The sequence below is a fragment of the Phoenix dactylifera genome, chromosome 16, assembly GCF_051530095.1.
Source record: "Phoenix dactylifera cultivar Ajwa chromosome 16, Ajwa_hap1_PhDact_Kaust_v1.1, whole genome shotgun sequence".
In the NCBI taxonomy this organism is placed as follows: Eukaryota; Viridiplantae; Streptophyta; class Magnoliopsida; order Arecales; family Arecaceae; genus Phoenix; species Phoenix dactylifera.
In genome coordinates, this window is record NC_143205.1 from 12992043 (window position 1) to 13062181 (window position 70139).

Genomic DNA, 70139 nt, shown 5'->3' on the forward strand with positions numbered 1-70139 from the left:
GTGTGGATCAGTTATGTTGGGAGTCCTCTCAGTGGATATTTCAGGTTATGATTAATTGGATTTTGACCAAAATTTAGTGAAAGAGAATTGATCATGGAATATTATCATGCAATGTAATTATTTGTTTATTAGTCAATTTGGAACTTCATTTTGATATGGGGGTATGTTGTAATATTACTCCTAGCTTGAAGTTAATCATTTTTGTGGCAAGTTAGGATCTCTTTATAAGAATTGTTTAAGATTTAAGCTATGAAAGATTTTTATGCTACCTAATTAAAATACTCTTCGAGGTTTGAACATGTTTGGGGAGTATGAATGCAACTCTTATGTTGAAGAAAAATATATTGTGAGTTATTGCAAATAGGTCTATTTTGTTATTTAAGAATTGATTTTATTGTATTCATCTTGGTGGAATTACTAATAATTTTAATTATCGCCTTTGGATCCAAATAATAGATCTTATTCATGTTTATCGGGGACTGTATGATGTATATGGAATTTCAATTCAAAGTTTAGAATTATAAGTTAATCTAGGGTCTTTTGACAATATTGTTGAGGTTATTGTGGAAACCTAAATTGGCATTAAGAATTTAAATTTTAGAGACTTAGATGGTTAAGATGGAAGATCTTTGAGGTTTGACTCATTTGTGTTGAATTAAAGTCTTGAAATTTAGTGGAGCATCAAAAAAAAAAAAAAAAAAATTAAAAAAAAAAATTATGGTTATAAGAGTTTGATTTGGAATCGTCCAGTTGAATTGATAAGAGAATTAAGATTCAATACATTTTGGGAATTACAGTAACAAGTCCATATGATGATTTTGAATGGAACAATTGACTTGAGAGTTAATCTGGATTAGATGTATTCAAGAATCAAATATTCTTTCTTTTAGGCTTTACTTGGAAAATTGAAAAAAAAAAAAAAGAGGATCTCTTTAGTTCATAATACAAGTCGTATTTTGATCAAAAGTTATTGAAGAATCCAAGAATTTTAGTGTAGCTGAAACATGGTAGAATGTTGGATAAAAGACTAAGTAACTTTATTTGTTTAAGAATTAAGTTATGTAAAATTTCGAGGACGAAATTTCTTTTAAGAAGGGAAGAATGTAAATACCGGGCCAAATGGACCGACCTGGATTATGGTCTGCGGTCCATTTAAAAACCCAAACCTGCAACCATGATCGCCCGCTGTTGAGGCGGTTACAACCGCCTAACAGCCACGTTCGCCACCCCTCTTCTCTTACGGCCGAAGGCTATTAAAGCCCATGGATCCCTCGCAAAGGAGCTCTATCAGTCTCTCATTTCTTCTCACTCTCCTCTTTTCTGCTACAAGGAACGGAAGAGGGATCTGAGCTGCCGGAGGGAACATCACAGAGTTGTCCCGGAGCTAGGTAAGTCCCTGACTTCTTCTTCCCTTGTATTATGCAAGTAGATCTAGTTTAATCATGGAACAACAAAACAGAGAGACAACGAAATAAAAGAGATCAAAAGAAGAAAAGGAAGGAATAAGATGCAGTGGAGGAAGGGGGGAGATCTCACTTGTGATCTGACATTGGCCAAATATCTTTCTCCTTCATCTGATCATGGCTTTTACCACTGCAATCAAAACCCTAGGTCTAAAATCCTAAAATGCAAACATACCATGGAAGGGTCCTCGGCTCATGCAAATCCGGTTCCCATGGGTGGAACCGGTTTGATCTCAGCCGGAGGAGATCGGAGAGGAAGGAGAAGAAGAGGATCTCTATCCTCCGGCCGTGGACGTCGCCGTTCGGGGCACTGCGAGCGTCGTCGGGTCGACCACAGGCATCGGCCGCGAGGCCAGCCGTGCGCCATGCGGACGCCGCTAGCTTGGCCGCAGACCGGCGTGCACCACCGGCTTCTCCTTGTCCATGGGGAAGGGAAACCCCCCTTCACTAGAGAGGGATAAGAAATGGAAGACGAAGAGGAAGGGAGGTCGGCCGCTACAGGCTGAGTCGCGAGCAGCGGTGGCCGGCCGCCGGCACCGTCGACCTCGGACCCGGCTCCTCTCGAGCGCCCCTCCCGAGCTCGCCTCCTAGTTTCATGGGAGAAGAGGAGAAGAGGAAGAGGAGCTCGGGAAGGGAAGAAGAAAGAAGGAGAAGAGAAGAAGAAAAGAAGAAGAAAGGGGGAAAAGAAGGTTCGGGAAGGGAGGAGAGGAAAGAAAAGAAAAGAAAAGAAAAGAAAAAGAAGGAAAAGAAAAGAAGAAAATAAAATAAAATAAAATAAAAATGCTGTGGGCCGCAATGGGCTTAATTCCGGGATGGGCTTCAAATAGATTTGGATTTAGAAGCCTGAAGCCGGGCTGGGTTCTGGTCCGAGCCCAATAATTTTTAACCCAGAATTAACTGAACCAATATACAATTGACCCAAGTCTGAACCATTAATTGGGTCAGATCTGAACCAGTATGCAATTGACTTAGACTTGAACCAGTAATTGGGTCAGATCTGAGCCAGAATACAAATGGGCCCAGACCTGAACCAGAGGGCAATTTGGTCTAAACCAGAAGTGGAATTGGCTCAGACCTGAACCAAAAGCTGAATCAGACCTGAGCCAGAAATTAAATCAAACCCGAACTAGGAAGTAAATTAGACCGGAACCAGAAATTGAATTGGGCCATGGGCCTGAACCATAAATTAAATTGGGCTATGGACCCGAAAATGAAATTGAGTCCTATGGATGGGTTGTAAATGACTTTAAGATTATAAATAAATAGAAATTAAATATGTAAGTGACATGTAATTTAATGATCTTGCTAGGTATTGGAGAATTGGCATTTGATGGGCAAATTAAGGTAAGTAACTTGTCTTAATCTTATTATGGATCATGTATCACGTTTTATAAGATGAAAAAGTATTATTTATGCAATTGGAATTATGTATAAGAATTGTGGAAAAAGTACCTAATATAATCTTATATTTTATCAAATACTTGTGATTACTTGATTATGAAATTGTATATGATTATTTATGTCTTCACAAAATTAAGATCAAGCATGTGTTAGCAAATGATTACATGATTTTGGATACATAGCATCCATCATTATTATTATTATTATATTATGTACACATGATTATGATGTTATAGAAAGATGCATAGAAAAAAATAAAGTTTTTAGCATGATCATGAATTTTATTCAGCATGATGCCATTATTCACTTTCCAATGTATCGATGAGAAAAGATTTATGAAAAGCATGATATGTTTTAAAGAACTCTCAGATTGCTATGTACGACCCCCGCCAGTGGGTAACAGTAACTAGGCATACGACCCCAGCCAGTGGGTAAAAATAACTCGGCTTTACGACCCCCGCCAGTGGGTAATAGTAACTGGAAGATAGACCCTGCAGTGGTAAAGGCCTTGCCGTGGGAATAAGAGCGGCCATAGCTACACTACCATCTGAGAGTATGAATTTCAAAGTATAGAATAATGGCAAAAGTTTTATGATGCATAATCATATTTATGAAGTTGCATGAATGGACATGCATAGTTTTATGACTGGTTGGATTATTTGAAATGTTTACTTTATTACAAGCACAGATTTCAAAGCATGAATAATAACAGCACATATTTTAAAGCATGATTAATGATGAGTACGGATTTCAAAGCAAGAATAATGATAAGTACGGATTTCAAAGCAGTGATTAAAGACAAAAGGTTTACATCTGGTTTGATTATAGAAAATGCTTTCTTTATTACAATCGTTAGTTTCTTAAAATAATGCATTAGTATGAAAAATATTATGCTTGATCTGATAAGATTATGCATTGTTACTTACTGAGCTTTATAGCTCATATCCATTTATTTATGTTCTTACAGATGAATAGGAGATGCTAGGAACAAGGAGCGTGACATGCTTCAGGGTTATGGGGAAAAGAAAATGAAACATTAAATGTTGCTATTTTTAGATGCTTTGTAATCAATCTTTTATTGATGAAATAGTTGATAACATTTAAGAATATAATTGTTCATAATTGATTTGAAGTTTTGAAGTGGCTGTGTGTTATTGCGGGTAAAGGTTTGCAATAGCACGGCCGTGTCATGATCCGAATTCGGGGCGTGACAGAAAGGACAAGGAGTCACTTTGATGCTTCAAACGGACCACCTTACACGTATTTGCCGAAAAATAATCGGTAGCTAGACAGCCTGGACTTCAGTTAGAATTGGCAAAAAGAATGGAAGATTTGGAATTTGAGATTTTTTTTTCAATTATCTTGTGGGATCTATTTGTGAAAAGGCCGAATAGTTTCGGAAGAATCCCGAAGGTGCTATAATTCATAGGACATAAAAGTGCCATTCAAATAAGTTGGATCTCAGCATAAAATTTCTGCATTAACATGTGCAAGAAGAAGTCCAACGAGCATTTGTTAAAGGAGTAGCATTGGCATAGAAATGTAGAAGGTTCCATACAGAAAAAAAAAAAAAAAATAGAATTTTATGTAGGTTGAAGCCTATTTACCCAACCCATGTCAACCCAACCAATCAACAATATATACGCCAAGACCTCATCTAAAAAAAAAAAAAATAGTTGGAAAATATTATTTAAGTTCCATAATTTCATATAAATATTCAAGATTTTTTCTATGAATAACCCATAGGACTAAACACATGCCTGTGCTGGTACTTACAACTACAGTGACTCTGCATCAAGTCCCTACTAATTAACTTCTGCAAGTTGATGAGGTGACTAAGTTTGAAAAATGAGAGACGTCTTCCCATGGCTTTCAGGACTACACACAGAAACGTATTTGCGAAGCCTGACTACCTAGTAACGCTCGGTCCTCTGACCAAATGACAACGTCTACTTAAGTTCTACTTCTGCTGCTGCCTATAAAATTTTATATCACATTCATTCAGTAATTGCTCTCCCCTTCACGAACCCAAAGCACTTCTTGGAGTTGGCAAAGTCTGGAACACGATTAGAAGCATCAATGGGCCTGCAGCTCCGTCATAGTTTTATGAACTCCATGCCATGCATGACTGTGCTGATATCTTGGAGGAAGCTGCTGCTTGGATTCTGTTCTCTGCCTCAAGAGCTGGCTTCTCCAGCAGATGACCGAGACTGCTTTGTTCATGGCTTGAATGGATGGAATGATGCTCCATCTCTTAGATGCTTCTTATGCTGAATCCATCGCAGCGGTTACTGGGTTGCATCTGTTTTGTCTTCTTGCAGGTATTTCAGCTTCTTCTTCGTCCCCCCCTTTTTTTAATTGCTGGGACCTTAATTTGATTGCTGTCCCTGCTCTTTTGCTAGCTTCTCTCTTTACTGGTGGATGATGGTCCATCCTTTTCAGCACTGTTTTCTTCACCAGCGCTATTCGATCTCCTTATTGTCTCTGTGATCAGATCTTTCTCTCTGTAAATTCCTCTTTCTCCTTGTATTGAAACTCTGTTCATACTATTCTATCAATAAGCTTGGTGGCTTTGGAGGAATTACCTCATAATTAAGCCTCCATTTTCATCAAAAAAAAAAAAGTTTAGAAATAAAAAATGAGCTACGATTGTTTCTGAGTTCAGATTATTTTACTTTCTTAAGAAGAAGAGGAAAAGATAAATATATCAATCAGAATTAAGAGACGCTAACTGATAGATAGAAGTAGAGCTGTCTGGTAAACTTCTGTCGAGAGTGTGATGGTCATGCCTGCTGACTGTGAGAGCAGCCAAATTTAGTCTGTACCCTTGCTTGTTCTGCAGCGCTTCAGGGACTATGAATTCACATCCATTATAAGATTCAGCAGTTATACAGACACATCCAAGCAAAACTCCACAGACATGTTTGGTTACTTTTAGAGTGGCTTATATTTGGTTGAGCATATATTTTTTTGAAAAAGTACTGTAAAATATCTGTTATGCCCTTAACGAAGGAAAAAATCTTATCCTATTCTATCTAAAAGCTTAAGAGTATTTTTGAGGAAAAAAATTATCTTAATTCCTAGTTGATGGAAATTGAATTTTTCCATATCCCACGTGGATTTTTTTTAATAAAATATGGGCATCTTAATTTTTATGAAAAATGTCTTTGAAAATTTCAACCAAATATGGGGCATCTCTCCATTTTTCCATTGACCCAGCTTCTCTTCGCCTTTTTCTGCGAACCAACCAAACGGATCTAAAATGTGCATGAGATTTATTTGGTGCTTGTCTGCAAAATGCCAAGCACCACAAAACCCAGCCCCACCATGTGGATTCAGCTACCATCGTGATTCATACGCGCCATGATTCACGTGTGAATCTGAATCATGAGGCATGGCATGATTTACAAGGAGATGTCTGATCTTATAGATGTCCTCTTTCTGGAGCTCCGATGCTCGTTTATTTGGAAAACCTGAAAACCATATTATGTCACTGAAAAATAAGCCCCGTATAGGATTGTAGGCAGTAAAAAAAGAACTTCTCAAATCGTACGAAAAAATGGATCTTGGCAGGAAAAGGTCATTGCTGCACTTTTCCATGATGTTCGAGAAAATATGCAACAGATAATTTGGGACGGTGGTAGTATGGTCACAAAACACCAAAAATTTCATAGGAAGGAAATATCGAGTTTTTTTACAACTGTAACAACTCTATCCTATATAAATTTCCAAGATCTATCCAATCTATAGTTAATATGAGACTAAATACACACTTATAATAATGTCCAGTAGTTGCGAACGTGAACATCGGAAAGTTTTTACAAATATCAAAAAAATATGAAAGATTTCATAATTAAGCACTGGTGCAGGCTTAACTTGGGCTCTGGTATATTCAGTTGAAGCCTAAAAGTCTTGAATAAAAATATAAGTATGAAGCTCGTAGAACTAGAGAAATTATATCCAGCACGTGTGTGCACCACATATGCGGTGCACCATAGGAACAAATCGCAACGAGATGAGTATGACAGCAATCCGAGATGAGCGCACGATGAAATAGTGCCATCGAAATTGAGATGCATGCATGATTGGTGTGGTGCACCACCCATATGGCATAGGGTACAATTTTTGGTAGGACTAGGCCACAGCTATGGCTCGGGCCCATCAGAGGCTGCCTGTGCTTTATGAAGATGAACGCCGTAGTCCATTATACGTGCCCAATCGGAGTAGCTGGGACCATTTCCCATTTTTCTCCACTTCAGAACAAGATTAAAATTATAGCAAACGCCAAGTTCCATCTAGCTTCTAAAATGAAGTTGACAGGAAAGAAAAAGTTTTGGCAATATCTTCGATCCCATGGCCCACATGGTAAAGCTCGATTGCATAAATAAGTAGAAAACAAGGGAATCGAGCTTAGAAGGGGTCAAGCTTGGCTGCTCCTCCTTATCCTACAAAGCATACAGCACTAGAAAGGAGACCATAGCACCCAACACCAAACACTCGCCTCCACCTTCCCCATCTTGTCTCAGGCTAAGCCATGGCAGTCGCAGCTCCGGCGAAGAGCGAAGCAGCCCACTACAATGGAAGGATGACATCTTTTGTCATCTTCTCTTGTATCATGGCTGCCATGGGAGGACTAATCTTTGGCTATGATATTGGAAGTGCTGGTCATCTCTCTTGCTTGAAAACAAAGAAGAAAAAACCATTTTGCTTGGTTACACTACAGCAGCACTCTCATACTTGTATCTAATTCCTTTCGCAGGCGGGGTGACTTCCATGGATTCATTCTTAAAGAAGTTCTTCCCAGAAGTGTATAGAAGGATGAAAGAGGACACCCACATCAGCAACTACTGCAAGTTTGACAGCCAGCTGCTGACATCTTTCACTTCATCGCTCTATGTTGCTGGGCTCATCGCAACCTTCTTCGCCTCGTCGGTCACACGCGCATTCGGCCGAAGGCCGTCCATGTTGCTCGGCGGGGCTGCCTTCTTGGCCGGCGCAGCGCTCGGCGGGGCCGCCGTGAACGTGTCCATGGTCATCTTGGGCAGGGTCTTGTTAGGTGTAGGCGTGGGGTTTGCCAACCAGGTACGACTATATAATTTTTTCAAAAAAAATTAAATTATTCCTTTTCAAAATTAAAAATTTAGACGTGAAAAGCGATGTATGGATGTTTGTGAGGCTAGATTCTTCTCTTTTGATTAAAAATATTAGTATAACATACTGTTACCAATCATAGATGCTAATGGATCCATCACATACTCCGTTGGAAAGGTCTACAAGAGTGTGATGGCTGCCACGATAGGTTCATGAGTCCACGTCGTTGCTTGTTTTAGTCTGCAATGATGTGTATGTGGACTTCGGAGTCACATGCACTGTAGGATTGATAATTGTCCACCGCCACCCGATGAGTTGACCAGAGAACGTAGCAGATATTTTTCTTTAGATGAGCGCTTTGTTATGATCCCATACTCATTAATAAAAGAGATGCTACATGAGTTTATTATCATGAGCTAGTCCTCCTCTCAATAGCTCAAACTTTTATACTACAAGCCGGCAACAAGTGGTTTCGTAGCCAAACCTAGTTATGTAGTTCTCCACCGAGGGATACCAGGGTTAAGTAGGACCCGGGCCATAGGTAAATCCTTCTGTCTTGCTCTATATGGCAGCTTGTTAGGTCAAGCAAGTCGGCCACTTACTCTTTGCGAATTTCTAATGTAGCAGTACTGTGATGAATTGGAAAATTGTTTGGAGGAAGTGGAGAAATCACTAGGGCAGGAGAAGCCCATGGAAATCACCTTCTGAATCTACAGTGTTTCCGCAAACCCGGTTGTTAGTGTGATGATGCCTACGGGGTTCGGTCGTTAATTTGGGGCCAAAATGCCAGCTTTGTGTTTGGAAATTCATGGAATTTAGGATATACCTCACTGGTCCTCTTAACATTTCTTAATTAAATTTATAATTGCTTGTGTAAGAGCATGGATAGTCTTGCTTGTGCCCATTTCAGATTTAAAAGCAAAAGCATTCAGAGGAGAAAAAAGAAATCTCATTCTCTAATTCCCTTATTTTTACTAATTAACATTGGCCATCATCCGCAGGCCATAGAACTAGATGATAACAATACTGATACAGGGGATCAAACTGATTCTCCAAATTATAGAGAATTTGGACGACTTCTTACTTACCAAGTTGACGAAGATTTGAAGGATCAAACTGATTTGGACCCTGTATCAGTGTTATTATGACGACAGACAGGAAAAATGCATTTCATTCTTTGACAATTCCATTTCCATATTCCACACATAATTAGCTTCTTTGTATCCAGTCAGTTCCCCTGTACCTCTCAGAAATGGCACCACCCCAATACCGAGGAGCATTCAGCAATGGCTTCCAATTCAGCCTCGGCGTTGGGGCTCTCTCTGCGAACCTCATCAACTATGGCACTGAGAAGATCAAGGCCGGGTGGGGTTGGAGAGTCTCATTAGCCTTAGCAGCAGTTCCAGCTTCATTGCTGACTCTTGGTGCACTCTTTCTTCCAGAGACTCCTAACAGCCTCATCCAACGAGGAAATGATCTCAAAAAAACTAGAGAATTGCTTGAAAAGATTCGCGGAACCGTCGACGTTGACAAAGAGCTGCATGATCTGATCGCAGCCAGCAGCGCTGCCAAGGCTGTCAACCACCCGTTTCGAAGAATTATTCGACCAAAGTATCGCCCTCAGCTCGTAATGGCGATCACAATTCCATTCTTCCAACAAGTCACAGGAATCAATGTAATAGCCTTCTACGCTCCAGTCTTGCTTCGGACTATTGGGCTTGGAGAAAGTGCTGCTCTAATGTCAGCAGTTGTGACAGGAGTGGTCGGCACTGGTTCTACCTTTATATCGATGATCATGGTCGATAAATTAGGCAGGAGGGCTCTGTTCATAATTGGAGGTGTCCAAATGTTTGTCTCACAAATAATTATTGGAGTAATAATTGCGACGCAGCTCGGTGATCATGGAGGGGTGAGCAAAGGGTACGCATACATCGTATTGGTCTTGATAGGTGTTTATGTTGCAGGTTTTGGATGGTCTTGGGGGCCATTGGGGTGGCTGGTTCCAAGTGAGATCTTTCCATTAGAGATACGGTCGGCCGGGCAGAGCATTACAGTGGCAGTGAGCTTTGTATTCACCTTCATTGTTGCCCAGGCATTTCTAGCCATGCTTTGCCATCTCAAGTCTGGAATCTTTTTCTTCTTTGGAGGGTGGCTTGTGCTCATGACTCTCTTCATTTATCTGTTATTACCAGAGACCAAGAATGTACCTATCGAACAAATGGTTGGAGTGTGGAGGGAGCACTGGTTCTGGAAGAGGATTGTTGGTAATGAAGAGGAAAACAAGATGGATGATTCAAGACATCCATGATTGGTTCTAATATGAGAGGATTTAAAATGATTCTTCTAGTCCTATTTGTAATAATTCTGTATGCTAGTTTCAACACAATGGAGGATCAGGAATTATGGTTAATATTACAAAAAAAGCATTGCATGCACGGTATGGGAATACTGTCAGTTGAAAGTATCATATAGGTGAAAACTATTTGATTCAAGGCTATATAGCTATTTGCTAATACGTACCATGGGAATCGGCCCGTATGGGCCACCCTGGACGAAAGTCGGCAATACCCACCGAATTCAATTCGAAAATTCAAAAATAAAAAAGAAAAAAATGGAATCGAAACAGAGGAACTGCATTCTCCTGCCCGATCCGCCGACTGTTGAGAGAATAAACCGTGGAGTCTGGCCGGTGACGACTCCGTGAGTTGTTCAAATGGCCGCCGGCTATTGGGTCATGCACAACAGCCGCCAAGATTGCAAGCGGGTGCAATGACCGCAAGCTAACCCCATCCAAAACTCTCTATAAATCCCTCCTTCCTCTCCGTTCAATTCACCACCAAGCTCTCTCCTCCCTCTCTTTTCTTCTTCTTTGGTGGCCGCCACAGCACTTCAGCCGAGCGCCGCTGCCAAACTCCCTTCCTTCTCTCTTTAGTGCCCCGAGCGCCCTGTTTTCTTTTTTTCTCTACCATGGGCATCGCTCCACAGATCTCGCTGAAAATCCACCACCATCAGTCGAGAGTCGTCGCCTGTGCCACTGCCGGTGAGCTTCCTTTCTCCTCCTCTATTTTCTTCCCAAACCAAGCCTATTCCTCTATTTTTGGGCCAAGCCGAGAGCATTTCCTCAGCTTCTCCTCCCTTTTTGCCAGCCGCCACAGCCCTCATTGAGATGGAGGAATTGAATCTTTTTAGTGAAGTTGACTACCTAATATTACCATCAATCTTGTGCTAGTGCTGTAGGTTTTGAGTTCATGATCGTAACTAAAATTGTCAATCAATGAATACATTGTCTAGTGGGATCCTTCTCGTTGATATCGCTTTGGTGCTGCAACTAAGTACAGGGGAAAATGTTATGAGCTTTTATTGGTGTATTTAAAATATGGGCAGGATAAAATTGTAATAGGAAGGGTTAAGTTCTCCCTATCCTATGGAATAATTCTATTCTATCACTTCGGCAGAATAAAATTATCCAAATGATCCGAATTTTCCGTGGTCTTGTTTTGGCAGGATAATCCCTCATTTGGCGGCTTCTCCACTTCAAACATAAAACCTCATTCTATCTGGCTTGACCTGCCTCCAGGTCTAGGTTCAACTACTATTCCTAGCTCATCCCAAGTTGGTGGCGTGGGTTGGGATCAGACCTGAGGCCACGCATCTGAGAAAGCGAACCGGAGGGGACCGCGTTAGGCTGGTCCCTTTCTAAATGCCCAAAGTCTTATAAGTCTGCTACCTTCTTGGATTATGCCAATAAAGCCATCCCCACATCATTCATGGCCAAGTCTGCCTAAAACTTTCTTCTGCATCACAATCTTTACCAACTGAAACCATGGCGTTAAGGTTGAGTTCTAAGAGCAAAACATGCCACTACAGTGGCAGAGTCACACCCCTTGTGATCCTCTCTTGCATGGTTGCAGCGACAGGAGGAATTCTCTTCGGCTACGACCTCGGGATCTCAGGTGTTTGTTTTCCTCTGAAGTTCTGTTCTTCTTCGTTAGAGTTTTTTTTTTTCTTTTTTCCCCTTCTTAATTATAATCTCCTACTAAAACTTTCAATCCCAATATCCCACAGCTTAATTACCTATCATTTGTCACTCTCGTAGGGTTCTTTCTAATTCTTCTAAGATGGTCCTACAGCTTGTAGATATTCGATTTCTGTTCTATAACTGAAGCAAAGCAGCTCGCGCAGCTGAACTCCAATATCTCTCCTTCCTTCTTCTTTCTTTTTTTTTTTTTGTTTTTTTATTCGTTTTCCTATATTCATGCGTTCATGTATTTGTTCTTTTCATTGGATGGAATTGCCTTATCTTCTTTTTTTTTTAAAAATAATAATAATAGTATTATTTGTGTGAAAATTTGCCCTTTGGCTCAAAACTTGTGTGAAAATTTTATGAAATAGCAAAAAAATTTCTAGGTGGGGTGACTTCGATGGAGCCTTTTTTAGAGAAGTTCTTTCCAAAGGTGCATGCCAAGATGAGAGGGGACTCACGTAATAGCAATTACTGCATGTTCGACAGCCAGCTCCTAACGGCATTCACATCATCGCTATATATTGCGGGCCTCTTTGCATCATTGTGTGCTTCATGGGTCACACATGGATTTGGCCGCAGGAGATCCATGCTTCTCGGCGGGGCCTCTTTCTTGGCTGGAGCTGCCGTCGGCGGCCTCGCACTTAACATTTACATGCTCATCATAGGCCGGATCCTGCTCGGAATCGGCATCGGTTTCACTAATCAGGTTAGATTTATAGGTTGCTAGGAACATTGATATCTGACCATGAAATCCGCTCTCTTCTAATTCTACTTCAATCTCACAACCATCTATAAAGTGCCTAATATATAAAAAGTTATATCCTACACTATGTGCACCACGTCACTCTTGCACCCTAAAATTAGCCTGAGTCCCGTGATAAGGCGAGAGGGCAACAATCCAAGACGAGCCGCATGGAGCCCACAAGAATGAAAATTCTGATTGGTGTGGTGTACAGATGATATGGTGCACATAGTGTAGGATATAATTTTTTCTGGGTGTCAGTATATTTTAGCCCGGCCGGAATCCATTTGTGTGACTGCTAAGGACTGGTGATCCCAAGAGATACTCTTCAAACCAGCCACATCTCATGGACCTTGGAGTACGCAATCCTTTCATCAATCATTGCAGGAGTGTTGATTTATCACCATAAGGTCACACTCAAAATTGACTAAAGATATTTTTGCAACAATGAGACTTGGCCACCAAACGCACACATGATGCATAAATGCTACCTATCACCGCCACCTTTCGTTTTTTTGGAGGCCAGCCATTGGATGTTTGTGTCTGTCATGTGGCGATCGACGTGGCTAGCTGACAAACCAGCCAAATACAACACAAGTTGTGTCTTTTTTTTCTTCCAAATGCTGCATAGATATTCCAGTGTGAGCATTGTATTTGATGTCTGTTTTGCCTCTTGTGAAGTCATCCTGCTTTCTTCTGCATGGCACCACGCCTAAATATATAAATACCAGGCCGGATTCTATGCATGGGTGGCTGTAATCTGACTTGAGTAGACAGAATGATCATTTATGTTCGTCGCAATTATATGCACATGTCCATGAATAACTTTTCCTGAAAAAATACCTTAGCTTTTTTTTTTTAATTTTTTTACAAGGTAATCCATGGATATGTGCGAGTGTACAGATGATCTTATGTTTAGCTGCTGAAAGATTCTTTTTCATTTGATAATTTCTTGATGCATGGGAATTATATTTCTGAAAATATTTAAATTTTGTATGCAAATAATTGGACATTATAATTCCTCAAAAAATTTTATGATTTCCTCAAAAACATTTGGAAACTGTAGATCATTATGAACACTGTAGATAGGGACACTAAATAGGCTAACCGTCCATGAGCACCTTATATATGTTCGGTCTGAATTTTTGTTTTCTAACTTAGCCATCAACTCAAGCTCGGTTAAGCTTTGCCAATCTCAGTTGATATGCAATTACAACATGATTGAGTTTGAATTATGGTCAAAGAAGTATAAAAATATAATGGTTACTGAATATCAATATATTTTATGTAAAGAAGAATGTATAAATGTCACCAAAATATTGAGATCTAACAGTAAAAACTGCTTCAAGTTTGTATATGGCCCTTAGAGGACCTCCGCCCTTGCCAGAATCTCCACCTGCTGTTCATGAACTACTGGATTTTGGCTTCAGATCAGCCTGATTATTATAATGAGCTTGGTTCCTTTACACCCCTTAATGTATATTCCGATCATCCATGAGATGTGCTGTAGGATTAAGCTAATGTTTTTTCTCTTTTGTCTTTTTTAATTACAATATGGATTAACTAGGTTGGTTAGGTCCTCTTAACATTCTCCTATATACTCTCTCAACTTAGTAGGTCTTCTCTATATATTCTGCAGTCTGTTCCATTATACCTCTCAGAATTGGCTCCACCACGCTACCGCGGATTACTCAACAATGCATTTGAGGTCTTTGTTGGGTTGGGAGTCCTCTTTGCAAATCTCATCAACTATGGAACTCAAAAGATACACTCAGACTGGAGTTGGCGAACCTCCCTCCTCCTAGCTTTGGTTCCAGCAGCCTCTTTAACTCTTGGCACTCTCTTCCTCCCGGAAACCCCTAATAGCCTCCTCCAACGCAATGAGAACCTCCAAGAGGCAGCAGAGATACTCAAGAAAATGCGAGGCACCGCCGACGTGCAAGACGAGCTCAACGACATGATTGCAGCGGCCAACATTTCAAAGACCGTTCGCCATCCATTTCATACTATCATGCAACGTAAGTATCGACCGCAGCTCGTAATGGCGATCGCGATCCCGTTCTTCCAGCAAGCGACGGGAATTAACGTGATAACCTTCTATGCCCCGGTCATCTTTCGGATTATCGGTCTTGGAGAGAGCTCTTCCCTCATGTCGACGGCGATCACCGGAGTGGCTGGTACCGGTACGGTCATCGTGGCGATGATGATGGTTGATAAATTCGGCCGGCGTGCGTTGTTTCTTATTGGAGGAGTTCAAATGATTGTCGCCCATGTAATGGTGGGTGCAATAATGTTGACACAGCTTGGAGACTCAGGTGGAATGAGCAGAGCCTATGCATACATGGTCTTGGCTCTGTCATGCGCATTCGTTGCTGGTTTTGGGCTGTCTTGGGGACCATTAGGATGGCTAGTACCGAGTGAGATATTTCCATTGGAGATTAGATCGGTAGGGCAGAGCATTGTGGTAGCAGTGGGCTTACTATTTGCCTTCATTCTAGCTCAAGCCTTACTTACAATGCTCTGCCATCTCAAGTCTGGGGTTTTCTTTTTCTTTGGAGGGTGGGTTTTAGTGATGACCATATTTGTTTATCTGCTGCTGCCGGAGACAAAGAATCAACCTATCGAGCAAATGGATAGAGTGTGGAGGGAGCATTGGTTTTGGAAGAAGGTTATTACTGATGCTGAAGAGAGAAGAAACATGGATGCGACTGATATTGTAACAAACTCACATCTGTGAGATAATTCTCGATGTATCCCAACAAATCTTTAGCAAGATCTGTTCATTTACCATCATCGCCGATTGAAAAAGAAAAAAAAATTGCATTATTTTTCGCGTTCAGCCTCAGTTGACTTTCTTATGAATAATCTAGAATTTATATAAACCGGGCAAATGTAAGTCCTTCAACTTAGCAGTTGAGAGTTGAAACAGAGCTGAATAATTTGTAAGCAGGCAATAAATTGTCCACGTTCAAGAAATGTAAATATGTCCTATGATTGCTATTTTAGGTGCATTAATCTAATCTGAGTTTTACTAAATGGTCATTCAATTGAACCAATCATGATCTCTTTTGCAGGTGAACTGTTATTTGAATCTTAACCTGTCCATGCAACATGGATATACATAATCGACATGAGACTAGATATATGCTGGGTGTCGTCCAAATCTATTCAGATCCACCATAAAAACCATGATCAACTCATAGTCGCCCTCAAAAGACCCATGCTACACCTCCCTTAGTCCAATTAGACCATAGGCTGGGTAATTTGATAGAATTTGTAGTGACCCAAGATCTCACTCAAAAATTTAGCCAAGGAGATGTTATCTGAATTCCTTGGCCCTATATAAATACTCAAGATTTTTCCATCTTATAACTCACAAGAAATTAAATATATGACTGCATGGTTCCTCACAAACTAGATGTCCTAAAATCACAGTTGCTTGCATGCATGGTTCGTTGACACATATACGTCTATGCATGCACATTTGTTAATAGTCCAGTGCCTTCTTCATGAAGACCGACTAGCTAGAAGAGCAGGGCTTTCTTGAAGATTGGGGTTAAGATGTGCAACTAAGCTCCAGTCTTTCGGAAAGGCTTGCCTGCCAGATTGTGACAATGGAAACCTATAACGGCAAGGAAGGAGAAATTGGCAAGCCGAATAGAGAAAAGCCAGCAGAAAGCTATTATCAATGCCCAATGTTGATGCAACATCGTGAAGGTAATTTTGATGCAACATCGTGATGCTCAAAAAGAAAGGTTCAAATGAGTGACGAGAAAAATTTAGCAGCAGCAATTCAGAAAGAGAGGAACAGAGATATTTTTAACATGGCAAGAGGCATTAAAGCCTGCAGAACATCCACATGTTCTGTATTACGTCAGCCTGACCAAAACCTCAATGAACCAAAGAAAATTTGAAACAAGAAAGAAAATAGGTTGACAACCACGGTAGAGTTCAGAACTGCCTACTGACAAAGTTAGCATATCATAGAAAATGTTAAGCTCAGTTAACTAAGGAGATAATTAAAGCTAATATCAGTTTATGAGATGACAAATATAGCAGAGATGCATGCTTTTTCTTTCTTTTCATTTTATTGTAGTTGCAGAATTTGAAAGTGAAGTATGCCAAATAATATGAAGTCTAGCCCCAACTACCGAGAAGGGGGAAAAGAGAGCAAATTTGCAGAGAGCTAAAATCATTTCGGATAATAGGATCAGGGTCGTGACCTTACAGAAATCAAGAAATCATTCCTTAAAAACCAAAATTGCAGTCATTATTAAGAAAAAATCAACAATACGTTAGCCACTTAGATAATCAAGTGCCACGTCATAACTCCACTATACAACACTATATAGTACACTAAAAAAGCTAGTCAGGATTGAAGTTTATTGATCCTGTATAAACAAAAAGACCTTGTATCACTGGGGTCACCTCCAGTTTTGGGGTGCTTTCTTAATGCGGGGTCACTAGACTGCATGGATCAGGCTCGTACTTGAATCCACCATTTTAGGGAGCTTGAGCATGGAAAGCAGATTGTCTATCCGACCCGCCGGGCAGCTTTAATGACAATGATGACGGCCCTGCTTCGCCATTAGATTCTCCTAAGCTCAGTGCTGACATGCCCACAAGTTCATTGACATTGATGGGAGTCTTCGAATGCATTGCTGTCGGTTTAACAATTTCATGTGTCTTTTCTGAGGTAATTACTTCTCTGTAACCTGATGGACATGAAAAAGGAAATGGAAAGAATGGCGAGGAATAAGGAGAGAACCATGGATAACTGCATGGCAAACTTTCTGGCTTCAGAACAGCTCCCTCTCCATCATTTGAATTCGAATCCATTGACTTGCATTCCTCATCCCGAGCTGGAGTTGCTGGCGGTGGGTTGTTGCTTTGTGCTTCTGGTTCTTGGGAGTCCATGGGGTAAAATTGACCATCAGCAGGCTGAGAAAAAACATTGCATAACACTCTTTTATTGACGAACAAAATGAAACAATACACAGGATGGTGTATGCGTGCTCATGTATGTGCATACATCCACAATATATATACAGAAATATATGTGGAGCAGCATGCATATAAAGTACCTGGGCAGTACTTTCTTTACAAAAAAGGCGAAAAGGAGCATAATATCGTATCATTTCCACAGTAACAGAGAGAGAGAGACTAACTTCATTGGGTACGATATCAAAAAGGCTGGATCTTCTCTTCCTTTTACTGGCATTGGTTTGACGGATAAAATATTTTTGAGCATGGCTGGCAACTTGAGTAGCTGTCCTCGTTACTACAAAGTTACGAGATATCCCTCGCCAATCACCTTTGCCAAGCTTCTGCAGTCCAAATAAAAACATTCTGTGCTCTTCTTCAGTCCATGGAACTCCTGCAAATTCAGCATCATGCAAAAGATATAAAGCTGAGCTATTAAAAAGATCAGCAGTGTCACAATTTCAGTAATTAAAGACATATGCCACTTGATAAAATTGCAGAAGATAAAATAAAATGGTTGTTATATTTCATTTTTGCATTTTAAAAATAAAAAAGAGTGAAATAGTAAGCATTCAAAGAGTTATAATCCATTTGTAATTAATAAGTTTCTTGTGGAGAGGAAGTGTAGTTTTAGTATAGATTGAGACACATTATGCATTATTAACATGTTATTTATTTTCAAAAATAACTCAACGGACAAGGCCTTGCTAGTTTCAAACTCATAAACTTTTTATCCTTAACTTTAAGTTAGTTAGGCTCTTTAGCTCATTAAGAAGAGAGAATTGTCTACCAGAAATACTAAACATAATCATGCTAATGCAATCTAGTTATTATTTTCTGCATCCTAAAGAACCAGAAGATATAATAATACAATTGAATTAATAAAATAATATACAATCAATTTGACACAGCTAGGTCTCACTTTGACCTTATGAACACTTAAAAAAAGCAATTGACTGATAATGAGTGCACATTGTGCAGATGATTTAAACTATTAACAAACAGAATAAGAAGAAAAGGAGAAGAAACAGGTGCTGGTGGCAGGTTATCAAAAAGATCATTTCTGTTGGATCACCTCCTTCTAACACAATAGCTGAAAGTTGTAGGTCTAGCTAAGATATAGTAAATAACGATATGGCCTAATCTTACACATTGTTTGGATTGGAGAACTGAAGAGAAGAGAAGAGAAAGTGAGTAGAGAAATTGAATTTCTCATTTGGTTATTAAAAGAAGGGAATAAATGGAGAGAAAAGAAGAGAGATAGCGGGAAATCATTTCTCTCCAAACACAATTCTTCTCTCCAAACATGGAGAAATTTGAAGAGAAAAAAATAACAGACAGTTCATCTTTTGAACAAGTTTGTTTACTCATCTTTCGAACCACAACTGGACAGTTCAAATAAATTTCTCTTGTTTTCTCACTGGTGCACCCAAAAGAGATTTTTTTCCTTCTTCTCCTCTTCTCTCCTCCTTTTGCTCTTCTTTCCTCTTCTCTCCATTCTATCCTTATTTGCAGAATCCAATCGTCCACCAGATACCCTAATGATCGTTTATTGACAAGCTCCTCTCTGTTCACCCTGTTGCTTCACAACACAAAACATAAAAAATCAAGTAATATAAGAAATTTTCATCCTTCAACTCTAGACTTCCCATCAGTGCCTAAGCAAACTTGTTTTAGAAACAACTTCCAATGACCATCCAAACTGTGTGTATCTTAATGTTCTGTGTTTCAATAATCATGTTGTTTCAAATGCATTTCAGAGAGTTATTGTAATATTAATTATAGCTTCAGTAGGCAAAGACTGACTCAGAGTACTTCAAATAAATGCAAATCAATTCCCTATTTTCTATGTAACTAAAAATCCTATATCAATACTGATTTTAAGCACTAGATTTGATATACCACATTTACTAATATATATATATATATATATATATTAGAGAAACAAGATCTCAAGAACAAACTAGAATCATTACTAATCATATTCTACTAGCTCTATCAATATCCTCCTTATTTGTCAATGGAAGAGATAGATGGTTGATTAGCTTGTGGACCAAGGGGGCATGCATTTAGATTCTCTGCCAAAAACTTCACGTTTTTTTCTCTCAGTAGATAAACTTTGTAAAAGACTAATAAAAGAGAAAAATAAATCCCACTTATACAAATGTAAGTAAATCGATATTAGGATTGGTAGCTCATGCACCAACATATCTCTTTGTAAATATTAAAAATGAACACAGATATTGAAAAAGCGTAACAACCCTTCATATTATAAGATGGTATGAAATGCAGCCAAGAATTAACAGATAAGTCCAAACTCAACAGCCCACAGATATTCCAGAATCATGGTGATAAAATGCACATAATAATAAGTCACCTCAAAAGAATATCAAAATCAACATCACAACCAAAATACATTATCTTTAAGTGCCTCTAGTAATCTTCTCCACAAATTACGCTCCCATCAAACAATTAGTAATTACTTTCAATAAAGATATCACAAAGATATACTAGCAAAACATATCTACAATCTCCACCACCTTTCCAATTGAATTTGTTTATCTTCAAGAAATGTAGAAATTGCTAGGTCTCTTTCCTTAACAATGTAATGTCCAATATCTCCCTAATTATATTCCAATCACCATAACAAACTGTCCAAGAAAAAGAAAAACACTGTAACGATCTCCAGTTAAACAAGTAGACAGAGAATAATTTCAAATTGATCTCTGCACATATGTATTCAACTTAAAAGTTCAGTAATGGTTGCATGCCATCATCTTTCACATATGACAAACAAAAGAAAACTTGGGCTTTCCAAGCAAATCTCAAAGTTATACTAATCACTGCACCAACAATTAAAGTCAAATTCACGTCTTAAAACCTTCTTCCTACACTATACCAACATCATGCCCAGCACTAGCTAAACATCTTAAAAGTAGATCAACCCTCTAATTCGATCATACTAAAAACCTGTCTCAACACTCTAATGCAACCAAGGTGAAGACACACCAACACAAATGGAAAGAAGTTATTAAAGAACAGGAGTAGGGGGGGAGGGAAAGAAGTTATTAAAGAATAGGAGTAGAAGGGATAGAATTTAATATTTAATTTGTAAGTCTTACTTGGAGAGTTGCTCATACCAAAAATGAGAGAGAAAATTAAAAGCCCTTAATGTGAAAAAAAGTTTATGTTCCCAACAAAGGCTTCAGTGGCAAAACTTCATAAGAGTATAAAGATGGTTCAGTTATATCAAAATATTTCAAATAACTTTTCCCCCCATATTAATTACTTCCTAGTAGATTTTATTAGAAGTTTCTTTGTCATTACAGAATATAGAAAAACATTAAGAATGACATTGGAGAACAGGACACAACTGAGTTTTCAATACCTATTATTTTGCAAACTAAACCCAACTAAAAGTAACACTTTAATGATACGCTGCCTCTCACTCCAAGTCAAAAGCAAATCATCATAGTCCTCCACCCTGACTAGTCCGTTATTCTCATCACAACCTACGTTTCCTTCGCCATCATACTGCTCTGGTCATGCATACCGAGAATTTGATTTGATGAAAAGGAGATACTTTGGTCTTAAAGAAAAATCACGTTCTTCAGATAGATGCTTCCCAAGAAAAGCAACTCCTAGTCACATCACCCTGTGCTACAATCGAACAGTAGACCAATACTAAACCATTTGATTTGCCAGTAAGTGTGGGAACAGAACTACATATAAGTATCATACCCAAAACTATCGATACAGATCCTATTTGCACAAGCTGCATGCAGTACAAGAACCTGCAAGTATAGCGCATCCCCGGATCGCCACATAGGAACGGTACTCAAGTTCAAATAAACCACAAACGACATATTGTTTAACTAAAAGATCACTATTTGCTAACATAGCATCTCTTTTCAGCTCAAGAAAGTTCAAAGTCCACAATCTTCCACAGCAACCCAAAAGCGAGAAACAAGAAGATCAAACCTTTCCGAAACACCCAACACAATGATTCAATCCCCGCACATCCTCTCCCAGAAAAGTCCAACCTTTATAACAGATTGGAAGAACTGAAACAATACTAGCATAGAACTTAAAACAAAAGGAGAGACAAAGGCGTAACCTTTCTTGCGCTCGCGGCTGCCCTGGGGGAAACCCTCGGAGGCGTAGCCGTCGGCGGCCCCGTGGTCGGCGGGGAGGCCGTCGGCCGGGGATCCGGAGCCGGATCCGGCGTAGTGGGCGATGTTCCCCATGCTCGCGCTCTTGCGGATGGAGCCATCGGCGATGCGGACCCCGAAGAGCCTGACCCCGCGGTTGGGGCACGTCCGCGAGTTGTGCCCGCCGTTGCCGCAGAGCGAGCACCTCCTCATCATCTCCCGTCCCCCTCTCAATCCCCGGAGACCGATCCGACCATCGTCCCGGATGGGGGGGGGGGCGTGGGATTTATAGGGCTGGGCCTAGATGGAAAAAGATCTTACCCTAAATTTGGGTTGGATCGGGATTCGAATCCCTCTGGGACAAGGAGAGGGAGAAAGGTAGAAACGAAAGAGCCGCGAAAGTTTAGCTCCTTCTTTCTTGCCATCATATAAACATAAAAAAATAAAAGGATAGGGAGGCAAAGTCGGCGGAGTATACTGTCCACGTGGCAGGGTATTCACAAGGCATATACACGGATTAGGTGCATCGTGTGAACGGTTGAAATTGTCTTTTCCAGATTAGCCGGGCGATTGCCTTTTGTTTAAAATATTACGGATACGGAAAGAATTGGATTGAGCATTTGTGCTCTACGAATCAAAGTATAAGCCTTGGTGTGGATTGGCTTTTCTTTTTCTTAAGAGTTTATATTCGTTTATATTTATTTTTTTATTTAAATTTATCTAAATATAGATAAAATTTTGAATATTCGATTAATATCCATATTCAAATCAGCATGGTAAACTGATTTGTATCCGAATATCCGATTCTATTTATAACCCTATTTAATTTTATATAGTATTTATGAACTATTAAGGAAAAAAAAGTATAATCACGTTGACATCACATTACCTTGATTCACAATCAATTTGATAATACCTTAATTTTGTGATTGTAAAGTTTAATTATTCGATTTATATCCATATTTATATCTATTTCCGATTTGTGTCCATATATATCCGTTTAAAATAAATATAGATATAAATTTTTGCATCTGAGTTATATTATATTCGTCAAACAAAATAAATATGGATAAGGATAAATTATTATCCAATCCATATTTGATTCGATTTCAACCCTAAATCCAAAATTTTATAACTTTATATTATTCAATATTATATTGTATTATATTATAGTGTATTGTACTCCACTGTATGTCTATGTTATGTTCTCCTATCTCCACCGTGGTGGTCTCCACAACCTCGCCGGCAGCTATGCCCATAACCCACTCCTCTTCTACCCTATCGTTGCAACCCTCTCCCTCCTCCACCCCAACGGTCCTATACTCAATCACCTCTCCGTTGCCGAGCCAGCTGAGAGGCCCATGCCATGCCCTTTTACCATGACTACTACCCCCTCCAGTGCCATCCTCATCTTCCTTGGGCGTCTACGTGAACTACAGTCTTGATGAGGACTACCGAGCATTTGACCAGGGGGTGTTTGCATGAGGCTTGAGCAATGGAGCAGGGTTGCAGTGGTTCTAATCTTTGGGGACTTTGTCTGAGGTATGGTTGAGCAGACAATTGTGAGGCTGGGCAGTGGAGGAGAGAGAGAGCTTGGGGGTAGAGAACGAGGAGATCAATAAAAAATCGAAGATAATAAAAATACTAGTTACCGACCAATAATCTCTTATTTCCCATAACCCCCATCAACTGATGATTCAGATTAAGTCTCATATTCTACTAGAAAAATAAGAAATAAAGTAGCAATACGTGTGGCTTAAAACTGAAATCGCGGAGAGATTGGGATAGGGTTAAGCTAATTCTGATAATTAGGGGTGTTAGCATGATTTTAGAGATCATGTAATAACTTTTCGTAAATTTTTTTTAACATGATTCTGTATCAGCTTGTATTATTTTACTTTGTTAGTATGATCTTTTTAGAGTGGCAACCTATATCAACCCGTAATATTTTTTTTATTAACATGATCTAATATTAGTTTGTATTATATTTCTTTATTAGAGTTTGTATATTAGTATATATAACTTCTGAGATGTACCAAATGTAAGAAAACAAAAATATAAAAAGTCATCTCTCTCTCTCTCTCTATTGTTTTTATCTTCTGCTATAAATATTTGAACATTGTATTAAAGTCACCGATCACCTAATATGTCGTCGTTGTCTCTTCCGCCTCTATTATGGCCGTGTTGCCGTGTCTAGAAGCCTTGATGATCCCTATTGTTGATTTATCGATGCTTGTTTTCTGGTGAATCAACATATGAATATTCTCTATTTGTGATGGATCTGCAGATCTTTTATTTTCTGGTAAATCAACATCCTCAAATCTCATATTCACTAGTAGATATGTAGAAACTTTGTTTCCTAATAGATTAACACTCGAAGATTCTTTATTTTTTGATGGATCTGTTACAATATATAATATCACCATGAAGGTTTTGATAGACTATAATATAATTTATTATATTATTATATTACATTTCAATAATAATTTTTTTAAAAAAATTGTTTCCTACCTATAATGCGGGTTATATGCTAGTATATATGCTAAAATGGAAGCTCTGCTTATGCAGAGCTCTTCATTTATCACATGGATACCTATATTATTAACGTTATTAACAGAGCTCTTTCTTTTAGATAATAAGTAGGAATCTTACTCAATATGGAGCTTTATCAAAATGTAATAATGTAATATCATTAATAAGAAAGGAAACTTTTTATTAGTACTACTAAATTAATAAAAAATTAATAATATTATTAATAAATATATTTGCTTAATATATGCTGGTGTTAATGAAAAACACTTTCCATTAGTCACACATGCTCTGCATGGGCCATTAGATTATATTAATACTTTATTAATTTCTATTATATTTTTATGATCATGTTTTTCCTTAAAAGTGAAGGTACAACAATTAATAACCCTACTATATTTTATTAAAATATCCCATGGATGTAATATTTTTATTTCTTGTTATGGTTGGAGAAGAAGAAGAACCCTGGCTAGGCTCCGTTGCATCCTGTTAAATGGTCCAGTTTCTGAACCATTTAATTTCTATGCAATACGTTGGTTGTATTAGATAGAATGATACTCTATAAAATAAAAATAAATGTGACCTGCCACACTTGCTTTCAAATTAAATATGAAATCCGGTGCAGTACCTTTCCACATGAAGAAGATAATTTCATGTCCCTTTTAATCTCCCGTATATCCAATTTTTCTTAGTTATGCTCCCGTTTCTTCATCCCTTTTTCATATTTATTCTCTTAGTCATAAGCACTAGTCTTTGTAATAAATATGTAAACACTATTCATTACTATTGTCGTTATTGTTTCACGGAAAAATTAAGCAAAAATCTTATTGCTTTTGTTAAGTAAATAAAAAAAAAATTACGAAAGAAAAGAAAAATAGAGAAAGGTAAAAGAACATGTAAAAAAAAAAAAGGATCAAGAAGAGTAGGGAGACAACTAACAAGATACCAGATGTGAGGGAAAGGGAAATACTAGAGGATTGATTCATCATGAATCCGAACTTAGAATAAAAGAGGAACTATCTTGGAGATCCAAGAATTAGAGCTTATTCTTGGCCAGTTTTTCATGAGATACAGTAGGGCCTCGCCTAAAATGGCCAACAAATGTATTATTTAGGTTCTTTATTTCTTTATAAATATTCAAGATCTTTTTAGCCTATAACTAATGTGGGACTAAACATACGCCCATACGTGCTCTCACATTCTTCATTGTTTAAATCTTAGTATTTTTATCAGACCAAGGGTCCAAATCTAATCAAATTCAATTAGAAATATCATGACTGGCTCGTGATCAGCTCTAAAAAGACTCGTGCTACAGCTCCTGATCTATATGGGCCATGAGTTAAGTCTACTCTGATAATATCTATAATGATTCAGGTGCACGGATAAAAAAGCTACCTTGAAGGTATTATTCAGCTTCTTTAGTCCTATATACATATCCAAGATCTCTCATGACATATGAATGATATAGGACTAAATATATGCCTGCATGAGTCCTCACAAATAGGTGAGGTTCTAGGTCATTAGAACATCAAAAGGAGTTGTAATATCATTTTTAAAAAGCCACTTCTTCCTATCCATCCAAAAAACCAACAGACTAGCCACCATAGCAAAACATTCCAATCTCCATTCTTTCTTATTGGATTTTCACACCCATATTTTTTTGCCCAGTTTTTCATGAGAAACAGTACACTGTCCAGCACTCAGCAGGAGTTGTAGTTTCATTTTCAAGAAGCCACTTTCCTGTTTATCCAGAAACACAAACTGCAATAGCTGCAATAGCAAACCATCCCGATCCCCATTCACACCAGAATTTATTGCTAGAAGGGAGTAATTGTACACCAAACTTAGATAAGAAGTAATTTCCATATTTTCTTGGCAAAAAGAGCACGTATAAAAGTGGCTGTCAACCGATTCATCTGCCCTGTGACACATAGCATAGGAAACTGGGCTGGCCAGCTGCAGTTTCTAAGGTTTTTAAGTGGTAAAACTTTTCCTTAGCAGAACTAAAAATATCTGTCCAGTGGGGGGCATTTCCAGATTAATTTAGCCAATGGAGAAGAGACTCCACTATGAGAAATCATTCCACAACTATTTTTACTGAGAATGTCTGATTGCTGTTATCCCAGTGCTGCATAACCATCTATCCATAAGTGCAGCCTCCAATTAAGCAAATTCAAAGGATTCAGAATTCTAGTCATTGTCCTTATTATACATAATTTATCTAAGACACCATCAAGTTTGATGAAAGCAGGTTTAAACAGACTTTGCTGCTGGTGATGATAATAACAATTCAGTCAGTCTTCTTTTTTTTTTCTTTTTTCAGAAGAAGAATTCATTCAGTCATTAATTTGACAAACTGAAATTTTCATCCACAAAAATCATTGTTTTCTCATTCTCATTGTTGCCACTCACTTCTTCTTTCTTTTCTGTCAATCATCGAGAGGTTGGGATTGGAATAATTTCTGGGCCAATATGACAATTTTGCTCTGAAATTTTTCACCAAAGAACTTGGTATTTACAACTTCCTCTAGTACAGTTTTTGGCACAAAAAGCTTTTTATATCTCTAGTTTATTTACATTCTTTCTAAACTTTGTGCAGATTCTGTAAGAAAATATAAAATATATAAATAAATCTACCTCTTTCTATCAGCTTAAGCTTTTAGGAAAAGTGGTGATTTCAACTTGGTATCAGAGCAGAGGTCCTGAGTTCGAACCCTGTCTCCGCACTCTTTAACCCCATTATTAAAAATTTCACATGTTGGGCTCGCCCATTAAAGGAAAGTCTGGCTCACATGTGAGGGGGAGTGTAAGAAAATATAAAATATATAAATAAATCTACCTCATGCTATCAGCTTAAGCTTTTAGGAAAAGTGGTGATTTCAACTGATTCCATATCTTTTAGATTTTTTTTTCTTCTGAATATTGCCCCTAACCTTGTATTTTGCCGACGCCGTGCTCATGACCGATCAAGAATAAATCACTTAGCATTAGACCAGGCTCACTGGTTGCTTTGTGTACTCAATAATGTCATGTTGCTGTTGACAATTGTTGTATGTCAGTTATCATGACAAGGTGTAGCTAAGCAAACTTGCAAAACCATATAGACACAAAGAACACAAAGCCATGCAGGTTTTGCAACAACCAAAAATTCAACCACCGAATTCAGAAGACCATGCAGATGCATGATCAACTATATCCAAGATGTTGACTGCCTCATAACCCTGATCAACAAGCTCCTGAAAACCATTAGGAAGAATTAATGAGAAGTATATATGGCTGGCACAACATATGACTCTCAAACATAATTAATTTCAAATGTCCCCCATAGAGCAGCAACAACAGAAATCCTGATCTGAATCAATTCTCATATCTATCTGTGAACCCAAATTATTGAGGGGAAAAGGATCATACAATTCTGACAAGTGATATGATAAAAAAAAACACCACATTCTGTGAGAGATTCCTTCTTGAAAGAAACCAAATGATTTTATTTGACTGCATTTTATGAAACCGTGCTGCCAAGAATACTATTTTTTAATTACATATTCTAGGCCCCTGTGTTTGGTGATAAGAGATGATAGAGACAAGAAATAACATAAAATAAGACTGGATAACAATTAAGACAGCTCGACATCAATTAGGTGATCTTTCAAAGGAGGAAAAGAGTATGAGGCCTTGCTTCTTCTGCAAGCCAATATCTTGTGAAAATGTGAAATAAATTTACCACATATATAAGCTAGGACCTGTTAATAAAGTCACATCTATGCTTATGACAAGTCAAATTTGATAGTTTCTTTTATCCAAAAATTTTTGTTTAAGGTTCAATGGAGATCATCCCAATGACACAGAAACCAATGAGAAAGCTCCAAATCTATTCCTCTCATTAATAATGTACATAAAATAGTATAAAGTACAGAGGACCAACCTGCCAAAAAGTTGAAATGTTTGAGGAAATGATTAGATATGGTAAAACAGATAGCATGAAAGATTAAGTTAAATTTGTAAAAGCATCTATCAGTTTTTGGAAAGAATGGAGACTATCAATATAACACTGTCATCCAAGAATTGAATCCTTCAGCCATTGAATCTTGAGCAGGAAGAGTTTGTGAGATGTGATATTGGAATTGTGCATCTGGGTTGTACCTTTGACCCTCATAATTGCACCATGCCGGCGATTAGTTGTTCTGATTGCCAAGCTTCGGCAGCTTCACTCAACAATAACCAGCAGGCTATCAACATATCCAGCCATTTGCAGCAATTTGGCAAGGCTAGAATCTACAATTTTGATGTTGTTAAGTGTGTCTTGAATTTCTTGATCCACCCTGCTCTACGATGCCATTCAAGAAATTTAGAGAAGCTCGGCTACGAGCATGGGGTGCACATGCTAGCTGCACAGGTCGCGGGTCCTATGCGCACAGGTTATGGGACCGTGCGGGGAGCCTGTGCTGGCTGCACGAGTCATGGCTCCAATGCGCAGAGATTTTAGGACCCAAGCCAATATTTTTTTATATCTATCTCTTTTTGTCTCGTTAGAAAAGTTTGATACTGGGTATACTGGGATTAGGGTTCTATTGAGAGGCAGTTTTATTCTTGTCCTCTATTCTTTTGATTGTAATAGAATCTCTTCTCCATCCTTGCTTGTGGATGTTGGCTTGTGATTGGTCCACATAAATTTGTGTGCTGCGTTTTATTTTTTTCTCTATCTTCTTGAATCTCTTTATTCTTTTTCGGTTTCAGTGAGATCCGTCACAACAGATGTTATGACATTAATGTAGTCATTGTAATTATTGCAGGCACAAATCTCAGCTACAAGCATGCATAGCATGAGGACCCGTGTGGGCTTGTATTTAGTCCCACATCGGTTATTCGTTGAGAATATCTTGAGTACTTATACAGGATCAAGGAACCCAAATAATATCTTCCGGCTAGCCATTTTGAGTGAGGTCTTGGGTTGTTACAGAATGCAACTTAGAAAATACATATAAAATTTGAAGAGATTTTAAATCTGAATCTGTGAAGCACTTGGAACTCACTAAATGTTGTATCTATTAATAATAACATAAAGTACCCATCTACAATGCTTTTGGTGTTCTTTGTTTTCTGCTTCCAAATTCTTATTTTCCATTTTGTTCGGAGCAATCCGCCGCCACCACATTACAATCACTGCAACTACTGCTTCCACCGACACTATTGTTCCGCTGCGACTGCCTGCAATACAAACTGTTGCTGGTGGTCCAAACCGAGAACGATTGGCACAGCGGTGTGAACGGGATTCCGTCTGAGCTGCCCTGGTTGATGTTGATTGTGCTCCACCTTCCACCGGGAAACCTGCAAGCAAGCCTCGCACCACCACTGGGGTAGTGGGGGCCCTCCGACGATCAAGTTAGAGGAGATTGGAGGAGAAGGAGAGATAATTGCAGGTAGTAGGGGAATGCTCTGGAAGTTCTTGCTTACCCCCCCTTCTCCCCCCAGCCGCATATATACCTGGCTGGGGGGTCTCTCAGGGGGGTTTGTCATCGTGGGGCGCGATGGAGTGGCCACTGACATGGCCGTTACAGGGCGTCGTGGAGCAGCGCTGGGTACGGCCATGACAGGGCGTAGTGGAGTTCCGCTTTGTACGGCTGATACAGGAGATCGTGGAACAGCATCGGATACAGCCGTTGCAGGGAGTAGTGGAGCAGGAGGCCTCGGCGTGCCTCTGGGAAGCAGCCTGTCGTTATCAAGAGATCTCCGACTCGGGGTCGGAGTGCTGGATCAGGGGGCAGCCGACTCGGGGTCGGGCTGCGGTGCTGAGGATATCCGACTTGGGGTCGGATTGCTAGATTAAGGGGCAGCCGACTCGGGGTCGGGCTGCGAAGCCGAAGATGTCCGACTCGGGGCCGGACTGCTGGATCGAAGGGCAGCCGACTCGAGGTCGGGCTGTGGAGCCGAAGATGTCCGACTCGGGGTCGGATTGCTGGATCAAAGGACAGCCGTAGTCTTCATGGGCGCGCGTGCCGGTCACGTGGAGCATGGCGGCTTAGTTCCCCCGTAACAGTAGCCCCCCACTTCCGAGCCTGGAACCAGAAGGGGAACGGGTGAAGGGAGTGATGCTTCGAGATTGCCGCCATCCCTCGGAGAGGCGCGCGCGCTTCGAGCTCCCCGCCTTCTTTATGGCGTATGGCGGTTGTTGCTGACCTGGCAGTCTGAGGATTTCGGCGGACATCCTTCCTTAATGGTGTCGATTCGCCTTTGGGGCGCGAGCGACCCTTCGGCGGCCAGGCGTCCTCTGGCGTCATCGAGGCATCACCCGCCTTTCCGCCTATTTAACCGGGGGCCCTCCCCCGTCCGTCTTCCTCTTTACAGACATTTTCGAGTTTCCCCTTTGCGCTGCCGTTGTTGCCGTTGGACTGTTCGCTTGCTTCTCCTTTGACGCTCTCGGAGCCGTTCTTCCTTCTCTTCCGGTGAGTTACCCCATTCTTCTACTTAGGGCTCTCCATACTTTCTCCTTTTGTACTAGTGTACCCCAGTCGTCCCGGTCTTTCCCCCCTTCTTGTCCCCGTCCTGACCGTAGGTTTATTGGCCATTAGGAATGGGCGAAGTGAGAGCAGACCACATTAAGTCGGAGCTGGTCGCCGAAGACTTAGACAAACTCGTGGCTCGGTACCACCTTCCCGAGGCCTGCAACGTTACGCTCCCGGGGCCTGAGGAGAGGATGTCCCATCCTCCTCCAGGGAAGATCGCCATCAATGAGGGCATTCTCCAGGCCGGGTTCCGCTTTCCCCCTTCGGACTTAGTCGTGCAGGTACTCCGGGGTTTAAGAGTTGCGCCGACGCAACTGGTGCCGAACTCGTGGCGTGCCCTGACGGTCTTCCAGGTTCTCTGCCGCATGCACGAGATTCCCGCCACTCTGAATGTTTTTTTTGGGAGTTCTACAGCCTGAGTGGCCACCCCCAGGACAAAGGGTGGTGGTGCTTTGCGGCGCGGCGAGGGTGCGGCCTCGTCAAAGAGGCTCCTTCCTCCATTCACGGCTGGAAGGAGCGTTTCTTCTTCATCGATGTAGATCCCTCTTGGGAAATTAGGGCGACCTGGGAGACGCCGATGAAGTCCCCGATCGGCCTATCGAGACTGTCGAGGGAGGAATCCGATGGCTTGGCCGCCTTGAAGGGGTTGGTTGCCGAGGGCCAGCTCCCCCCGGTGGCCCGCCTTATTTCCGAGGATACCTTGGTGAATGTCGGTCTGAGCTCGGTCCCCACCGACCGTGAGCCTGCCACCATTTCTTTTTTGACTCTTTTCTCCTCTTTCGTCTCGTTCTTTCCTTCGGTTTCTCAGCCCGACCATCTCGTTCTTGTTGCAGAGATTGACGACGTCATGCGGTCGGACAAGGGACCGGCTGTTGGTAGGTCGTCCCTACTGGAAGCGGTCCGGAGGAGGAAACGAGCTCCTCCGAGCGGGGCCCCGCCGGCGAAGAAGTCCCGCAAGGAGGTGCCTCCGACGCCGACCGACGAGTCCGGGCCCACCGATCAGGGAGACGCCGTGGGCACGGACCGGCAGCTGACGCTGTATCAGCCCTCCGGTGGTGAGACTGCCGCTATTCCGGAGGTATCATCCGAGCCCGCTCGAGACGGACGGGTCGGACGTGATCGGTCCCCGGCCCGGCCTTCGACTCAGCCGGCTCCTGATGATTCGAGGAGGGACGCGCCGAGGCCCCGGCCGAGCGGGGCCCTATCAATTCCTGGAGTGACCCCCGCCCCGAGCACAATCAGCAGGACTCTTCCCCAGGCGATGGATAAGGGTAAGGCTGCAGAACCACCATCCGGCTCCGAGGAGAAATCGGGGTCGGCCTTCACTACCGATGGCGCCCGAAACCTCATCGAAACAGTGCTGCTGGAGAAGGACCGTCGGCGGGTCCGGGAGTTGGGGGTCTCTGACGTCGGGGCTGCCAGCTGCGTCTGTCTCATGTCGGTGAGTGTTCTTCTGGCCGCTTTTCACCATTTATTAGCTCTGTTGTTCTCCGCCTGACGCCCTCACTTTTCCTATCTCTTAGCTCGCCCAGTACATGATTCGTCTAGAGGAGTGCTACAAGGAACAGGCGGGGCTTCTGGCGAAGGCCGAGGACCGACTGAAAGCAGTGGAAGAGGGAGGCCAGGCTGTGGCGGGCAGGACGACCGGGGACCTCGAGGCGAGGCTCCGGGAGGCCGAAGAGCGGGCACTCGGCTTCGCCGCCCTCGAGAAGCAACTGTTGGAAGCTCGGGAGCAACTCAAAGTCGCCTCGGGCCTCGAAAGCAGGGTTAAGAAGGCGGAGGAACGAGCTGAAAAGCAGTCCCGGAAGGTCGCGGACTATCGAGAGAGGTGGGAGAAGGCTCAGTGGTCTGCCGACAGCGCCCGCAACCGAACCCGGTCTCTTGAAGCCAAACTGGGCGAATTGGAGTCAGCCTTGGAGAGGTCCCGCGCGAACGACCAAGAGCTCCGTTCGCGCCTGGAGGAAGCTGAGGCCGCTCGCACTGCTGCCGAGGCGAAGCATAAGGAGGCTCAGGCTAATCTGCTGAGGGTCTCCTCCGAGGCTGAAGACCGGATTGTGGCGAAGGTCTTGGAGGCTAAGGCTCAGATTACGGAGCGAGCAGAGGCGGCGCTGGCCGAGAAGAGTGCGGAGATCGGGCGCCAGGCGGTACAGGCTTATCGTCAGTCCGCCGAGTTCACCCGTGATATGTCGGAGGCGGGGTCCGAATCCTTCATCTTAGGCTTCGAGGAGGGCCTGGCAAGGGTGTCGGCTAAGTACCCCGAAGTTGACCTGAGTGGGATTTCCCTTCTCGACTCCTCTCCGGCGCCATCGCCTGCTGATTCTCCTACCGCCTCCCTACCCCCTGCGGACGAGCCCGACGCTCCCGACCCGGGGGTTCCTCCAAGCTAACCTCTTGTACCTTTCGTTGTCCTCTTTTTTTTTGTATGTTGGCGTTTTGCCAAATTGTATGGGCCTTGGCCCTGAAACAATGAAAATTAATACAAGTCGAATGTTTCTTCATCTCGCTTTCGTCCTCCTCTTTTTTTTTCTTTTTAACTCTTGGCAGCGTCTTGCCGACTCCTAACTCTCGAAGTTCTTCCGGCCCTAAGCCAGGCATCCGAGGGTTAGGCCTCAGGAAATTCTTCCGGCGCTAAGCCAGGCATCCGAGGGTTAGGCCTCAGGAAATTCTTCCGGCGCTAAGCCAGGCATCCGAGGGTTAGGCTTCAGGAAATTCTTCCGGCGCTAAGCCAGGCATCCGAGGGTTAGGCCTCAGGAAATTCTTCCGGCGCTAAGCCAGGCATCCGAGGGTTAGGCCTCAGGAAATTCTTCCGGCGTTAAGCCAGGCATCCGAGGGTTAGGCCTCAGGAAATTCTTCCGGCGCTAAGCCAGGCATCCGAGGGTTAGGCCTTCAGGAAATTCCGCTCGTTGGTCGGCCGAGGCTGGCGCAAGCCGAGGCGACCGGTCGTGGCTTCAGGCTAGTCTGCTCCCGGGATGATCATCGGGTTAGCCTGGCATCCAAGGGCCGAGCCTCGGAAAATTCCGCTCGTTGGTCGGCCAAGGCTGGCGCAAGCCGAGGCGACCGGTCGGGGCTTCAGGCTAGTCTGCTCCCGGGATGATCATCGGGTTAGCCTGGCATCCAAGGGCCGAGCCTCGGGAAATTCCGCTCGTTGGTCGGCCAAGGCTGGCGCAAGCCGAGGCGACCGGTCGGGGCTTCAGGCTAGTCTGCTCCCGAGATGATCATCGGGTTAGCCTGGCATCCAAGGGCCGAGCCTCGGAAAATTCCGCTCGTTGGTCGGCCAAGGCTGGCGCAAACCGAGGCGACCGGTCGGAGCTTCAGGCTAGTCTGCTCCCGGGATGATCATCGGGTCAGCTTGGCATCCGAGGGCCGAGCCTCGGGAGATTCCGCTCGTTGGTCGGCCAAGGCTGGCGCAAGCCAAGGCGACCGGTCGGGGCTTCAGGCTAGTCTGCTCTCGGGATGATCATCGGGTTAGCCTGGCATCCGAGGGCCGAGCCTCGGGAAATTCCGCTCGTTGGTCGGCCAAGGCTGGCGCAAGCCAAGGCGACCGGTCGGGGCTTCAGGCTAGTCTGCTCCCGGGATGATCATCGGGTTAGCCTGGCATCCAAGGGCCGAGCCTCGGAAAATTCCGCTCGTTGGTCGGCCAAGGCTGGCGCAAGCCAAGGCGACCGGTCGGGGCTTCAGGCTAGTCTGCTCCCGAGATGATCATCGGGTTAGCCTGGCATCCGAGGGCCGTGCCTCGGGAAATTCCGCTCGTTGGCCATGCGCCTGTCGCTTGCAGCCCGACGGGGTTTCTCCGTGGCCAGCTGCGATCGTGTTTCTCCTCTTCTCCAAGCGTTGCCTGGGGAACACCAGAAGGGCATTAAACGCTAATTGATGCGTTACCTGAGAAATCGGATCGCCAGTTGCTGATTGCGAGGAGTGTCAGTTAAGCGGCCGCGATGCGCACGTTCTTCGAGGCGGATGCGGCCTGGGCGCGAGCGGAGATATGTGGACCTAGGGGTACGTGCCACCCGGAGTGTCCTGCACAAAGAATGCGATTAAGGAGAATGACGCTTAGGAAATCGCGGGAAGATACGCCTCGAGAGTCAGAACGGCTCCGGATTCAATGCGTCCGCATTTATGGGAGCCACCCGCATCGGAACGACCGGGGGGCTGCAGTTTGGCTATAAATATAGGTGCAGGTGCGATGGAGTTTGCCAAGCCGGAGCTGTTCAAGTTGCCATGGATCGTGGACCTTCTCTCTGGCGCATGGCTGAGAGACTCCTGCCGAAGGAACGGGAGGCGCGCCCCTCGCGACTTCAGCTAACTAGCCGTTTCATCTGGGATCAGCAAGGAGGGTCTCCCCGGCGGAACTCCGCTCTAGGCGTTTCATCCGGGATCACATCTCCCCTCCTTGAAGTTCAGCCTCCCGATTGAGCTCTGCACCAGACGCTCGATCCGGGACCGCGCCTCCATATGCTCTTCTCCCTTGTATTCCTTCTCTCCCCTAACACTGGGGAGGACCGGAATATCCCTTGGAGGTGGCGTTCCCCTGGAGGCAGCGGGAGCTTCGTCGGCGGCGGCTCCTCATCCTCTTCGTGGGGCGTGGATGGCGCCTCCGGTTGGAGGCAGTGTGGACTTCTCCTTCGTCCACTTCTTCTTCATCCGCGCCGGCTCTTCGTCTCTTTCGTGAGACGCCGATGGCGCCTCCGGTTGGAAGCACCCACTTCCGACGGGATTGCAACCGCTTCAGATGGAGGTTTCGGGATCCCAGATCTTCAGCTCCTCGGAGTCTCCACCTCTTCTTTACTTTCTTTACACCCTAATTTCCCTCTGGAAATTCCTTGTAATCACACGAGCACGCCGTTGTAACCAGAAATTATTGAAATGCAAAACGTTATACATTTTTGAACTGTCTTTTTGGCATCGTCGTTCTACTGGTAATACATCCGCAGGTTAGCGGAATTCCAGCTCCTTAGAATTTCTCGACCATCTAGGGCCTCCAACTGGTAGGAGCCAGGTCGGTTTACCCAGCGAACCTTATATGGGCCTTCCCAATTTGGCGCTAGCTTCCCACCTTCCGCAGGTCGAGATGCTTTAGCTCGCCTTAGCACCAGATCTCCGATTCTGAAAAGCTTCGGTCGGACCTTGGAGTTGTAATATCGGGCCACCCTCCGCTGATGCATCGCCATCCGAACCTGCGCCATTTCCCTCGCTTCTTCCAAGAGATCCAGGTTCCCTCGGAGTTGTTCCGAATTGGCCTCGGGTCGGTGCGCGGCCACCCGAGGTGAGGGGAGTCCGAGCTCCACGGGGACAACGGCTTCCGTGCCATAGGTTAGGCTGAAAGGCGTCTCCCCGGTAGGGGTCCGATGCGTGGTCCGATACGCCCAAAGGACATTCTCGAGTTCTTCGACCCAAGCTTGCCCCGTCCGACCGATTCGCGCTTTGATTCCTTGGAGGATTGTCCGATTTGTGACCTCGGCCTCGCCGTTGGTTTGGGGATGCGACACAGATGTGAACCGATGCTCGATCCCGAACTCCTCGCAGAAGTCACGGAAATGCTTGTTGTCGAACTGTCGCCCATTATCCGAGATGAGGACCCGAGGTACCCCAAATCGGACAATGATGTTCTTCTTCACGAACTTCCGGACTTGTGCCTCCGTGATAGTGGCCAGTGGCTCCGCCTCCACCCACTTGGTGAAGTAGTCGATTGCAACGATAAAAAATTTCCGCTGAGCTGAAGCAACGGGGAATGGTCCAAGGATATCCATTCCCCACTGGGCGAAGGGCCAGGGTGCCGTGATTGGTGCCAAGGGGACAGAAGGGACTCTCTGGACGTTGGCGTGGCGCTGGCAGGCGTCGCATTTCCGCACATGATCCTTTGAGTCCTCCAACAAGGTAGGCCAATAATAGCCTTGCCTCATGATCTTATGCGCCAAGGACCTAGCCCCCAGGTGCGATCCGTAGATGCCTTCGTGGACTTCGCTGAGGGCGTAGGCCGCTTCCGAGGGGCGGAGGCACCTTAAGAGGGGGGCGGTGAACGAGGTCCGATACAGCCTCCCTTCATAGAGTACGTAGTGGGCGGACTTCATGACGAGTCGCCGAGCTTGATCTTCGTCCTCTGGGAGGATCCCTTCAGCGAGGTAGGCGATGAGCGGGTCCATCCAAGATGGCTCCGGATCAATCGCCATCACCGCTCCGGCCTCGCCGATGCTCGGGGCATCCAGGGTCTCCAGGTAGATCGCCCTCGACAAGTTGTGCGCGTCTGCGCCCACCAAGCGGGACAGCCTGTCGGCCCTGGCATTTTCGCTTCTTGGGACCTGCTGAATGTCAACACTGCCGAGGTCGGGAATGAGTGCTTGCACCTTCCAGACATAGCTCTGCATGGTCGGGCTCCGAGCCTCGAACTCCCCTCGGACCTGCCCGACCACCAGCTGGGAGTCGGTGAAGACCTTCAAACGCCGGATGCCGAGCTCCTTGGTGAGTTTGAGTCCTGTGACTAGGGCCTCGTATTCCGCCTCGTTGTTGGTCACTGGAAATCCGAACCTCAAGGCATACTCAGCTATCACTCCATCGGGACTGGTAAGGACCAGCCCGGCCCCTCCACCTTCGGGGTTCGACGACCCATCAATGTGAAGCGTCCAGATTGGGAGGTCGAGGCTGGGTGTTTTCGGCGGCCTAGGTTCCGCCTCCTGCACAGTGCACTCAGCGAGGAAGTCCGCGAGCACCTGGGCCTTGATGGCGGGTCGGGGCTGGTAGCGGATGTCGAACTCACCAAGTTCTACTGCCCACTTCACCAGCCGTCCCGCATTCTCAGGATTGCTGAGGATCTGCCGCAGTGGTTGATCGGTCAAGAGGGTGACAGGATGAGCCTGGAAATAGGGGCGAAGCCTCCTGGCCGCGGTGAGCAGCGCGAAGGCGATCTTTTCCGCCTTCGTATACCGCGTCTCGGCATCCCGTAGGACCCGACTGATGTAGTACACAGGCTTCTGGAGCTTTGCCTCTTCCCGAACCAGTACTGCGCTGACTGCGGTTGGGGAGACCGCCAGATAGAGGTAGAGCATCTCCCCCTCTTGTGGCTTGGACAGCAGGGGAGGAGACGCCAAGTACTCCTTGAGTTGGTCGAATGCCACTTGACATTCGGCCGTCCAAAGGAAGTCTTTCGGGCGCTTCAACACCTTGAAGAACGGTTGGCAGCGTTCGGCCGATTTTGCCACAAATCGTCCGAGCGCGGCGACCCTTCCAGCGAGCTCCTGAACCTCCTTCACTTTGGTCGGAGGGGACATATCTTGGATGGCCTTGATTTTGTCCGGGTTGGCCTCGATCCCCCGCTGGTTGACAATGAAACCGAGGAACCTCCCGGCCGAAGCACCAAAGGCGCACTTCGCTGGGTTCAGCTTCACGCGAAACTTCCGCAAGGTGGCGAAAGTCTCCTCCAGATCCGTAATGTACTGGTCCGCATGGCGACTCTTCACCAGTATATCGTCCACGTACACCTCCATGTTCCGGCCAATCTGCTCCTTGAAGATTTTATTGACGAGGCGCTGGTAAGTGGCGCCAGCATTCTTCAGACCAAAGGGCATTACCTTGTAACAGTACAGCCCCCGGTCTGTTATAAAGGCAGTTTTCTCCTCGTCCTGTGGAGCCATCATTATTTGGTTGTAGCCGGAGAAGGCGTCCATGAAAGACAGCAGCTGATATCCGGAAGTCGCGTCGACCAGTTGGTCTATCCGTGGAAGCGGAAAGCTATCCTTGGGGCACGCCTTGTTCAGGTCGGTGTAGTCGACGCACATCCTCCACTTCCCGCTCGCCTTCCGGACAAGTACGACGTTTGCCAGCCACTCGGGGTAGCTCACCTCCCTTATAAAGCCTGCATCCAAGAGTTTGTCTACCTCCTGGTCGACCACCCGGATCCGATCCGGGGCACAGTGTCTCTTCTTCTGCTTTACTGGTCGGTGGGTCGGATCGACGTTGAGGGCGTGAGAAATGACCTCCGGATCGATCCCAGGTACATCGGCCGCCGACCAGGCAAATACATCAGCATTGGCTCGGAGGAATTCCACTAACCTGAGCCGAGCTTCCGAGTCGAGGTTGGCACCGACCCGGACCGTACGGTCCGGGCGACCCTCTTCAAGGGGAACTTCGATCACACCCTCGGCCGGCTCCCCGTGCCGCAAAGCCACCTCGTCTCTAGCGTCAAGGGACTCGACGCTTAGGGCCTCCACGGGCTTCTTCCCTTTGAGAGTTGCTAGGAAACATTGCCGTGCGGTCGGTTGGTCACCTCGGACCTCTCCAATCCCGGCCGCCGTGGGGAACCGCATTAGCAAATGGTATGTAGAGACTACCGCGCGAAGGGCGTTCAGTCCGGGTCGTCCGAGGATAGCGTTGTAGGCCGAGGGAACACGGACGACCAAGAATCCGAGCCGCACCGTGGCTTCTGCGGGTGCAACGCCCGCAGTCACAGGCAGCTCAATGACACCTTCGGCCGAGATAGCGTCTCCAGTGAATCCTATGAGGGGGGTGGATGTTTTGTGCAACACTTGTCGGGACAAGCTCATCTTTTGGAAGGCCTCGTAAAACAAAATATCAGCTGAGCTTCCACTATCCACAAGAACACGCCTTACATCATAGTTCGCCATAGTGAGGGAGATCACCATGGCATCATCATGGGGGGTCTGAACCCCCTTTACATCCTCATCACAAAAAGTGATTACATTTCCGACCCGCTGCCTCTTCGCGACGGGCACCCCTGATGCTTCCACCGAGCCCCCTGCGTTCCTCACGGGCCGAGAGCAGCCCCCAGTGATGGTGTGGATTACGCCCGCGACGGGTCGATTCTGCTCCCGAGGCTCCTGAGGGGCCGGGTCGGCCGGACGCGGGTCTGCGGGGGGACGTCGGTCGTTTACATATCGACCGAGACGCCCTCGGCGGATGAGAGCCTCGATCTCGTCCCGAAGCTGGAAGCAGTCTTCGGTGTCGTGGCCGTGGTCTCGGTGGTACTCACAGTACGCCCGAGAGGGCCTCCTCCCAGGGATTTTCTTCATCTGCCTCGGGACCGGGAGGTTCTCCTGCCCCTTGACCTCCATAAGGATCTGGGCCCGGGGGGCCAGGAGTGGGGTGTACCGGTTGAAGCGTCGGTGCGGAGAACGAGGGCGTGAGACGCCGTGGTTCCTCGCCGGTGACGGGCTTCTGCGCCGATGTTGAGGCGTCGGGCTCCTCCTCTGGGGTGCCTCTTTTCGCCTTTTCTTCCCGAGCTTTAGAGGGGCCTCGGCGGCCTCCTTGTTCCGGTGGGCGGCTGCCTCCTCGGCGTCTGCATACTGGTTCGCCCGAGACAACAGCTCCGGGAAGCTCCGCGGCAGGCGTTTGTCCAGGGAGAAGGTGAGTCTGCCCTTCCGGAAGCCACGCTTCAGGGCTGAGAGAGCCACCTCCTGGCTCAGGTTCCGGACCTCCAATGTAGCCTTGTTGAAGCGGGTAAGGTAATCCCGCAGGCTTTCTCCCTCGTTTTGCCGGACATCAAAGAGGGAGTCGGAAACCAATCGCCGCCGGCTACTGACGGCGAAATGGCTGATGAAGAGGCGAGTGAACTGGTCAAAGGACTGGATAGAGTCAGCCTCCAGGCCGGCGAACCACGCCCTGGCTGGGCCACGGAGGGTCGCCGGGAAGGCCTTGCAGAGGAGGGGATCTGATGCTCCATGGAGGAGCATAAGAGTCCTGAAACTCTCCACGTGATCCCGCGGGTCCGCCGCCCCGTCATAGGGCTCGATCGCCGGCATTTTGAATCCCGGCGGATTTGGGGTCCGCAGGATCCTCGAGGCAAGCGCCGGTTGGGAGGAGATCTCCAAGTCGGCGAAGAGATCTTTGGAGTGGCCCTTCAGGACCTGGAGTTGTCTGTGGAGATCGTCCACCCGCCGGTCCAGGGAGCGCGACCGGTGGGTGGGAGACAAGGAGCGGCGCGAGGGGGACCGAATGGAGTGCGGGCCCCTCGAGGACTGGGGGGTCGGAGAACGCGCCCGGGTCCGCCTCTCGTACCCCGCGCAGCTTCGATGAGAAGGTCCTGGCAGAATGGACCGTGCTCGAGAACCTTCCTCGCGCCGGCGCTCCTCCCCATGGGAGAGGAAGGAGCGCGGGTTGAGGAAGACAGGTGAGCGCTCGGGGGGCAGCGGCTCCTGGGCCCGCTGTGGCGCTCGAGACATCACACCCTGCAGGTTCTGCACTGCCTCCGCGAGGGTGCGAACCTGCTGGGCTAACTGGTCGAACTGAGCGGCTTCGACCATCTGAATGGGGGGTGGAATGGTGGAGTGTTGCTGAGAATGTGTTGGAGACGCAGCGGCCTCCCGGCCGGAGGCGCGAGAGGCCCCGCGACCGGAGGCATTGGAAGCTCCACGACCACCTCGCCGTGCCATTACGATCGCTCTGAGATCAGGCCCTCCTTCTAGCGCCAACTGTTGCTGGTGGTCCAAACCGAGAACGATTGGCACAGCGGTGTGAACGGGATTCCGTCTGAGCTGCCCTGGTTGATGTTGATTGTGCTCCACCTTCCACCGGGAAACCTGCAAGCAAGCCTCGCACCACCACTGGGGTAGTGGGGGCCCTCCGACGATCAAGTCAGAGGAGATTGGAGGAGAAGGAGAGATAATTGCAGGTAGTAGGGGAATGCTCTGGAAGTTCTTGCTTACCCCCCCTTCTCCCCCCAGCCGCATATATACCTGGCTGGGGGGTCTCTCAGGGGGGTTTGTCATCGTGGGGCGCGATGGAGTGGCCACTGACATGGCCGTTACAGGGCGTCGTGGAGCAGCGCTGGGTACGGCCATGACAGGGCGTAGTGGAGTTCCGCTTTGTACGGCTGATACAGGAGATCGTGGAACAGCATCGGATACAGCCGTTGCAGGGAGTAGTGGAGCAGGAGGCCTCGGCGTGCCTCTGGGAAGCAGCCTGTCGTTATCAAGAGATCTTCGACTCGGGGTCGGAGTGCTGGATCAGGGGGCAGCCGACTCGGGGTCGGGCTGCGGTGCTGAGGATATCCGACTTGGGGTCGGATTGCTAGATTAAGGGGCAGCCGACTCGGGGTCGGGCTGCGAAGCCGAAGATGTCCGACTCGGGGCCGGACTGCTGGATCGAAGGGCAGCCGACTCGAGGTCGGGCTGTGGAGCCGAAGATGTCCGACTCGGGGTCGGATTGCTGGATCAAAGGACAGCCGTAGTCTTCATGGGCGCGCGTGCCGGTCACGTGGAGCATGGCGGCTTAGTTCCCCCGTAACACAAACTACATTGCCTACAACTACTTGGAGGACAATCTGACCAAGTTGCTTATGCCAACAATTTACCTGGTCAATTATTCAAGTCTCTCTCCTTTCTATCCACTAAATCTTCTGGACTAGCCAACTAATAAATCACTTCCATGCACAAATATGTACCCTCCTCTTTATACTAAAAATTCTAAATCTTATACTAGTGTTCTTCTCATTCATTTCTCATCACTTTCCCCTCTCTCTCTATAAATTAAAAAGTAGGAGAGGAACTCTCCTCAACGACAAGGAATTAAAATTAGCATTTTATGCCCACTTCACAACACAAATATTTATGGGCCTATGATAGCACTGATTTAGTACAAATGCAAGTGATAATTTCATTACTGGTGTAAATTTGATTCGCTGTTGTGGCAAAGTACTCCCTCTTCATCAGATATACGCTCTTTTTGCTTTCTGCTGAGGAAAGAATCCAAAGGAAGAACATCTCAGCAAAGCAAAAGTGCTCTAAAAAGTTCCCTGCTATTCTTGAAGAAGAAGCCAGTGCAATGAGACGATTGAAAATTAAAAAGTGGAGAAACAACTTTTCACCAGCCACTGAGTCTAGAAGTCGCATGGAGTTTGAGGTGCACTAAGTGTTGTCTATTTTTTTTTTGCCCATGAGACCTGTCATTTTCTTTGATGCTATAAAATTGTTTAGGTTACACTTTCTTCTTCATTTCAGTTCAAGGTATTGCCTGATTACCAACCAATAGACATTATCTGGATAATGCTTGGTTGCCCAAAGGATTCCCAATTTTGGCTTCTTTACACAAGATTCAATAGGATGGGTTGTAGATATGGTTATTGACCAATTAAATTCATGTTTCTAGGCTAATGTCAACATTAAATTTGGATATGGACATGGTAACATATCATGTGGTAGTGAACTGGTTAAACTAGCTAGTCTGTTGCAGCCAAAGCTCCAATCTTCCCTTATGGAATTTTCCTGGCTTGAGAGGAAACTAGTTTTTCTAAACTTGAACAGTGTACATATAAAGTTTGCATGACCATTTTACGGTTGCATGTTTTAGACTGCCGACATCAGGTTGGGTCTTTCAACTCGCCCACCAACCTACAAGGTTTCATAAATAGCAAGCCACTCTCTTGCCTGAAGTTACCTTGGCAGTTACTCAGCACCAATCAGCAGGCTGAAATTAGATTGTAGAGCTGATAAAATGGTCCCAAACATTGATGGATGGGCCAGATCAAGCCAGGGTCATCAACCCTCACAATGGATCATTAATGAATAAGCCTTGTTCCAACCTTAGACTAAACTATTGCGATATGTTTGAACTCTATTTGCATGCTCCATTGAGCATTCCACCGACATGGAAATCATGGGACATGTAATCGGTCATTCTGTCATCAGATGATATGAGTGCAATTCAAAGTACTAGTCGTGCTAGTTTATATCTGAGTATAAAGAGTGATGTTGGATTCAGAGGCTGTCAAAGAGTACTCAATTGATGGTCAAAATTCACTTACAAATATAGAACTGGGACTAGTAAATCTTTCATATTTATGGTTGTTAATATTAAAAAGTGAGCATCAAACACTTGTTAGACTCGAATTCAGATTATACCGTCATATCTGAGTCATGATGGTCTCAAACCAACCTAGTTTATCAGTTGGATCTTATTTTTTGTGACAAAGCAAATGCAAGCCAATATGATCAAGTTGCTAATTGTATTTCCAATAGGGTCAAGTTGCTAAGTCATTCCAAATATTTCTAGAAAGTAGAAAGTACATACTAGATAATTTTTTCCATTGTGTAAATTTTTCATCCTCATCGGACAATTTCTTGTTTAAGTCAATGTTTTCCTTCATAAATTACAAGGATGGTAGTTGGAGCACCATCAAGCTTTTAATTTTGAAACAGAAGGAAGGTGCAGGGATCCCTCCAAAGCAAGATACAAGGAAGAAAAAAGAAAAGAGAGTAGACTCTAATCTCTAAGATGGTAAAACCCCTTCAAGAACAACTTTGCATTTCACACCAATCCCCTTGTGCCACTAGGCAGTAGGAATTTTTCTCATATGCTAATTGCCCCTTCGCATTACTCTAAAACATAAAAGTGAAGAGAAAACAAAACAACTTAAATAATTTCTGGCCTTCTTGCGAAACTAAGCTTAGCTAAGTGGTAGCACCCTGTTGTTTATATGCAAGAAAAATTCTGACCTTCCAGCCTATGAGCTGAAAGGAGCTGCATCTGAGAAATTAGTGTAAAAAAGCTGAAATACCAGTCTGAAAGCAGAAATCAAATAGTAATTCTAGGCAGCTAGTTAACACCTATACTACTAATTGTTTGCATTCATGGAAATGGAGCAGATTCTTTCAGTATGTGACATTAAGAAAATTTTGGAATGATGTACAAAGTAAGATAAAAGGAGAGAAAAGAGAAGCCATTGTCTCTAAGACGAACGCAACATCTTCCACAAGGATGTTGCATTAATCACGTTTTACTATGATCAGTTTAATGCAGATACCATACCTGCATTGGTTGAAGCATAACAGTAGAACAGATATAATTGTCTATCAATTGTCAGGGTTTAGGCATTCTAGAACTAATTAAATCAAGTTCTAGGGAGCATTCAAGATGTTTCCCTTCAAGATATGCAGTGTCTGTTGGCTAGTTTGCAATGGGCGATTGGTATTCTTTGCTACATATGTAATTCCATCTTCTCTTGTTGTTTTGGGGTGAATCTCTGATCCTTCCAAGCTCTTGGCTTAGGCCTCTACTCTCAATTCATCTTTAATGAAATGGGAGGCAGTGCTACCAGCATTTTAATTAAAAACAAAAATGTCAAGTTTAAGCTCATCTGTCAACTATGAATATTTCACCGTTTCTTCATTCATGCATAGTTCCTGCAATTGCACAAACCTAAAATCCAATTATGAATTTCAACTTATGAGACTCGAATTTTCCGCATACCGGTATTTTTAATGATTGTATAAGGTGAGAAGACATCATTAAAATTGGTAGTTCTAGTTGTCTGACACCTCTAACACAACATAATCAGTAAGCTCATTATGCTCAAGCTGAGTATTTTGCAGGCCTAACCACAATACTTCCATCCGGAGGAAAATACCATGCATTTGGAGCTACGCTATATACCTGACTGGTCCTAAATATTCTTGTTCCTTTTGTTGAGCTCCTCAAACCAAGCTGAAGAACTAGCTAGCTTTTCTCAGGGTTCTTTTTAGCAAATGACAATCTTCTTGTTTTTCTTTTCTTTCACATGAAAGAAAGTCTTTTTAGTTTTCAGAATCTAGTTAGTATATGAACCTTAAGAATTTCAGTGCATGCATCAATCTACGTTAAAACATTTTTGTCAAGAAAAAAATTACAGTACAGCAGAGGTGTCAATAATTATTTTCCAATCATCATCAGAGCTGCCAGCCACTACCTGTTATACCTGGCATAGCTTACAGTTACTCAAGAAGGTTATGTGGTAAACTTTAATTCATCATGATTCATGAACCATATTTACTTGTCAACATTATGTTACTTAAGCACAGAGATTATTCAAATATGAAAGATATGTTGACAGTTGCTATCTGTCGCCATGTTTCGAAGTTTCGTGATGCCGGTGTTAATTATAGCTGCAATAGTTGGTGTGATGTTAGTTGGCTGAATCTAATGCAAATATGAACGCTACAAGAATAATCTCCTGGCAATTTCCTAATGTGTCACCTAAGTAAAAATTTCTGCTTTCAGGAGACACTAACAAAAATCTTATTTGTAGTCTGGGAAACTAATTTTTTTAGCAGTGATTTTTTTTTTTACTTATCTTTTTTTTTTTCATCTAGGTCCACATACTTGGGGATTCTCACCCGAGATTCGAATCCAAAACCTCTACTTGTTAGGTGGATGGATGTGACATCTACTTCACCTATCAATGAACTAATCAGAATAAGGGCTGACGTTATTTTGGCTAGATTTCTGCTAGAAAGTTATTTTAGCTAGATTACTTAACTTCGAAGAATTTATCTTTTTTCTCTCTGTCTCTTTAATGTTTTCAATAAAATTATCCCATTCAGTCCCTCCCTTTTTTTAATGGAAATTTGGTCCCTTCATGGTTACCTAACAGACACCCTTTGTCTTCTACCAAAGAAAAGAGGCACCATTTGTTGCATGGAAACCCTTTTCATGCTTTACATGACTGATTAGCTTGGTTTCTCATAAACATTTAATGAGACACTTTCCTTGTATTATAAATATAGTAGAATATAGGTGGATGGATGTGACATCTAGTTCACCTATCAATGAACTAATCAGAATAAGGACTGGCGTTATTTTGGCTAGTTTTTTTCTAGAAAGTTAGTTTAGATAGATTACTTAACTTCGAAGAATTTATCTTTTTTCTTTCTGTCTCTTTAATGTTTTCAAGAAAAGTTATCCCATTTAGTCCCTCTCTTTTTTTAATGGAAATTTGGTCCCTTCATTGTTACCTAAGAGACGCCCTTTGTCTTCTATCGGGGAAACCCTTGTCATGCTTTACATGGGCATTGACTAGCTTGGTTTCTCATAAACATTGAATGGGACACTTTTCTTGTATTAACAAATAACTTAGACATGTAAATATAGTTGAACATAGAAACCACAATGCAGCATAAATAATAAACTTGAATGAAGAGTGGATAGGATTACGGGAATATAAACATTTCATTTTATGTTAAATTAAGATTAGTATATACATCAAGTCCATATAAGATGCAGATTATCCATAAATATACAAAATTTATTTATGAAGAACATTAAGTTGCACTCTAACATGATTTTTTTTTTTTAAGAGATTCAAAGAAGCTAATCCCTACCTTTCTACTCTATACCCGCCCTAATGCAATATATTTATTTAACTTTTGATGCAATTAATTTTTTTGTAAGAGCCCTTCAAGGATGGGCTCACAATTATTGTTATACTCATGGGCCATACCTTTTCTAATTCTTTTTTATTTAATCGAAAGAGCTCAGAAGAAATGGGTACACAATAAGGATAGCCTCTCCTAAAATATCGCTAGTCCTCTAAATCCTAGTGAAGGTGGAATATAATCGCAGGTTATTTTGTACAATTACCAAAAAATTTATTAACTTGGTATATTGGGACCTTTTCTTCTAATTCCATATTCTCCATTTATTTATTAATTTTTACATAAAATAAGGATGTTGGTCATATTTAAATCTGTATCCTTCGTTTCATCAGATGTGGATGCAGGTTTTAAAACTAAATTCATAAAAAAAAGTTGGAAAATAGAATTGAATTGTCTGTTACAATCTTATTAAATAGCTAGCAGCCTACAATACAATATCATGATTTTACATGTATCAAATCCATGTGCATTACTTAACATTCATACTTTTGTTTGAGAAAAATTAAAAACTAAAGGATGTGAACTCTATGTTGGAGTTTTAAATTTAGAAAAAAAAATTAAATTTAAAAAATAAATAAACCAGCCTTATCTCCTAAATTTTAGATGGTTTAAATACTTTAAAATACTTTTTTTTTTCTTTAGAAGACCCTTCGAAAAGAATGTTGGTTTCCATAGGAATGTGATATTTCCGAAATATCGCTTACTTCGGAAACCCCGCATTGTATCAGTCACCGGATAGAGTCTATAAATAGGCTATGGGTCCAGCGTATTAGATTAACCCAATCCACATTACTACTTCTTTACTTTTCAAAACGAGACAGACAATTCTTCTTTTTTTTTTTTATTCCTTTCTCTTCTTCCAAGCTCTTTCAAGTTTTCTTTTTCATCTGGGTATCTAAAGAAGTCGGTCGGATCAAGCCTCCCTAGTGATTATGCTCGTTAGATAAGAATCAAATCATATTCTTAAGGCAGTGTATATCACATGCCTCGATCCAACCAAGTTATTTTTAATATTCTGATCCTGACAAGTTATTTTCAAGCAAGAATTATCACAGGTCAAGCTCGCCATGAGCCACAAACTACTTATCAAATTGTTTGATAATATAAGCTGGTTTGTAGCATAGAGTATCTTCCAGTTAACAACAGTCTTCTGGTTGCCTACCCGTTACGTAGGGATGATGTTGATTGATGACTCTTGATTACAAAGTTTGATCTATAATTCTCAATATTGAGCTCGAGTGCATGTATCTGCCATGCATTATTTAATTCATTCCTTCGTCTTAAAGTCATCATAGTGATGGAGAGATATATCAATTTTGATCAAATAAGATAATGTGTATCCGTGTACACCGTCAACGGTAGAATGTTCAAGTCAAACTTCCCAAGTTGGTAACAAGCTGATTGGATGACGAGAATTTTGCAAGCATTGCAATGATCCTAAGAAGTTATTTTATTCTCAAACCAATGCATTGCCTGGAATTATGTATTGGTGATTAAGAAAGGCGCCCCAAAACTTATCTGGGGGAATACCTGCATGACGATAACAATCTTGACTCTGGATGGTCCCGGTCCCCCAACGTTTAAATCAGGTTGCTTTCTTGGTGACCACACAATTTCCATGGCTAAATTTTAAGCTTCCAACAGCCTTCAAGTTTTCTATTCCTTTCCCCTTGATATGTGGAAATTATGATGTTGTCTTGCATAGGAGAATTAATTACTTAATACACCCACTATTAACAACACCACTTCCACACCCTTCGACTAAGTTGGTGATCTCATGATGTAGGGCCTGCATAATTATCCATTGGCTGTGGAGTGGGTGTCCATAGAAGTGGGTATATCAGATTAGAGGATGTATGAAAGAGGATGTTGTAGATGCAAAGGGAGTGAATTAATGAGCCAATACCATCCATTCAGCTAAAAACTATAGGTGTAGATGATACCAAGAAACTCGATATCTCTATCTAATTATTTTATAATGATCGAGTATAGATCCAATTTAGATTCTATGTATAGGATCAGATTATTTTTTTTATTTTTTTTTTACAGGCTTGAGATTGGATTTAACTATGTTCTAACTCGAAAACCCAATGACCCGAATATTGCAAAACAAATTATATATGTAATATATATAAATATATGAATATAGAGAAAATTGCTTACATGATCTGTGTTGATTCATTTTCTTCATATTTGGATTTATATCTTTTTCTCATGCAAGCTCTCCTTAACTCTCATCCATGCTATTTTAGTTCCAAGATCCCAGTTGACATTTATTATTTTAGAGAATAAGTAGAGTTTTTATTTAAATAAAACTTCTTAAACCAAATTAAATAAAGATTTTTATTAATATTATTATATTAATAAAAAAATTAATGGCATTACTAATAACTATATCTTGTTAATATGCTGATATTAATGAAAATACTTTTCATCAGTACTATATCCAGTCTATATCCCATGCAGGTTGTTAGATTATGCTAATGCTTATTAATTCCGATTGCATTTTTTATGAACACGATCCTACTTTAAGCAAAAGTACAACCACAAATAATCTTTTTATATTGTATTTAAATATCTCCAAGATGCAATACTTGTCTATTTCTTGTTATACGTAGGTTCTATCATGGTTTTATTATCTATAATAATATATTATTTTACTATATTGATATATATATATATATACTATTTAAATTTTTTATAGTGATTATATCATAATTTTGATATTAATAATTTATTTTAAAAAATAATTAAGCTCTTATATCTATTGTATTCTATTTTGTCTTTATTATCATTCTATTATATATATTTCTATATTTCATTTTAAGAATAATTGGAAAAATGAGAAAAAACTATATCCCGCGTATTGCACAGGTTATATACTAGTATATATCTAAAACCGAGACTTAGCTTGTGTGGAGTTCTCCATTCACCATGTGGATGCTAGTATTAATAACGCCAATATTCAACTATTATTAAAGTTTACTGCTTAAAATATAGCATACATTAATGATGCAGGTATTGATGTGCTTGGCCAGATTCGTTGGATCAGGTCCCTTCCATTTGAGGGAACCACCTTAAGTGGTCCCTTAGATAAGAACAAAGGGCATGAATTTGAGGGGGAGGGGTGGGTTTGCTCTCATTCTTTCTCCCTCTATTTCTGTAGGTCGGGGTTTCACTCTCAATCTTTCTCGCTCTATTTCTCTTGGTTAGGATTTGCTCTCATTCTTCCTCACTCTATTTCTGTAGGTCGGGATTTCACTCTCATTCTTTCTCGCTCTATTTCTCTAGGTTGGGGCAGGTTGGGCGGCGGTGGGGGGGGGGGGGGGGGGGGGGGGTGGGGGAGGAGGGGTCTTGCTCTCATTCTTTCTCACTCTATATCTCTAGGTCTCTATTTCTCCTCTCTGAGTTAGCCCTAGAGGAGCCTCCACTATGTCCTCTCTCTGTCTCTCCTACCTTGTGACAAAAATAAGATAAGGTTAGCAGCTCGTTCCTTTATTGTAATGATAATTAGCAGAGAAATTAGAAGTTTGGGTTTCCTAAAAATTTTAGAAGGAAATTTTTGAATTTTGGAAATTTTAGAAATTACTTTAAAATATTAGTGTGCCATTGGTTCTCATGTGTGTGGTATTTTGGATTATTAGGTTTCGAGAAACTTCTATGAAGTGATTTAGTTACCTAGTGGTTGGCATATGCAAGGTAAGTAAAAATTACATCTTGTAGTATTTGTTTAAAATTAATTATGCAAATTGATATCATATTTTTAAAATGAAGTGCATATGAAATTTTGTGATTATATGAAATCTGACTTATCATGGCAATTCTATTAAATAATTACATATGATTTGAATCACCATAGAGGATCAAGCTTGAAAAATTATAATTGCTGCATATTCAATTTTAAAACTAGAAAATGGTATGAAAAAAGAAAAGAAGTTTTGATACACACACACACACACACACATATATATATATGTGTGTGTGTGTGTGTGTGTGTGTATCACTTAACTCTTGGCTTGGCTATATATGGATTCAAATAGGATTAAGTGACCTACGTCATAGGCGTTAAATGTGGCTACATGATCTAGGCCACAAGAGATGTATGTGTCCGTAGTCTAGGCTGTAGAGTTAAGATGGATTGGAAACTTGATACTGGGTACAAATATATAACTATAAGCATAGTTGATTATGAGATTGGATATAATCTATCGATTTATATTATTGAAACGATGAAATGCTATTGAAAAGATGAATGTATGATTTCAATAGATAGAAATTGTTGAAAGTAAATGTTATAAGCTCTACTTATATATATGTATCATGTTCTGTATAATTTAATTGAGCTAAACTATTTGAATTAGCTTGATACAATTCTATAAAGTAGATTTATTACTTACAGAGTTGTACTCATAATCTTTATCTATATATATTTTTTTTCAAATCCAAGATCGAATGATTAGACAGATATCAGCTTGTACGGAGAAGCAGATCAAATTTTAATCGGTTTGTATATATTAAAGTGTTGCTAGAGGATTATAAATGAGTAACTTAAATGCTAAAGATTTTGAGTTATAAATTTCAGTATGATTATATGTGATATTTCAACTTAATAATTTAGTTTGTTCTAATAATTATTATTGCTTCATGTTGCAAAATGTTTTATATGTTTATAGAGTCAATCTCTGTGAGTATACGGTGGTTGTTAGACTCAAATTGTAATTCTGGTGTTAGGGATTAAATATTTATATCCTATTATCAGCACCAAAGATGTAACACATATTTCACCGGCATTTAATATATGCTAACCCAAATCCACTAATATGTCCTTATTTTGGTATTTTGGTCCCATGTGTCATATTTTCCACTCTATTTCCTCGTCAAAATTCCAACTCATTTCCCTACCTACCCCAATTCCTAGGTAGAAGATGGTAAAAAAAAAAATTCCCAGAATATTCGTAGTCCATTTCTCTCCAGCCGGCATGAGGCGAAGGTCTAACCCTTCTAGTCTCACCGCCCGGTAGCTTCGCGTCGACGCGGCCCTTCATAAACCGCGTGACAGCTGCCAGTTGACCGCGTCAACGCCCGCCGTGGCCGTAGATTGGCCTCCTCGAGTTAGAAAGTTCACATATCCTCTCACGTGGAGCACAACAATCCCAAAAAAAAAAAAAAAAAGGAAATCCAACAAACTCGACTCAAAATTTCACACACCTTCCTCCCTTAAGTCGAATTGGTGGGCTCCACAAGAAAAAGGTGGCCTCCACCAGATGTCACGTTGCATTTGTTATGCTGTTAGTTGTTTCCCATTTCCCTTTGGAAAGATTTGCCGAAGCCCAAGAACAAAACAGCCTCTTGCTTTCCCTGGATTCTAATAGTAGGTCAACTTGCTTATTTTTTGCCCTGTTTGTTTTTTTGTAAGGAGTCCCATCAAATACAAAGACTAATATTTGGGTGCTGGACTCCTGCTCTGCGAACATGGTCTTATCTACTTCTGCCTCCTCAATTACTTCAAAAGTTTGGTTAGGTGTGTATCGGTTGTGGTGGTTCCTTTATGCCAATTCCCATCTGAAGACCCTGGACTTGCATGGGGTTGGGGTCTTTTTATGCCTTTGGATACTTCTCATTTGCCCTCTAAAAGGTAGATTTGATGGTTCTTGTGAGTCTGTGACTGAAGAAAGCTCTTCCTGCAGCCCCGCTGGCCATGGAATGATTCGATTGCGGGTTTGTATTTCCCAGGTTTATTGAAAAATATTTATTTTCTCCATCTCTGTGAGGATTTTATTTGAGGTGTTTCGGTTGTTGGTAGTTTTGAAGTTTCTTCAGTAGAATAAAAAAAATGACCTTAATATTTATTTTTGAATATCCTTTCAGCTGTAATGCCTTTGTTATTTGTATACTCAGGTCTTGTTTGGTTCAAGTTGGAATTTCTCCCAACTCGCACCCCCCCCCCCCCCCCCCCGGCCGAAAAAAAAAAAAAACTTTTTCTATTGTTTTGGGTTCATTGTATCTAAAAGTCTCTTATCTTTCTAAAAGTATTCAATATTTAGACATTGTGCATGATTTCATGGACAAAGTAGTGGATTTCTTGTTCTTGGGTTTTGGCCTTCCTCCTGTTTTTAATTGGCATAATGTATTATGGTTGTAGCCTGTTGTCTAGGAGTAATTATCTTGAAATAATATGAAAAATAGGAAAAAAATTCTTTTGGCAGAGAAGACTGGTTCCTGAGCAGCAAACTGGGAAGGAAAAGGAAACATAAAAAAATGGAAATTCAAGAAGTGAAGGAATCCGAAATATCTTTGCCTCCATCTTTTCTAGTTGTTGCGGTGGCAGTCAATGGAAGTAAGAGTAGCAAATATGCAGTTAGGTGGGCTCTTGAGAAGTTCGTTCCTGAAGGGCGGAATTTTTTCAGGCTCTTGCATGTTCGTCCTCCAATCAAGATGGTTCCGACACCAAGTAAGTTGTGACTTGTGACTTGGTTGTAAACAAAAATCTTTTATTTTTTGTCTTTAATTATTGTCTGTTTTCACCAAAAAAATAAATTGTCTGCTGGATCCTTGTCTTTTTCTCCTCCTGTGATGTTTTTATTTGAATATTGAAGAATAAATTGATTTTTTTTACTGGGAAAGAATTGAAAGTTAAATTGATCAGCTTTGGCTTATTTCTGCCTTACTTTTTTTGAGCAAGACTGTGGTAAAACTCACCCACACATTTCATTGAGAAAATGTAATGAGTACAAATTAAGGGTGAAAGAACACCCAAGAGAAGAAGAGTTGGAAGAAAAGATGATTGAAGGATCGGAGAAGAATTGGAGGTCTAGATTCCACCCAAAAAAAATGCAAACAAGAGCTAATTAAGGCCCAGAATGTCACACTGGCTCCATAATAGACCAGTCCAGTGATGAAGGGAATCTGTTAGGCTCTCTAGGAGCCTACAGATTACTCCATACCAGTATATATATTAAATTATTTTCTACCCAAGTGTACCAGAATCTTGGTGTAGTGCTCTTTAAGTTTAATGAGCTTAATTTGCATAAGCAATAAGGAAGATGCTCTTTCTTCATATTTCTTTTTCATTCCTCAGGTTTAGCTCTTTAAGATTACCGAAACGGCCCACAAAGAAAGCTAAACATTTGTTCCAGTAGTGGAGTGTAGGCCCCCAAAGTGACTCTGATCCATTGATCTTATCAATTTTAAGAAGTTGCAGCTTCCAATGACCAAACGATGACTTCCAATGCTAGCTATTGGCCGATTTGCCAAGCTCCCATCACCACCCCTTCAGCTGTGTTAGTTGCAGGAAGGTTTACAAATAACTTCCTCCCACTACCTTCCTAACTATTCAACACCAATCCTTATTTCAGTGCCTCCTTATTTCCCCTATGAAATTTCTTTCTGACAGTTATTCCTTCTCCACAAAGGCCATTATTATTCAAAGAGTTCAATTGATTAAACTTTCATCATCATGGAGCTCTTAGAAGCATTTCTAAACCCCTATCATCATTGGTGAAGCTGAGCCGGTAGGAATGCAGACACTTGAGGCTTTCATTTCCACCTGAGAGCAATATGTACCACCATGCAAGGGACGATGACATCCAAGGCATCCACACATTGTCCTCTGCTGCATGACTCTTCTCAATGGTAAGAAACAACAAAGGGAATTTGTTTTTAATATTATGAATGCAAAAAGCTTCATAAGATTCTCTCCATGTGTGTGCGCGCGGGAAAGAAAGTTAAAAGCTTCATAATATTTTCAAAACACTGGGATCTGAGGCATCACTACTCTCACCTAGCTTCTTTTTTATCACCTTACAGGTAAGCCACTTGGCACACCATATCTCTAAGTGCTATCTTGTGCTCTGTCCTAATTTTCACATTGTGCTTGGTGATATGGTTGTTCTTCTTGATCTAGTCAAATGAGCATTGGGCCTAAAGCATTGTTCCTAGTGATTTTAATTTCTAGAATGTATTGGTCCATACTGGCCATACTATTCTGATACACGTATACCCTTCAGTGCCGACCTATACCAACACATGGTATTTCAACTCTTGTTTGCTGTGCCAGCACTAGGGGATGCATACTGTGAGTCGGTAGGGTTCCAGTATGGATAATGGCATCGATACTTCAAATTGCAGAAAAGTATTGTTTTTATGATCTACCACGAGTCTTGCATGATCAGCGAACTCATTTTCATTTACTATGGCTCTGACTTGGATTTGCCACCCATTTTGTCATAGTTAGCTACGTCTTATTGATCATCAACCATATTTGATTGGGGGAAAGTGATAGGGGGGGGTGCACTTATTCATAGAAGTCATTACTCATTGCTTATTTGTTGTCATGTCTGAAATTTCCATCATAAATAAATCATTTACCAAAGGAGAAGGAAGGAAATCTAAAGAGTGAAGTTCTTGAAATTATTGTCTAATCTTGACAAAAGAGACATGATGATTTGATATTTTATGCCTTCAATAAAAAAAGATGACTAAAATAGCATTTTAGCTTTCTAGGATTCCACAGTGCATTCTCCTCTAAAAAGTGGAACCATATTTAGTTGGATTGCATTTCCATCCATCTTTTCACTGATATGCCTTCATGAAAAAACTCATCGTGGAAAATACATCTAATTTCATAATTTTGTCATATGGTGTTCAAATAATCATGGATAAAATACAGTAAATCATAGAGAATGTCTATGGTGGCATTTGAAGATGCATAATCAAGTCTCTAGGAACAGCAGAAATATAATAATATAATAATCAGAAGTGTTAGATTTCATAAAATTGGGATTGAATAATGATGCACTACATGGACCCACTCTATACTACAATGATTGGCTCCTTTTAGTTGTGCCTCTAATTTAATCCACTTAAGGATGAAAGGGCCAAAACTACTAATGTTGAGCGATACATTTATTTTAAAATATTTGTTGGAGGTCCAATAACTTAGCCTTATATCCATCTGGCCACGGATCTTGTATTCATTTACCAAGGACTTGACCTTCAGGAGCTGCACCACTCCTTGTTTACAAGTTTTCTCTTGTTAATAATAAGCAGAATTCAAGTGCGCTAGGAGGTAGATGTGAGAATAACAAATTAACAATCATTAGTTTTAGTTATATAATCAATATTTGCCCTCATGCATGAATAATAAACTGAGGGAAGGGAAGTTGGATTTAAGGATTGAAGTTATCTACTATCAAAAGGGTCTGATAGCAAATCAATTTATTCATCATCATGTTGATGGTAGTTTTGAATTCATAATTTGGTTCAGGAATATGTCATTTCTCATCAAATTGGAATTGGATATGGAGCAGAATTCTAAGTCAAGAAGGCTCTAGAAAAGGATTGAAAAGATTTTATGACAATCAAACTGATGTCAGCAATCAAACAATTGGGTTTTCATTCCCCATCAAGGCAACTTTAGCGAACAGAAGGAAGACCGAAGGCCAGTTGGCAGCTACCTTGTTGGTTGTATAAGCTCATGCTGTGAAGGAGCAGCAAATTTCAATAATGACTGAGCATAGGAACTGCATCCATCTTTGAGGCACAAACTAATATGTATTCCTTTTGGTTCTAATATAGATAGATGATTGAAATTATCAGAGTAGTTTTATGGATTTCCACTTTACATTTCCTAGGAAAACTTGGCACTGATCTTTATTTTAGTTGGCCCTTTCATCCATGTATATTCTCAATTCTGCCTCTATTAACCTACTCATCATGGGAAACACATTAACATATTTGGTTTATTTTAATGAGCAACCTTCTAGTAGACATAACAAAAGAAAGACCATAGCTGCATATAGAAGTTGTTAATCAAGTTTATAGCAATTTCAAAGGATCTATATAACTAGTTCGGCAAGTGTGTGATGTTGTTGCAAACATGGGTACAAATTAAGATATCTGTGAGTGCAATAGTAAACCATCATCAACCATGATTTGCAAATATCATACTTCTTAATACCTAAACCAATAGATGTAAGACTATCAAGTCATTAACTACAGTCTCATGATTTATAGCATTTTTAATATATGCAATCAATATATTAAAAAGCAACCACATTTCTGATGCCTATCAGAAAAAATGACTCAAACAGGCAATATTGTTTAGAATAACTAGGAGTTGAACCCTCTAGAAAAACCCAAACATGCTGTTAAAATATTCAAAGACTATCAGTCCTAATAAACTCATACAGAGCCTTTTGGCCCCGCTCTTTTTCTTTTACTCAAGCTGCTCTATGTATGATGCAATCATGTTCAAGATGAGCTGTCTGAGCTGTAAAAAAAACACTAAAAAGCAGCAATTTTCATGTTATAGTTGCTTGAAGGATAGAAAATTTAATATATATATTGATGACAGATGGCATGAGGTCATAAGCATCGATAGATGGAGTGCATTTATAGAAAAGGACAGTTTTTTCATAATCACAGCACTTAACATAACACTAAGGCTTCTGACAGGACAAAATCCTTGGGTGGACCAATTTAATTGAAGTCTTGTATTGTGTGGAGAAAGAATAATCAATTAGCAACACAAGATGCAGTGGTGATATATGAGCATATGAATGTTGGATAAGCCCTTCAAGTGTTAGAAATAAACACGGGAATCCTATATCATTTAACTGTCCTGCATAGTAAACCAGATTGTTTTTAAATATACAGAGATAGAAAGATAAATCTTTGCGCATAGCTTCTTCTCAATTAGTCATTATTCTGCTAATTAGATTCTTAGAACATATTCCTGAACTACTCACAACCAACCAATATTATAACCTGTGGTACTATTGAATATTATAACCTGAACCAAAGTTTTAAATCCCATGGGACAGGGGTGTTCTGGTTTGTCCATAGAATGGGACACCCTACTGTCCCACCCCATCTCGGCGGCAGTCCCGATCATGCATCCTGGTAGATATCCTCCCTCTCTCTCCTTCTTTTCTTTCTTTCTTTTTTATTTTCTTTCTTTTTCTTCTACCTTCCTTTCTTGCCTTTCCTTTTTCTTCTTCTTTCCTTCCTTTCTTTCTTTTTCCCTTTTTCTTCTTCTTTCCTTCCTTTCTTTCTTTTTCCCTTTTTCTTCTTCTTTCCTTCCTTTCTTTCTTTTTCTTCTCCCTTCATTTCTTTCTCTCATTTTTCTTCTTCTTATTTCCTTTTATTTTTTTCCTTTTCTTCATCTTCCTTCTTTTTTCTTTCTTTCCCCTTTCTTCCTCTCCTCATGTGGTGGAGCCTCAACCCCATCCTTGTCCCATTTTCTCAATGGAACAGGACGGCCAGGACGCCCCCCGTCCTGCCAAGACATAAAAACTTGACCTGAACTATTCATGAGTGAGCGCCAAAGCAAGGGTCTGGAAATAAAAATTCATTTTAATGGTCCTGCTAAAATCGTTGCACCACTCATTGCCCTTTTTTTGGTATATTTAATTATAGTTTGTTGTCAAATTTCTTATTTTTTCCACATTTTGTAAACCATACATCTCAAAATGCCCTTGCGTTATTTTTCTACACATGAGTGAATATTTCATTGCATTCATCTTCATTATTCTGCCCATATCTATTGCTTTATTTCTTCAAAGACTGTGACATTTGTTGTTTGACCTGTTACTTTTCCACTTCAGTGGGAAACTATATTCCTATTTCAGATGTACGAGAAGATGTTGCCGCTGCATATAAAAAGGAAATAGAGTGGCAAACAAATTCAATGCTTCTCCTGTACAAACAAATGTGCGCTCAAAGAAGGGTAAAATCTCTTGTTTCTTTTGGATGTATTAAACAAAGAACTTATCAAAGTGCATGATCTGATTTTTTTTTTTTTTTTTTTTTTTTTTTTTTTGGTGTGAAGGTAGAAGCAGAATCTGTTGTAATTGAGGCAGATAATGTGGCTGAAGCAATTTCTGGAGAGATTGCTAAATTTTCAATAAGCAAGCTTGTCATAGGTTCTTCTTCCCGGAATGTGTTTACTAGGTAATATAAATTCGACATATTCTTAGAGATATTATAAATAGTAGCCTACTTTATGAATATAGAGTACTGCAGTTAAATGACTATTGTTCTTTCCTTCAATTTGTGTATTTAATATCGTAGATATAATTGTTGATCGAAACCTCATAAATGAACAAAATTCTACCTTGACTTAAATATTGTTTAAGAATATAATTCCTTCTTGGGCATTTTACTTCTTAGAAACCACTGTACGCACCTAGTGTGATCACCTCTGGAATGCAGTAAGCTTCTTAATTTTAACCCAAAGAAAGTAGAACGAATACACAATGGAACGTGATGCCCTTTAGGCTCTGTTTGGTTTGTGACTAAACCCCAATTACGTACTGAATAATGGGTTTATTCAGCCAAGTGCCAAAAGCTTATGTAACCTGCATAGTTTTACTACATTCAACAGGCATATAAACACCCTTACCTGAATAAAACTAGTCCCCCCTGATTTTACAAAAGAAGGCTAGCCACTTAGCCCTTATCCATTTATTCCTGCCTTCCAAACCAAACAACATTTGCAACTAGTCCAATATATTCCCAATTTCCAGCCAAACAAAATTTAAAACTTATCCCTGGGCAGATAGTAGAATACATAAAAAGGAATAAAATACTTATTCAGTTTTCCTTATTCAAAAATCAGACAGGGCTTTAAGTGTAATGTCTTCTGCTAACTTGTATGGACAGGGATGCAACTTGGACAGGTTGGGTTTGGTTAAGGGTCAAATCTGGCCTAATCCAACCCAAAAAGTACCTAAAGGGAAGCTCAATTCAACCCTACTCTGAATTGCATGAGCTTGAACTACAAAATTTTCAACCCAAACACGAATTGGAAGGGGTTGAGTCAGGTTCGGTTGATTTAAGCTAGATTGAAGTTAGGTTCAATTTGGAGCTTTGTTCTGAATATACAGTTAAGTTTGTGTTTTGTCAGGTTGAAGCCCTTAATGCTGGTAATGTTCAGACAGGTTTGGGTTCAGAACTAGGCATGTCAAACTGTTAATTGTCCAGGTTATTCTGGGACCCCAGGCTTGATTTCATTCCACGGTTAAAGCCTTGATCCCAGCTCCACCTAGCTTAAAGCAGGCCACTTTAACCAGCAAAATAGCTAATCCTAACCCACTCCAATTCAGTATTAAAACTAACCACTTCAACTCGAACTGATCTGACTTTACAAGTTTAAATCCAAATATTATATGGTTGGGTTGAGTGCGGTTAGGTTGATTTGAGCCAAGTTTGAAAAAAAAGAATGTATTTTGGTCAAAAATATGAACTAGGTCAAGCAAGGTTCGCCATCTCTGTACCAAACCATGTGCTAGTATCATCCTTGTTACTGTGTTAGTATGCTTGGTACGGGAGATAGTTTTGGCATACCAACACTCGGTATGCCTCCTATATTGCAAATCGCTCGGTACCAATATAGTATATTACACGGTCAAGTACGCACCGGTACTGACTGGTACGGAAAAACATGAGCTTGAGATTGCATCAAGTTGGAGCCTGGGGCCAAGCTCAAATTATACATAGTTCATTTTTTTGAACCAAAATTTTAAGCATAGGCCTCGCTTGAACTCATTCGCATTTTTTCAAATAGTAAAGGAAAAGTTGACTCATTTGAGTTTCAAGGTTTTTGTTCAGAGTCAGGCCCAAGGAACTGATGTCTTAGCCTAGAAATAAAGAATAAAGATGATCATGAAAGTATGGATCATTTATTAACTTGATCTTCAAATACCATATCTGAATCAAGGGAATTGAGAAAATCATGAAGATAGATGAAAATGCTTATGTTGACGGGGGATAAAAAGAAAGAGTCAGTAATGCATAGCAGCCAAAAATTGATGGGAATCACCTGAGACACCAAATGCACAGGTGCCAATCATGATCTGGGTCCTCTCCTGTATGATCACTGATTTGTACGCCTTCTTCTGTTTTTTTCTTTTTATATTTCATTTTGTTGAATCGTACTTCGTCATTTTTGTGGTATACATTTTAAATTGGTAACTTTGAAGCTTGCTCTTTCATGAAGCTTGTAAACGGTAATACATAAATGCCTGAAGGATGAAATACATGAATTTGTTTCTTTATTATTACAGAGTTGACAATAGATTCTGTTTCTTCTGCGAATGCAGAAATAGATTTTTCTCTTAGTTTCATGATGATTCTTAGATCATGATACATGATAAAGACTTAAGTATAAAGCTTATCTCTGATGCATGCATCATCTATTTTGCCTTTTGTCTCTTAATATTTTGAGACAAAGTTGAGCAAAACTTGTGCTTGTCAAGATGTTAACAGAGTTTTAAGTTAAAATTGTATCATTTGTCCTCAGATGGCTGGTTAAAATATAGTATTTTAGAATTTAATGAGAAGTTTCTTTCATCATTGTTTTCTTCCTCTATCTTCAGTTTCTTCTCTCTCATTATTTCAATCTTTACTGGATGAACACTTGTACATATATTTGCATGGATTTCCTATTTTATTCATTGTGAGTAAATCTTATTCTTCATACCAAGTTTTTCTCTGAAAGAGCCCCTCTTGCACCTGCAATCGCACAGTTATATGTCTTTGACATGATCTGAATTACGAGTACATTTATTTTCTAGGAAAATTGGAAGCAATAAAATGTCTTCAAGAATCTCATCATGCATCCCAGGCTTTTGTACAGTATATGTTGTGTTGAAAGGAAAATTGTTATCTGTGCGTGCATCAACGACAGTGGTAGATGATATGACAAATGAAGAAAACATTTCAAGTACTTCTCGAAGCTTCTCAAGCCTGTCTTCCAGTGCAAGATCAGGTATTTACTTCTGCTAAGAAGAACATTGAGCTGCTTCTAGAAAATATTCAAAATGGAAGGCCAAAGCAATACAATGTACATGCAGCCCCTAAAAAAAAAGATTCGAAGATAATGTAGATATTAGGCATCAATTTCTCTCCCTCTCTCTCCCCTTTTTTTTTTTTTGCCCCCTCTCTGCTTAGATATGCACTCCTATGTTTGTTCATGTTGTGTATACACTTGAAATCAAGTTCATGTGGCATACGTATCAGGTTCCTGAATGTTTTGTAGGGAAGAACAATATTATAAACAAATATGAATTACTATTTTTTTCTATTAGCATATATAATTCCTTATTATTTGGCCAATCTTGTAGTTCTGATAGAGATGGTGCAGTTACAATATTTTTATTTGCTTCATTACATCATTGTAGGCTCTCCATGATGTATTATTCATTTATTTATTCAATTGATAAATATATAAGTTTGTATATTGCATAGGGTCTGCACTTATGGATTACATTTGATAATGTACCTATTTTGGTATGATTCAGTGAAACTTGTGCATACCTGGATTGATGCCTCACTGGATTAGCATCCACTACAACACATCTGCTCCAGTGTTAGAGCCCACATTCATGCCCTAGACATTTAACTGGAGCTGTACCATCAAATATTGGAGTCATCTTCTAACAAACTGACTGTTAGATTGGAACTTCTCACTTCAAGGATCAATTTCATACATTTGTTAAGATCCAACAGTAGTTGCGTATTTTTTATCCTTTATACGCTTGAAGAAATGTTAATCTTGCTAAAAAGGCATTTCCTTTGGTTTTGGCTGTGAATTAATTCAGGAACAGCATTTTGTACAGAAAATTTATGTACTATACGTATTTGGAGTTCAAGTAATGTTTGGATATTATTGCTAATGACCCTTTTATTTTGTCTACAGAATGGACAGACACAGATATAACAAGCTCTTCTCTTCATCATGCATCTCTACCAATTCAGCGTAACCAAGCTCTTGCAAATATAAATAGCAATTTTGTCAATATGGGGGCCAGCCCTTCTGATACCCTTCATACCAGGAGTATATCTTTATTTACTGATGATGATTTCATTAGTTCCAGTTCCATTGTGACAGAAACACAATGTGATAATAGCATGGTTTCTAGTTACAGAAGCTTCCAGACAGATAATCAGTTGCACAGTCCTGATCAGGCATCAACATCTGAAGTTAGAACTGATTCCTCAGTCCCTGGAAATCAGGTAATGAATGTCAAACCTAGAAGCATAGAGAATTATGTCTTTTCGGCAGCAGATCTCACATATGGAAAGACTGTTTATCAGGTCAGATTTCAGTGATTTATCTATTCTGAAATTTTGTCTGCTTGTAGGTTGATGTTAGTTTTGAGCTTGAAAAGCTGAGAGTTGAACTTAGGCATTTCCAGAAGCTTTGTGTGGTTGCTCGGAGTGAATCAAATGATGCTTCTCAGCAAGTAAGCTTGATTTTCTGCATTAGAGACTGGATCTCAGAAGATATTCACAGATTTTTTTTGTCTGAATTTTCTATCTTTTCTGTGGTAGTTGCATGAATTAACTGCACGGCGGATGGAGGAAGAGATTAAACTTAAAGAGATAGAATTAAGAGAACAGATGGTCAGGGAATTGGCAAGACAAGAAAGGGAAAAACGTGAAACAGCAGAAAGGGAATCTAAATTTATCAAGGAATGTGCTGAGAGGGAAGTGTTGCATAGAAAAGACTCGGAGAATAATGCTGCTCGTGAAGCCAATGAGAAGCAACGGCTAGAGAAGGCCCTTGCATGTAATGATGAACCATACAAGAAGTACACATGGGAGGAAATAGAATCTGCTACATCATCATTCTCTGATTGCCTTACAATTGGGAGGGGAGCTAATGGTATAGTTTATAAGGGTAGCTTCCATCATACAACTGCAGCAGTGAAAGTTCTCCACTCCAATGAGGGTCATGGAACCATGCAATTCAAACAAGAGGTGTGGAAGATATTGCAAAGAAGATTACATCTAAAAGCTTTACATATTGAATTTTTCTAACAATAACCACAAAAATATACTGATTTAACCAACTCAAAAGCTTCTGCTACAGCATTAACATTGTTAATTACGTTGCATAGATCTTAAGAAATTTCTATCCTTTTGAAGTAAAGAAATGCTTTCTAGCTGTTAATTATGTTGCACAGATCTTAAGAAATTTCTGTCCTTTTGAAGTAAAGAAATGTTTTCGAGCTATTAATGTTCAAATATTTTTGCACTCACTTTGTTTAAACTGAATGTGATTGGAACATGTAAAGTTTGTTTGTTTTAACCAAGGTCCGCCATACCGGTACCGGTCGGCGTACCGGTGGCGGCCTGTACCGGTGGCGTACCGGTCTGAACCGGTCCCGTACCGGTCCGAACCGGTTCCGTACCGGTTCTTCAACAATAAATTACCGGTACCGGATTTTACGCTGATCCGGTACCGGTCCCAAGCTGAACCGGTACGTACCGGCCCGTACCGGCCGGTATGGACCGGTATAACAGACCATGGTTTTAACTAATGTTTTGCTTAGTATTATGCATTGTGATCCCTAAATTTTTTTTAGTTTTCTTTTTTGGACTCCTTCGAGTGTCTCACTGGACATTTTTCTTCTCTCAGCTTGAGATTCTCAGTAAAATTCATCACCCGCATTTGCTGCTGCTTCTTGGTGCCTGCACTGAGCGTGGTTGCCTGGTCTATGAATACATGGAAAATGGAAGCCTAGATGACAGGTTGCAATGCAAAGATAATACAGCCCCTCTTCCATGGTTCCACCGGTATAGAATAGCTTGGGAAGTTGCCTCAGCTCTAGCTTTCCTTCACAATTCAAAGCCAGAACCTATCATTCATCGGGATCTCAAACCAGCAAATATTTTGCTTGATCGTAACTTCGTGAGCAAGATTGGTGATGTTGGTCTCTCGACATTGCTTCCTGCGGTGAATCTTCCGATGTGTACAATGATTAAGGACACGACTCCCGTTGGAACAATGTTCTACATCGACCCTGAGTATCAAAGGACTGGTTTGGTCTCCGCAAAATCAGATATCTATGCTTTAGGGATGGTAATCTTGCAGCTGCTGACAGCAAAACCACCTATGGGGCTGACCCTCATTGTGGAAAGAGCATTAGAAGAAGGAAACTTGATGGAGGTTTTGGATCCTGGGGCTGGGCAATGGCCTTTAGAGGAGACTCAGGAGTTGGCTCTTCTTGGTCTAGGCTGTGCTGAACTGCGGCGCAAGGACAGACCTGCTTTGAAGGAACAAGTTCTTCCTTTGCTAGAGAAATTGAAAGTGATTGCGGACAAGGCCCATGTTTGCGCATCGCATACCCCATCTGCCCCTCCTAACCATTTCATTTGTCCAATTCTTCAGGTCAGTATATCATTAGCTCTTGTCTACTCTATGCTTGGTGTCTATTCCTCTTCATATGTGGCTGCCATTTATGAAACAAAAGAAAAAGAAAAAAAAAATTCTACTACTTGATCTGCTTAGTTTGCATCTTCGAATTCCATGTAGATTTGTTCTATATGGAAGACTAAAACCCATGACACTGAAATTTGGCACAGGAGGTGATGAATGATCCCTGTGTTGCATCTGATGGGTATACGTACGATCGTAAAGCAATTGAGATATGGCTTGGCATGAATGACAAGTCTCCGATGACAAATTTACAGTTGCCTAATAAGAACCTTATACCCAATCATTCTCTTCGGTCTGCAATTATGGACTGGAAGTCTAGGTCTCAATGATGCAATGTGAGACCCATCTACTCCTTTTTGTAAAATTAAACCAATTATCTCATCTTTCATTGAATTCCTTGTGTATTGCATGGTCAATGATTCAAGCCTACTTTAGCACAGAAATTGTGACATCCCATCTTTTATGTTGCATTGGCGTGATCTATACAGCTGAAACAAAGTGTCGACATTGGGGATACAATATTACAGGTCAGAGAAATGGAAAGGGACAGTGATATGAAGGTTGAGATATTTAGTTACATGGATTATTGCAGATAGATTTAGCTTGTACTGTCTGGTAAGCTACTTTCGTAGTCTTATAGATAACTGAAAGCATGGAAAAATACTATATATTTGGGACAGATTTTTGTTGATTATATTGAAGGTACCTTATGGTTCTGATATGTACAGTTAAAATACATTTTCTGCTGTGGTTATAATAACTTTTTCACCCTTCAAAACTTGTTTTATTGGTGGTTTTGGTTTCTGCTTGATAAGCATAAGCTCAGAGTGACTTTAGGTAAGACATGAGATTTGGCCAAAACAAGTCCCATTTCAAAATTAGGACTTCATGGAGTGACATGCTTCCTTTGTGGATTCTTTCTGGTTTTGGCTTTGGTACAAAAAGTCTAGACAGGGTTATTGATGCTTACCCAAGCACAATCCATTTAAAAATTACAACTTATGTTTGAAAAGGCACTAGCCATTCCAAAACTTTTAAACTCTTCTCACTTGGCCAAACTATATTTCCCATGTCCAGAAATAAAAAGGGGTTGGTGCATGTACTACTGTGAGTTCAATCCAAGAAACATTTAGATGGGTGTGCAATTTTTATAAAAAATGGTGGTTCAGTGCACAAGGCTCCTATTATTGTCGGATCAAGAGATCATTAGATGTATGTAGCTTCACCTTCACAGGGATTATTTTCATATTTCGAACTCATAACTTTTAGGTTATAATGAAGTAACTTTACCATTGTGCTAAGGCTCACCACCACAAGTATGAAACCTTATGCCAGGGGCAAATAGCAAAACGGGTCAAGTTGGGTTAGCCTCCTATCATACATCTACAATCCACTATTGGTGTTCTATGAATTATGGTTCATTGAATGGAATATCCACACTATCCTATGATAATCGACAACTTCTAAAAATATTTGATAATCAATTCTTATATATCTAGGATCTCTTATACATCAAAAGAATAGAAATATAAATGAATTTAATGACACCATGCATTGTTATGTGGTTATTTATGGCTTAGAAATATTCAAATATTTGGATTATGGTTTTTACGATCTTAAGGTTTATCGTTGGTTATCAATAGAGTGCCATGGAAAACTAGCAGTCATATTACTTGTTATAATGCATTAACTCAATCACCATCATGCCTTTGTATCCACTTAAATGTGTAGAAGTAAAGATTATAAACATCTAAAATGTAATTTTTGATCTGTGTGCATTTAATAAAAATTGAGTTTGCATTGGTAAATGATCCATCATACATTTTGCTGTGATAAGATAGCAGCTTCCAAACATATCAGGAGATCCTTTCTTGACTCAAAGGAATTGATATTTGTTATCTAGGCCAATTCTAACTCTGCTTGCAAGGTTAAGGCGGGCTTCAATCTCTTCCTTTCATCACAAGATCTGGAGGCATTCTCCACTATCACACCAATGCAGTACCAATGGTAGATTATAACACACAAAAAGGGTGTGAGGACCTAAGTGGGTGGATATTTACTCACATCGGTTATATATTGGAAAAATCCCAGATACCTACATAAAGCCAAAGAACCAAAATTACACTTTCTCTGTAGCCTCTTACGATAAAGTCTTGGGTCATTAGAAAAGGTATTAGAGCAATCATAATCCATAACCCATATAGATTATAAGACTCTCTAAAGCCAACCGTGACATTTATTATTAGATTTTATTAAATTTGGACTCTTGGTCTGGTGAGGATGCAAGGGCTTAAATGACGAGAATATGTAATGAATTGTGCGAAGGTATGTTTAGTCTCATATTAGTTACGCATTGTCGAAAAGGAACTCAAATAATACCTTCTGCTTAGACTTTTCGAATGAGATCCTAATCTTACATTTGCACCAAGATTTAACCTCAAATCATAACACAATAGAAACATACAAATCCTCTTTTAACTAATAGGGACAATGGAAAGGGTGATGAAAACTTGCACACAGATGGGCTTTCCTTCATTCTTTTGATATCTGACTCAATGCATAGACCTCTCATTGAAGAAATGCTTGGATTAATTGATTAGCAAAAATAAATGGTTTGGTACATGCCCGTCAGAAAAAAATATAGACGGGATTTCATTTCATCACCTTTACCTATCACAATGACATAGGGAGAAGAAAATTCATTCTCCCATTCCATCTCCAACCATGGTACCAACATATCTTTGCATCATTTGATACAAATGTTTCAGCACCAGCATAGCATTGCGTAGTCTCATTATCATAGATACCCAGATTTAGGAGCTCTGATTGAGGTAGGCAGCTCCAAAAGGCGTCAAGGCCCATGGATTTGGATTCGAGTGGGCCGTGCTGGGGAACAAGTGGTGGTGCTGGTGGTTTGCCGGTGGAGACGAGGTGGCGGTGGCCGTGGTGGTGGTGGTGGAGGAGTTGGATGAGTTCGAGGGGGAGATCACTCGCTGGCAGGAAGGACACATGGTGAGGGTGGTGGGAGGCATCATCCTCACAGGCATCTGCATTGGTGACAGCAGCTTCAGTGCCCTCAGCTCGGCAACTTCCTTCTGTAGCCTTCTGTTTTCTTCTGTCAGCCTCTCACACCACCTCTTCAGGTATTCACAGTCCACCTCAGTCTGCTTCAGCTTTGTCCTGTAACAAATTTCACTTACCACTATCATGATCTATTTCCATACTTTCCCCATGGTATGCTTTCATTTATGCTATGCTTTCAAAATGACAATTTTATTCTCCTCCTTCCTTGAAAAAAAATATATTCAGAAATAAAACAGCAGAGCTATACTTTGAGAACCTCTCTTTCACTCAAGAGTAAAAAGTTTCAAGTTTTTGAATTTAGATACTTTTTTTAAAAAAAATATTGCTGAACTAAAGACTTGATCTTATAAAATCAGAATTCATTTTTTTTTTTTTTAAAAAAAAATCATCTTACAAATAAAGTAATATCATGATTTTATGTTAAATAGTTTATTTGAAGACATCTACCTTGCTCTTCTGTTCTGGAACCATACTTCCACTTGCCTTGGCCTAAGGTTGAGCTGCTTTGCCAATGCAATCTTCTGCTTCTACTCATTTATCAACAAAATAACATAAGCAAACTTAGAATCAATCTTTCATTGAAGCCAGTGAGAACAAGAAGTCGAATGAGATAGAAAAAGAAGCTTACTGGATTGAGGGTATTGTGCTCCTTGAAGCACTCCTCGAGAACAGCAGACTGCTCCTTGGAGAGCCGGAGCTTCTTCCGAGAGCCCTCTCCATCCTCCTCATCGCTGACCCCCTTCGAGCTCGTCCTCTCGAGCCGATGGATCTCAGTATTGGAAAATGGATCCCTCCTACTCCTCTTTCCACTCAAACTCGAAAGCGTGCTATCTGGCGACGATGTGCCCTCCTCCTCCTCCTCCTCCTCAAGAACTCTCTCCACCCCTGGCTTCCTGTTCACATCGATCCCCTTCAGCTTCGGCTGCGCCTCCTCTACTGCATTGCATGAAATCCACATCTAGATTTTAGACTCCTTTTTCATCGAAGCTTTTCCAAATACTCTTACCCTCTAAGCCTTGCCTTAGTTATCTAAGGTTGGCTTTATGAATTCTTTATATATATATATATATATATATATTATGTTATGTTAGAATGAAATAAAGTACCTGAAGGAGAAGGAAGTTTAGACCATAGTGGCTTTTGATGGAAGGGGAATGGAGAAGGAGAGGAGGTGGAAGGAGGAATGTGGCTTTGAGAAGAGTTGAGGCTCAAGCTAAGGCCTAGATCCACCTTTTCCTGCATCATCTTTGGTCTCTAGTTTTTTTGGGCCTTCTGCTTTCTCTCTTCAGAAAGGGGAAGAAGAAGGAGAACAAGAGAGATTGGGAGAGAATGAATTCAGCTTTGAGGGGAATGGATGAGGGTGTGGGGAACTTATAAAGAAGAGAAGATAAAGAGGAGGGTGGGGGTCAAGTCTCCTTCAATCATGGCTAACTTGTCAGAGGCTTCACCAATAATGGCAATCATGATTCATGGATGCGTTAGGATGAATCTAGCCTTAACCTAAGCCTAGGGAGTCTATAACCTAGTTTTATTTAAGTAGGTGATCTCCGAGGTTGGGTTCGATCATTGGATGAAAGAAGTCGTCGACCGAGCCCTCAAAACCCGGCGGCTTCGCTGCTTGGCAGGTTTGACTCTCTTTCCCAGTTCTTTGCTGGATTCCAGTAGCATTTGGGTATCAAAAGTAGACAACCGGTGAAATTGTGAAACGGACAAACATGGATGCAGTGGTTGCATTATTATTATTATTTTTTATGTGAGTAGAATTAGTGGCTGGTTTCAAAGCGTTTGACATGAATGAAAAAATTACTT

At 41.5% G+C, this 70139-nt stretch overlaps 5 protein-coding genes across 17 annotated transcripts in view; 3 read left to right on the forward strand and 2 right to left on the reverse strand.

The window, feature by feature from the left end:
- Positions 1–7276: 7276 nt before the first annotated feature.
- On the forward strand, positions 7277–10301 carry LOC103695597 (hexose carrier protein HEX6-like). Of its 2 annotated transcripts, none has more exons than XM_008776966.6 (3): positions 7277–7528; positions 7624–7946; positions 9184–10301. In XM_008776966.6, exons 1-3 carry the CDS (start codon positions 7399–7401, stop codon positions 10261–10263), a joined length of 1533 nt encoding a protein of 510 aa, XP_008775188.4. In that variant the 5' UTR covers positions 7277–7398; the 3' UTR covers positions 10264–10301. The 2 variants fall into 2 exon arrangements, with proteins under 2 accessions (XP_008775188.4, XP_088568256.2); XM_088712130.2 differs by having other exon boundaries at positions 7287–7522.
- A 1291-nt stretch (positions 10302–11592) lies between these two features.
- On the forward strand, positions 11593–15697 carry LOC103695598 (hexose carrier protein HEX6-like). 2 transcript variants are annotated; one of them, XM_089927711.1, is made up of 3 exons: positions 11593–11908; positions 12348–12685; positions 14361–15697. In XM_089927711.1, exons 1-3 carry the CDS (start codon positions 11779–11781, stop codon positions 15456–15458), a joined length of 1566 nt encoding a protein of 521 aa, XP_089783837.1. In that variant the 5' UTR covers positions 11593–11778; the 3' UTR covers positions 15459–15697. The 2 variants fall into 2 exon arrangements, with proteins under 2 accessions (XP_089783837.1, XP_038970724.3); XM_039114796.3 differs by having other exon boundaries at positions 11596–11908; positions 12363–12685.
- Positions 15698–16945: 1248 nt separating this feature from the next.
- LOC103695599 (transcription factor MYBS3-like) lies at positions 16946–22269 on the reverse strand. 2 transcript variants are annotated; one of them, XM_008776968.6, is made up of 3 exons: positions 21822–22269; positions 17890–18098; positions 16946–17662 (listed from the first exon to the last, which is right to left on the reverse strand). In XM_008776968.6, exons 1-3 carry the CDS (start codon positions 22069–22071, stop codon positions 17225–17227), a joined length of 897 nt encoding a protein of 298 aa, XP_008775190.4. In that variant the 5' UTR covers positions 22072–22269; the 3' UTR covers positions 16946–17224. The 2 variants fall into 2 exon arrangements, with proteins under 2 accessions (XP_008775190.4, XP_088568257.2); XM_088712131.2 differs by having other exon boundaries at positions 17806–18098; positions 21822–22170.
- A 28080-nt stretch (positions 22270–50349) lies between these two features.
- Positions 50350–70139, forward strand: part of LOC103721159 (U-box domain-containing protein 52-like) — a 24617-nt gene continuing 4827 nt past the window's right edge. Inside the window, exons 1-12 of one of the 10 annotated variants that reach the window (XM_088712957.2) lie at positions 50403–50498; positions 50665–50719; positions 53227–53471; positions 58627–58748; positions 58851–58972; positions 61597–61790; positions 62721–63037; positions 63166–63267; positions 63356–63784; positions 64446–65198; positions 65393–65581; positions 65687–66024. In XM_088712957.2, the coding sequence (XP_088569083.1) occupies positions 53279–53471; positions 58627–58748; positions 58851–58972; positions 61597–61790; positions 62721–63037; positions 63166–63267; positions 63356–63784; positions 64446–65198; positions 65393–65575 (2415 nt within the window). In that variant the 5' untranslated portion in view covers positions 50403–50498; positions 50665–50719; positions 53227–53278 and the 3' untranslated portion in view covers positions 65576–65581; positions 65687–66024. Of the gene's footprint in view, positions 50499–50664; positions 50720–52417; positions 52754–53226; positions 53472–54199; positions 54316–54413; positions 54827–58626; positions 58749–58850; positions 58973–61596; positions 61791–62720; positions 63038–63165; positions 63268–63355; positions 63785–64445; positions 65199–65392; positions 66025–68057; positions 68190–70139 lie in introns of those variants that run through there. The other 9 variants (XM_089927649.1, XM_017846192.5, XM_088712961.2 and 6 more) reach the window with 9 other exon arrangements.
- Positions 67818–69689, reverse strand: LOC103721158 (homeobox-leucine zipper protein HAT4-like). The gene is made up of 4 exons (XM_008811232.6): positions 69437–69689; positions 68959–69266; positions 68778–68857; positions 67818–68426 (listed from the first exon to the last, which is right to left on the reverse strand). Exons 1-4 carry the CDS (start codon positions 69573–69575, stop codon positions 68060–68062), a joined length of 894 nt encoding a protein of 297 aa, XP_008809454.2. The 5' UTR covers positions 69576–69689; the 3' UTR covers positions 67818–68059.

Excerpts from the sequence above, each read along its gene's own strand:
- LOC103695597 (XM_008776966.6), top strand. The coding sequence starts at position 7,399 with ATGGCAGTCGCAGCTCCGGCGAAGAGCGAAGCAGCCCACTACAATGGA. Across the intron at positions 7,529-7,623 it reads CTATGATATTGGAAGTGCTG|GCGGGGTGACTTCCATGGAT; the intron begins GTCATCTCTCTT and ends TTCCTTTCGCAG. Across the intron at positions 7,947-9,183 it reads GCGTGGGGTTTGCCAACCAG|TCAGTTCCCCTGTACCTCTC; the intron begins GTACGACTATAT and ends CTTTGTATCCAG.
- LOC103695598 (XM_089927711.1), top strand. The coding sequence starts at position 11,779 with ATGGCGTTAAGGTTGAGTTCTAAGAGCAAAACATGCCACTACAGTGGC. Across the intron at positions 11,909-12,347 it reads CTACGACCTCGGGATCTCAG|CAAAAAAATTTCTAGGTGGG; the intron begins GTGTTTGTTTTC and ends TTTATGAAATAG. Across the intron at positions 12,686-14,360 it reads GCATCGGTTTCACTAATCAG|TCTGTTCCATTATACCTCTC; the intron begins GTTAGATTTATA and ends TATATTCTGCAG.
- LOC103695599 (XM_088712131.2), bottom strand. The coding sequence starts at position 22,071 with ATGATGAGGAGGTGCTCGCTCTGCGGCAACGGCGGGCACAACTCGCGG. Across the intron at positions 18,099-21,821 it reads CAGCCGCGAGCGCAAGAAAG|GAGTTCCATGGACTGAAGAA; the intron begins GTTACGCCTTTG and ends CTGAATTTGCAG. Across the intron at positions 17,663-17,805 it reads GTAAAGAAAGTACTGCCCAG|CCTGCTGATGGTCAATTTTA; the intron begins GTACTTTATATG and ends GTTTTTTCTCAG.
- LOC103721158 (XM_008811232.6), bottom strand. The coding sequence starts at position 69,575 with ATGATGCAGGAAAAGGTGGATCTAGGCCTTAGCTTGAGCCTCAACTCT. Across the intron at positions 69,267-69,436 it reads TAAACTTCCTTCTCCTTCAG|TAGAGGAGGCGCAGCCGAAG; the intron begins GTACTTTATTTC and ends CATGCAATGCAG. Across the intron at positions 68,858-68,958 it reads AGCACAATACCCTCAATCCA|AAGCAGAAGATTGCATTGGC; the intron begins GTAAGCTTCTTT and ends ATAAATGAGTAG.